The sequence below is a fragment of a genome, unplaced genomic scaffold (genome assembly GCF_019419815.1).
Source record: "Pyrus x bretschneideri cultivar Hongxiangsu unplaced genomic scaffold, Pyrus_bretschneideri_v1 Contig7, whole genome shotgun sequence".
Classification (NCBI taxonomy): domain Eukaryota; kingdom Viridiplantae; phylum Streptophyta; class Magnoliopsida; order Rosales; family Rosaceae; genus Pyrus; species Pyrus x bretschneideri.
This window is the reverse complement of record NW_025999809.1, coordinates 766,830-838,918: the sequence shown is the minus strand read 5'-3', so window position 1 is coordinate 838,918 and position 72,089 is coordinate 766,830. Positions and strand designations below refer to the sequence as shown.

Below are 72,089 nucleotides of genomic sequence, written 5' to 3'. Positions count from 1 at the left end.
GCTAGCCTTCATTCCATTCATTCCATCACAATTTCATATTTACATTCCGCTTAGTTTGTTAACTTGCTTTGTTATTTCAATTTCCGTCAAATCCATATTTACAATTTGTTTTATTTTCAAGTTTCCATTTTTAGTTTAAAATCATCCAAATCCAATCCCCCTTTACTTTATTGTTCAAATTAGTTAGAAACCAATTTAGTTCGTGTTTTTAATGCATTTTGAGTCTTTTGGTTTGTCTTAGTGTTTTAACGTTTAGTTTCACATTCTTTGAATCTAGTTTAGTGTTTTATCTTGTTTTTACATTTTTGAGTCAGTTTCCAAGGTTTTAGCAATCCCTCCTAATCCCCGGTCCAGAACGATCCCTACTTACATCCATACTACAATTGTCAAAAAGAGGGTTTAATTTGTGCGCGTATAATTCTCGCATCAACCACTACCTATTATATTTCTTACCAAGAGTTTTACGAGATTTTGTTGAGGATTGATGACTCTGAGAATATGTCCAGCGATAGTGATGAAAAAGAGGAAAAGAATGTGAATCAGAGGAAAGATGACAAAGGTAAAGGTTAGTCATCTCAAGGACCTCGCAAGACTCAGAGTTTCAAAAGAAGTAGGGCTAGTTTTAGTTTTTCCTGCGGAGGTTTTAGTACCACTGGTCAGAGGCAAGGTGGTAGATTTAATGAAGGTCCTAGATTTCAGAGGCAGGGTGACTCTGGCAGAAGAAATGTACTTTTGTGTCGTAGGTACAATAACATACACTTTGGAGAGTGTAGGCGGGAAAGCAGTGGATGTTTTACATGTGGACAGATGAGACATAGAGCTGCAAGATGCTCAGAATCTTTCGAACTTGATCATGGACACATTAAACATTCTTGGTCAATTTGCTAGAGTTTTAATTGATTGTGATGTAGAAATTTTATGTTATGGATGATGTTGCCAAATAAAGTAGTGAATGAGCACGATCGAGGCGTGTATATGTATTTCCCAATGAGGGGCAAGATGGTAATATTGCACCCTCGGGAATCGTTACTTACTTATCGAAACAACAGTGAGGTATTCGTATTACAGGCTGTAAACCGTAATATTAATAACTTATTCGTTAGATTCGTTAAGCAAGTAAACAGGTAGGTCATTCTATGTTAGTATTGTGTTTATTCAGGGTATCCAGTGATGGTGGAAGATGTTATGCCAGTGAATCTTATCCCGTTAGATATGGTGGATTTCGATGTTATTTAGGCACAAATTGGTTGCATGAAAATCATGCCAATATAGATTGCTACGGGAAATCAGTTACTTTCCATTGTCTTGGATTACCAGATTTCTTCGGCACGCATTGGATAGGCGAAACCCACTTACTATCCGAGATAGGATAGATAACTCCACAATCTAACAGCTTGATTATCTCCTTCTTCACAACTTCCATCATCGGAGGGTTAAGACGGCGTTGAGCCTCTCTAGTTGGTTTGGCCCCCTCCTCAAGAAATATGTGATGCATACATGTAGCGGGACTAATACCTTTGATATCGGCCAACGTCCAACCCAGGGCAGATTTGAACTCCTTCAAAACACGCACTAGTTTCTCCTCTTCTTGTTCCGTGAGTGATGAAGAAATGATGGCCGGTAATGTCTCCTCTTCCCCCAAGAAAATGTACTTCAAATGGCCCGGTAATGGTTTGAGATCAAGGGTAGGTGCCTGAATTATAGATGGAAGCAATTTGTTAGTCGAAATGGGAATGGACTCACGGGTAGTATACTTACCATCAAGCTTAGGTGAGGACTCAAGGGCAGCCACAACTTCAAGTAATTCCTCACTAGGGGGCACGGCATGGAGTAGAGAATGTGTGTCGTGGGCAGGCATGCAATCTGCCCCCTTTGTTTTGAGTTCCATGCCTCGTGTAATGACTTTTTCAAGCGCATCGTCATTCAAATCGTCAAGATATCCCTGCGCCAAAGAGTCAATTATATCAATAGAAAAGCATGAATGGTCCTCACTAGGGTATTTAATGGAATCAGAAAGATTAAAATTAACAACTTCCCCATCGAATTCCATGGACAAAGTTCCACTATACACGTCAATCTTTGTCCGGGCCGTCTTCATGAATGGCCTTCCAAGTAGAATGGGCAGCGAAGGAGCATGGTCCGATTCATCCATTTCAAGGACATAGAAATCCGCTGGGAAGACCAAATGATTAACCTGTACAAGAACATCTTCCAAAACTCCCTTTGGATAGGCGTTAGATCTATCGGCCAATTGTATTATTACCCCATCATTTTTCAATGCTCCTAAGTTCATAGATGCATAAATGGAATATGGCATAACATTTATAGAAGCACCTAAATCAAGCATGGCAGATTCAAATCTAGTATTCCCAATGACACAAGGAATGGTAAAGCTACCTGGATCCTTGCATTTGGGCGGTAGTTTGCGTTGCAAGATGGCGGACACATTCTCACCTACCTTTACCACTTCCTTGGTCGACATCCTCTTCCTCGTGTTGCAAAGCTCCTTTAAGAACTTGGCATACCTCGGGACTTGCTTTATTGCATCCAACAGGGGTATGTTCACTTGAACTTTACGAAACGTCTCAAGGATGTCCTTTTCAGCTTCTTCTTTCTTCGTTTGCCTGAACCTACTAGGAAAAGGAACATTCGAAGGGAAAACATTAGTAGGAACTGAATTTAACACATTTTTACCTTTATTGGCCGAATTGGGCAGATTTGGGACCATAGGGACTTGCGGCAATGATGGGATCACCTTTGCCGTGGGCAACCTTGTTTCTTCCTCTTCGATTCTTCGTTTTTCATCCTCTTCGGGGCTTGATGGTGATGGTGTAGGACATGCCCCGACTTCTTTTCCACTTCTCAATTGTATGGCCTTTGCGCTTTCGAAGCCTCCCTTCGGATTTGGAATGGTAGAACTCGGAAGTTGGCCGGGATCTCGAAACTTACCTACAAACTCGGCAATCTGCCCAATTTGTTTCTCAAGTTGATCCACCCTCTTATCTTGGTTTTGCATAGCCTTCGCTTGATCTTCCTGCCCATTAGACAACTTAGTTAGTATCTTAAGGAGTGCATCATTGTCAAGAGACGTACCTGAGGCACTTGGGCCGGATTGGGCTTGATTTTGGGGTGGGCCGTAGGGTTTGGGAAAGAACCCCGGGGGTTGTTGCCTAAAGTCTCCTTGGTTCTGAGGTTGCTGGGAATCCCTCCACTTGAAATTTGGGTGGTCTCGCCACCCTGGATTATACGTGTTGGAGTACGGATCATGTCTTGACTGATTTTGGCTTTGAAAACCAATGGCATTCGCACTCTCCCATCCGCCATTCTCAATGAGTTGAGGACACTTTTCAGAAGCATGTCCTTGGATAGAACATACGCCACATACCACAGGTCCTTGCATCTTCATTCCCTCAGCCATCTGTGAAACCATAGAAGTAAGGTTAGCCAATTGTGAATGAAGATCGGACGTTGAACTTACCTCATGTACTTGGTGCCGTGGGGGTCCTCTTTGGCCTACTCCCTCATACTGTTGAGCATTCAATGCTCGGTTAGCGATCAAGACCTTGGCATCCCTGGGCGTTTTGTCCACCAATGCTCCACCCGCCGATGCGTCGAGCATTTGACGTTCGATAGGTAAGAGCCCCTCGTAGAAGTATTGCAAGAGCAACTCCTCCTTCATCTGATGCTGTGGACAAGAAGCAACAAGTGATTTAAATCGTTCATAATATGTAGGAAAAGACTCACCTTCTTCTTGCTGAATTCCACTTATCTTTTTGCGTAGGAGGATGATGCGAGAAGTTGGGAAAAACTTCTCCAGAAAGGCCCTCTTCATGCTCTCCCACGATGTAACGGTTCCGGGAGCTAACTCATATAACCAATCTTTGGCTTTATCCATCAAAGAGAATGGAAAAGCCTTCATCTTCAAGATATTTCCGTCAACAGTGACGGGAGTCATACTAGAACAAACTACTTCAAATTCTTTCAAATGTTTGTTAGGATCTTCCATGGACAAGCCATGGTATTTAGGAATATGATGAAGCAAACTTGACTTTAATTCAAACTCATCCGTCTTACCTTGGGCAGCCGTGGGGTATTGAATGCACAAGGGTGCGGCATTATCCAAACCTGAAGCGGAAAGCTCCTTGAGTGTACGGTTGTCCACCGCCATGCCTTGGACTTCTTCAAATATCCCTGCCGTGGGTTCCTCAAAGATCCCTGCCGTGGGTTCTTCTTCCTCTTCTAGGCCTTGTTCGTCAAGCTCAGGTTCCGGGCTTGGCGGATTTGATTCGTGATGCTTCTTCCTTCGTCTCAAAGTCCTCTCAAAGTCACTGTCAAAGTCCGAGATACGCTCACGAATCGGTTGAGAACTCCGAGTCATGCACTAGTACATAAAACAAGAAAAACAAAACAAAATCAGAAACTTTAACAAAATAAATAAATAAATAAAAATTAAACAATCCAAGGGATTAGCAAAGTTGCTAATCCCCGGCAACGGCGCCAAAAATTTGATGGCTACTAAGTAAGCACACAAATTAAAACCCTCTTGTGACAATTGTAGTATATGAATAAGTAGGGATCGTTCTTAACCGGGGATTAGGAGGGATTGCAAAATCACTTGGAAACTGACTCAAAAACGTAAAATAAAGTTTTAAAACACTAAACTAGACTCAAAGAATGCAAAGCTAAACAATAAAACACTAAAACAAATCAAAAGACCCAAAGAATACAAAACGCTTATAAACACCAACTAAGACACTTTCTAACTAAATTGGACACTAAAGTAAAGGGGGATTGAGGTTTTGACGAAATTAAACTAAATGCAACGATTGTAATTTAAAGGCAGAATGTAAAAATGAATGTGATGAAAATATGGATGAATGCTAGCTAGAAGGTTCTTCTCCACACATGTTACACTTGCATACAAAATGATTTTCAGTTGGTCTTTCGATAAATTATAAATACTCAACGCCCCAAGTTAACTGTGAATTGCACTAATTAACCATCAGTTTTTCCACAAGTTATTAAGTTGGATGATTGCATACGACAACCCAAAACATTCCCTACAAGTTCCCTACATGAATTGCATAATAGAGATACAAGCAAGAATCATTAAGTTCTATGAAAAACATAAGCATTGACGAAGCATTCGTTACTATGAATTGCATGAAACTTATGCTAAGAATTCATTCAACGCGATCGTTTTCAAGCGACCTTCACTACTTGTGATTATAAGATTGTAACTATTAGGTGAAACTCCCTCATAATCTAGCATCATATTCATGCATGAAAACTAAGCGTGCACTCTCAATCAACATACACAAATAAGTTATCAATCAAATAGATGAACGAATTGAATCCACAACTTATGAAATTCCAACCAAAAGTAATCAATTCATATTGCAAGCATAAACATGGTTTCGAATCACCCCCTAGCTAACTAGGGGGATTTAGCCTCTCATGTTCGCAACAAGAAAAATACAATTGAATTTAAACATAAAGAACAAAGGATTGATTACACCTAGAACGCACGATGAATCCACTTGAATTTCTGCGCGTCGAAGCCCTCCTTCTTCTTCTCCTTGCTGCGACAGTGAAAGTCTAGGTTTATTTGGGTGATTTTTCTGACTTTGGGATGGATTTAGGGTGTTAAAGTGGGCAGCAATGGTGGTGGAATGGTGTGGGAAAATTGCGGCTGTGAAGGGGAATGGTGGAGATGGCACGGCTGGACAGAATTTGGGAAATGGATGCTGCGGCTGGATGGAAGAAAGGCACGGTTTGAATGGGTTTTGGTGACTGCGGCCTGATGCGGAAAAATGAAAAGGTTACGGCTGATTATGAATGAATGGAATTTAAAGTGCGGCTGATTAGAATATGGAGGGGGGACTGCGGCTTGAATGAAATTGGTGGGATTCAATGGGAACCCACGGCTGAATAAAGAATGGATTCTTGGATGCACAGCCTAGGTCAGAAATTAAGTGGGATAATGGGCTGTTGGCTTGCGGCTGCAAGGTTGTAGTGCACGGATTAGGTTTTTGGGGAAATTGGAATGTCACGGTTTAGAATTTGAATAATGGTGGAATGGCTTTTTCGGCTGATTGGGTTTTTTTATTTGGGAAAATATATGGCTCGGTTTTGGGGGGGAATAAGGGTGGAATTGGAAAATGGTGCGGCTAATATGGAGAGAATGAATATGGGATATTTGCGGCTAGGGAAAAGGATTGCGGCTGATTGGTGGAAACCCTAGGGTTTTAGAAATTTAAACCCTAGTTTATTTTTATTAACTAAAATAAATTCAAAGGCTTCTAGAATTAGGAAATAAAATCAGAAATTAAAGAGGGAAAGATTAAAGGGTGCGGCTAGGGCCTTGGTTTTGTGTCCTAAAGCGCCTACAAGGACTTCAAAGTGGCTAGAAAATGCGGACGTTTAAGATTAGGAAAGGTTACCAAAACGGGAAACTTAGGGTCAACTTTCCTAAAATAGGAAGCCTTGTTTGAGTAGGATTCTTCGTTTTGGTAAGAATTCATCGTTGGCGTAGGAATTCATCGTTTCTTCAAGTCTTCAACTCATTCATTCCTCTTTCGCTCCAAAAGACTCCAATTTGCATCTTCTTGCACACTTTGGCCTTATAATCTGAAAATACACAAAAGTGGCCTTAAACACTGAAATAGATAAGTAAACACAACATAAATGCACGAGAACAAGCTAATTAAGTCGCATGAATATGCGCCTATCAGAGACTATCATCTTTGCTTTAAGGTTATGGAGACATTATCTTTATGGTGAGAAATGCAAGATTTTTGCGGATCATAAAAGTCTTCAGTATCTATTTACTATGAGGGATATTAATCTTAGGCAACGAAGGTGGATGGAGTTGCTTAGTGATTATGATTGCATGACCAGGGTGACTGTGCAAATTTTGTGACTGATGCACCTAGTAGGAAGACTCCAATGAGAATTAATGCTTGGTATGCTTGCCACGTTCCTCTTCTTATGGATTTGAGATCTACTGGAGTGAAGCTTAAGGTGATAGAACGAGAAGAAGCTTTATTGGCTAATTTCCAGGTCAGGCCAATATTAGTTGATCGTATACTCGATGCCCAAGTGAATGTCGAAGAAACCAAAGAATTAATTGAGGCAAGGAACGAAGGGAAAAAGAAAGACCTCAGAGTTAGAGAATCAGATGGCATGCTTATGCAAGAAAATAGGATGTATGTGCTTAATGATATGGAATCAAAGAAAGCAATTTTTGGATGAAGCACATATTTCAGCTTATGCGATACATCCAGGGGGTACCAAGATGTATCATACACTTAAACCATTTTACCATCTGTCAGGTATTAAAAGAGAAATTTCTGAGTATGTAAGTAGGTGTATCATCTGTTAGCAGGTTAAAGTGGAAAGAAAGAAGGCTTTTGGATTAATGCAACCACTTCCCATTCCATATTGGAAATGGGAAAATATCACTATGGATTTTGTGTACAAGCTTCCTTGTACACGAAATGGTTATGATGGCATTTGGGTGATAGTTGATCGGCTTACTAAGTCAGCTCATTTTATTCCAGAGAGGGAGAAGTATTCCTTAAGCCAATTAGCTGGAATTGTTTGTATCGAAGGTTGTAAAGTATTATGGAATTTCAGTAAGTATCGTCTCGGATCATGATCCTAGATTTACTTCTAAGCTTTGGATAATGTTTCAGGAGGCTTTAGATACAAGGTTACTTTTTAGTACAGCATATCATCCTCAAACAAATGGGCAATTAGAGAGGACTATTCAGACTTTGGAAGATATGCTGAGATCTTCAGTATTGCAGTTTGGTGACGCTTGGCATAAGCAGTTGGATTTGATAGAATATGCCTACAACAACAGCTTTCATTCGAGTATTGGTATGTCACTATTTGAGGCACTTTATGGGAAAACTTGTCGTACACCTTTGTGTTGGTCAGAAGTTAGCGAAAGAGTTTTAGTGGGCCCTGAGATTGTGGATGAGACCACTCAGATTGTTCCAGTAATTAAGTCTAATTTGAAAGCGGCCCAGGATCGACAACAGAGTTTAGCAGACCAACACGACACTGATTGAGTATATAATGTAGGCAATTGGTATTTCTAAGCTATCACCACAGAAATGTGTGTTTGATTCGAAAAGGAAAGCAAGCTAAGTCCTAGTTACATCGGACCTTATGTGATCACCGAGCGAGTCGGTGAAGTTGCTTATAGACTTGAGTTGCCTCCAGAGTTGTTGAAAGTGCACGACATGTTTCATGTTTCAAAGCTTCGACATTACGTTTCAAATTCTTCACAAGTGATACCTCCTCAACCTTCGGAATTTATCCGGATTTGACATATAATGAGGGATCAGTGACTATTTTGAATTGGAAAGACAAGGTTCTGAGAAATAGACAGTGAGGTTGATGAAAGTTTTATAGAGGAATCATTTAGCGAAATAAGGTACTTGAGAGATTGAGGATTGGATGAGAGAGTTATACCCAAGGTTCTTTTATGATAATTAGTGGATTGTAATTATTGTTTAAATTTCGAGGACGAAATTTTTTAAGGTGGGTAGATTGTCATAGCCCGTCCCAAATTTTTACGATTTTACAAATTTTAAAAGCGTGATTTTACGAAAACGCCCTAGAGGTAAAGGGTTTTTGGCTTTCATTAATTAATGTATAGTAAGAAGTATGGAATTCTTTTAGCGTATTGTTGAAGTATTCAACGATACGAACTCGTAAGAGCAAGCAGAAGATGTGACAGCCCGTCCCAGATTTTTCGTATCGTAAGGGTGAAATGACAGTTTTGCCCCTAGTATTTTTGTTTCGTTGTGTGGTCGTTTTTGGAAGTTGGTTGGATGCTTTTGGAACACACACACACACACACCCACACTCATTCCTCTGCTTTCCCTGTCCCGTATCTGTCTATCTCTCTTTCCCTTCTTCTCCATATGTACGGACAAGGACTCAATCACTCGAAAACGTGGTAGATCGAGGAAACAAACTACATATTTGTGCTCGTGAGGTTCGTAGGAGTTCAACCATACCCATTTCAGGTAAGGGAACCCTTGTTTTCACATCGAACCCGATAGGTGTAAATCGGGGTACTATTCATGCACACGTTAATTCTTGTATTTTTGGGAATTTCAAGTTTGTAGGAAGCTTGGTGAGGTCCTTAGGAGGCTCGGGGTGGTTCATTTGAAGGTTTTGGACGTCGGGATCATGAGTTGCAGGTTTGGCCGGATTTGGTGGAGTTTTCCCAGCGAGATTCCGTTGGTTTTAGTGCTTGAAAGTGGTAAGGATTTGTTCATCTTGTTGTAAGCTTCATTTTGGTACCAATTTCGTGAAATTTGGGTGAAAAATAAGTGAGTTATGAAGTTTGGAAATTTTCCCGGTTTTCCGGCGACGACGATGGTGCCGGAGTTTAGTCAGAGAAGATGACGGAATATTCCATCAGTTTGGATGGAATATTCCTAACGACGTTAACGGAATCTATTAGACTTAATGGAATATTCCTGACGGCGTTAACTTACGCCGTCAGTGTGCCAGGAACATGCCTGCGCGTGGGCGCCGCGTGTGGTCGTGCCTTGGCCGGCGTGTGGGGGTTCATGCGATGTCGGAAAATTATTTTAAAAATATGGGGATGTTCATGAGGTTGAGTAGATCACGTTGGTGTATTCATACACCCCATTTGAGCATTGTATGAAAAGTTATTTCGTAATGTTGGTTATGTGCTTTAAAATTAACGTTTTTATAGTTATTTCGCATATAGGTGAGACCTATCCCGAGGACAAGCGCAATCACTCGAGGCAAGGGGGTTACGACCCTTCTACATACCAGTGACTGGGCTTTTGGTTTTCCGTATATACCTATATACTTATGATTTTCCCAGAAAATGAAATGAAACGTTTATATGTTTTAAATGCCATGAATTGCAATTGCATATTTTTATGCATTAGTAGTTGCATATATATATATATATATGTTTGGTGTTGTGGACGCACAGGTAAGTGCCAGGTACGTTATGGTTTATGTTTGTGTTTAGTAGTGATATGAGATGCATAGAGAGCTCATAACCTGCACCCCAGTGTTAGTGCTCCCGCCCAGAGTTGGGCACAATCCTTCACGTGATGTTCACCTCCCGCACCACACGCTCATCTTGGATCCAAGTTAACTGCATAGTCCTGTCGTACAGACCACTTTAGGTGGTTCCGACTCGTAAGTGACCCGTGATTATTTGCCCAGTCTTCACGTGATCGTAGCACTTGAGCGTACTTATTTACACACAGTCCTGTCGTACAGACGACTCGTGTGCAGGTGTAGTTAGTGAGTAGGAGATTTGAGTTCTAGATTCAGCCGTACAGGTCACATTAGGTGACTCCGGTTGACAGATTACATGGCTTTGATTGACATTACCTGGGTACTTGCATTCTATTCAAAGGCATACGACATGGCATATTTTCTGAGCATGTTTTCTATATTATGTGTATATTCTATTTTTCTGGGAAGTATATAGGTTTTACGGCGAGGGATTAGAACTTAGTTATTGAAATGATTTTGAAAAGCTTTGTTTTTGCCAACTCACGCTTTCTGCTTTGCGCCCCTCCAGGTTCTAGTTTGGATAGCGCTTTTGGTGGCTCCCCAGAGGATTTCTCGGCATATCTGACAGATTATCACCAATGTAGTACCACATTTGGGTGTGTTATTTAGTGTTTATATCTTCCGAACTGCACTAGGTCTTCCATGCTCTGAACTTTGTTTTTCACACTTACACTTGCACACTGTGCACATGGTTACGTCACTTCCACGTGACGGCCAGCATGCCCTGATCTCGGTCGAGGTGTGTCAGTTTGGTATCAGAGCCTAAGTTTAGCAGTCCTGTACTTTTGTGAGTATTCTAATTGTTTTGGTGTCTTCTGTCAGAATTATGCCACCTCGTAGGGAACCACGTCGCTCTCTTAAGCCTAATTTCCCCGATGTAGCTCAATTGGGGGAAGCTATCGCTACAGATATTCAGCCAACGCTCCGCCCTCCCCAGAGGACTCCTCTGGAGACTATGTACAATCTGAAGCTGGATAAGTTCGAAGGCAACGAGGGTTTTGAGGGAGCGGAGTGGTGGCTAGAACATATTGAGAAGATCTTTCGTGTTCTGCATAATCAAGGGAATCTCCCTGTTGAGAAGTGGGTTGAGACGACATCTTGGTTTTTGGGTAAGGATTCTGCATCCTAGTGGGAGCAGGAGGTTCGTCATTTATCCCCAGAGGAGATGACTGATTGGGACGTATTCATAGAGCTGTTCAGGAGAAGGTTTGTGCCTTCTGGTATATTGACCACAAAAAGCAGGAATTCACTGAGTTGTGGCAGGGGAAGTTGACGGCGAACGAGTACTACCGGAGGTTTACTGACTTGTCCCGTTATCATCCGGATGTTGCTGGCAATCCGGCAAAGATGCTTCGTCGTTGCCGTTTGGGCACTAAGAAGAAGTGGCATTCAATGGCGACCACTACCCCTTGTGACACCTACCAGGAGTTCTATGAGATTCTGTTGAGGATTGAGGATTCCGAGAACATGCCCAGCGAGATTGAGGAGGAAGAAAAAAATGGTAACCAGAGGAAAGATGACAAGGGCAAGGGTCAGGCGTCGCTCGAACCTCGCAAGACCCAAAGCTTCAAGCAAGGTGGAACCAGTTCTAGTTCTTCTAGCGGTGATTTTAGTGCCACTGGTCAGGGTCATGGTGGTAGATTTGCTGGAGGTGCTAGAAGCCAGAGGTAGGGTGATGCTGGTATAGGACGAGCTCCGGTTTGTCGCAAGTGTAATAATCGACACTTTGAAGAGTGTAGGAGAGGCAGCGGTAGTTGCTTCACTTATGGGCAGATGGGACATCGGGCTGCAAATTGTCCCTAGTGTTAGCAGAGGCCCCAGCAGACTTTCTTGCCACCACCTGCACCGATCCAGCAAGTTCCTAGTCCTGGTAGTTACGAGCAGACGGGTCGTGGTGGTTGATGCGAGAATTATACGCACACAAATTAAACCCTCTTTTTGTCAATTGTAGTATAAGTATAAGTAGGGATCGTTCTGGACCGGGGATTAGGAGGGATTGTTAATCACTTGGATTTTGACTCAAAAACGTAAAAACAATATAAAACACCAAACTAGACTCAAAGAATGTGAAACTAAACGTTAAAACACTAAGACAAACCAAAAAAAAATCAAAATGCTTTAAAAACACAAACTAAATTGATTTCTAACTAAATTGAACAATAAAGTAAAGGGGGATTGAGTTTTGGACGGAATTAAACTAAATGAACAAATTGCAATTAAAACATAATGTAAATATGAAATTGATGAAATGGAATGAAATGGAATGAATGGATGCTAGCCAAGGGGTTCATCTCCACACATGTTACACTTGCATAATAAAAAGATTTCTAATTGCATTTCAATAAACCATGAATTCTCAACGCTCCGGGTTAATTAGGTCCGCTTAAATTAACCGTCAAGTTTTCCTAACGTTAATGAATTGGATGATTGCATACGACAACCCAAAGCATTCCTCACAAGTTCCCTACATGAATTGCATAATAAAGATACAAGCAAGAATCATTAAGCAACATGAAAACTATAAGTGTTGACGAGGCATTCGTTACTATGATTGCATGAAACTTATGCCAAGAATTTGTTTAACGCGATTGTTTATAAGCAACCTCCACTACTTGTGAATATAAGTTCATAACTATTACGTGAAACTCACTTATATTCTAGCGTCATATTCATGCATGAAAATTAAGCGTGAACTCTCAATAAACATACATAAATAGGTTATCAATCAAATAGTTAAACAAATTGAATTCACAACTTATGAAACGTAATTAGAAGTACTCAAATCATATTGCAAGCATAAACATATATTTCGAATCACCCCCTAGCTAAGGGGGGTTTAGTTCCTCATACGTACAAAACAAAGAGAATTGAAATTAAACATTGAAATCAAAGAAACGCCTAAACATTCCAACAACTCAAACTTGAATTGTATGAACGTTTAGGCCCTCTTCTCTTCCTCTTCGTTGTAGCATAAGGTCTAAGGATAGTTTGATGGTGTGGATGGTTTGGGGAGTGGTGGAAATGGAAGCAATGGAGGAGAATGGAAGGGAAGTGCACGGTTTTGGATTCTAAGGGGAAGTGTTTGTGTTAGTTGTGGTGTGAGAAATGGAGAGATGGAATGGGAGAGCATGTGAATGATAGCTAGGAGAATGATTAAAGGGGTGTGAATGGTTGGAAATGCATGTGAGTTAAAGAGGGAGAATGTGGTGAAATGATGAAGTAGGAAGGTGGAAGTGCATGTGTGTGTTTTGTGTTGGAATGAATGTGGATGCATGATGAAGAGTTAATAAATAATGCATGTAGGGTTAGGAAATAAAATCATAACTTAAAGGGGGGATGATTATAGGGTGTGGCTAGGTTGGAAAGGTGTGGAAGATGGATGGAATTAGGGGGAATGCATGGCAATAATGGGGAGTTCTTTGGTGATGAATGCAATGATGAAGAGTGAATAAATAATGCATGTAGGGTTAGCTAGGTTGGCTTTGTTTGGGTGCATGTGAGTTAAAGAGGGAGAATGTGGTGAAATGATGAAGTAGGAAGGTGGAAATGCATGTGAATGCATGTGAGTGCATGTGTGTGTGAATGGGTGGGAACAAAGGGGGAAACATGGCACAAGGGTGCTTGAGTGTGTGAAGTGTTTGCATGTGGATGTCAACTAGGAAAGTGGGAATGCATGTGGAAGAAATTGCATATGGAAAGGTTGTGAAAGCATGTGAATGCATGTGTTGATTTAAAGAATAGGTATGCATGTGAATTAGGTTGGAAAGAGGTGGGTGTGCATGTGAGTTGAAATGCATATGTTTAAATGGTTGAAATGTGTAGATGATTATGAGTATGATAAGTGATAAGTGTATGGTTATGATAAGTGATAAGTGAATGATATGTTAAGTGATAAATGAATGATATGTTAAGTGATAAATGAATGATATGTTAAGTGATAAATGAATGATATGTGGTGAGTGATAAGTGAATGGAAGTGATAAGTGAATGGTTTGATAAGTGAATGATATGATAAGTGAATGATATGATATGTGAATGATATGATAAGTGAATGCTTTAAGTGTTTAAAATAGGGAACAAAGCCCTTCCTTGCATGGCAAGGAAGGGAGACACAAGGAAACACACGACAATGTCCTAAGGTTGCAAGGAATGTTGTTTTTGTGTTCTAAAATGCGTAGGAGTCTTCAATGATGCTTAAACATGAGGTCTTTTAGGATTTAACTTTCCTACTTCAAGTCTTTAATTTCGTCCATCCTCTTGGCTCCAAGCATATGATATCCATTCCAATCTCTAATTTGCTCCAAAAGGCATCCTTTTGCATACCTTGCCCTTAGAACCTGAAAACACACAAAAGAAGCATAAAGGACTAAAATAACTAGAGAAACATAACGTAAATGCACGAGAACAAGCCATTTAAGTCGCATGAATATGCTCCTATCAGTGGTGCCTATTACTATCAAGGTGATATTATTCCTTATGCCCTAGGACAGTGTCCATATCCCCAGGATCCATATTCTTAGGGTGGTTATCCCCAGTATTCTGATGGCTGGGTCTCAGTAGTACCAAGGAGGACAGCCTCAGCAGGGGGATATTGCTGTAAGTAGTGTGGGATCTTCGAGGTAGTCTGGTCAGCCCATTTAGGGGCGTAGTGCACAGAGTCGTGGTGGCCAAACGAGTAGAGGTCGTGGTGGACGACAATAGACCTAGGGGTGTATTCACAATATATCTCTGCAGGATGCTCAAAATAATCCAGACTTGATCATGGGTACGTTAAATATCCTTGGTTATTTTGCTAGAGTATTAATTGACTGTGGTGCTACACATTCTGTGATTTCTCATACATTTGCTCAAGTGACGCAGCCTCACCTACACCTCTAGGGTATGATTTAGAGTTTACTATACCTATAGGGGTGAGATGTATTGTTGATTATGTGTACCCAAGATGTCCAGTGATGGTGAAGAATGTTATTATGCCAGCTGATCTTATCCCGTTGGATATTGTTGACTTTGATATGATTCTGGGCACGGATTGGTTGCATTTCAATCGTGCCAATATTGATTGTTACGGGAAAATAGTTACCTTCCATCGTCCTGGATTACCTGTGGTTACTTTTGTGGGCAAGCAGAGTGGGTTGAGACATGGCGTTATTTCAACTATGCGAGCGAAAGGGTTGTTATCGAAAGGTTGCCAGGGATACTTAGCTCATGTGGTGTTGGACGATGCTGCTCCTAGTAGTGTGAAGGATGTAAAGGTAGTCAGGCATTTTCCTGATGTTTTCCCTGAGGATTTACCTGGTTTGCCGCTAGACAGAGACGTGGAGTTCACCATTGATTTGCTTCCGGTACTAATCCTATATCTTTGACTCCTTATCGTATGGCTACTGCTGAGTTGAGGGAATTGAAAGTTCAGTTGTAGGAATTTGTGGATAAGGGTTTTATTCAGCCTAGTACTTCACCTTAGGGAGCTCCAGTGTTGTTTGTGAGAAAGAAAGACAGAACTTTGAGGCTATGTATTGATTACCGGTAATTAAATCGGGTAACAATTAAAAACCGTTATCCATTGCCACGTATTGATGATTTGTTTGATCAGCTTCGAGGTGCTTGTGTATTCTCCAAGATTAACTTGAGGTCTGGTTACTATCAGTTGAAGATTAGTAGGGAGGATGTCCCTAAGACTGCTTTCAGGACTCGTTATGGTCATTACGAGTTTCTGGTTATGTCTTTTGGATTGACGAATGCACCAGCTGCTTTTATGGATTTGATGAACCGAGTATTCCAGCCATATTTGGATAGGTTTGTTATTGTCTTCATTGATGATATTCTAGTATACTCTAAGTCTAAATCTGAGCATGTTCGACATCTTACCTTGGTGTTCAAAAGGTTGAGGGAACACCAACTGTATGCTAAGTTTAGCAAGTGTCAGTTCTGGTTAGATCAAGTAGCATTTTTGGGGCACGTTATTTCTACTCAAGGTATCTTGGTGGATCCTCAAAAGGTGGCAGTTGTGGAGAAGTGGGAGCAACCGCGAACTGTCACTGAAGTGAGGAGTTTCCTTGGTTTAGCAGGGTATTATCGACGGTTTGTTAAAGATTTTTCTGTGATTGCTTTACCACTGACGAGGTTAACAATTGAAATGCTTTTGCGGCGAGGGGTTAGAACTTTGTTATTGAAATGATTTTGAAAAGCTTTGTTTTTGCCGACTCACGCTTTCTGTTTTGTGCCCCTCCAGGTTCTAGTTTGGATAGCGCTTTTAGTGGCTCCCCAGAGGATTTCTCGGCATATCTGACAGATTATCACTAGTGTAGGACCACCTTTGGGTGTGTTATTTAGTGTTTGTTTCTTCCGGACTGCACTAGGTCTTCCGTGCTCTGAACTTTGTTTTTCACACTTACGCTTGCACATGTTTATTATTTACCTTGTGTATGGCTAGGTTTGTATTTATTCGTACTTTTATTATTATTCTTAGTTTCCGCACTGTGCACATGGTTACGTCACTTCCACGTGACGGCCAACATGCCCTGATCTCGGTCGGAGTGTGTCAGAAGAAGATTTGAAATTTTGGTTAAAGTTTTACAGAACAGTAAACCGAGAAGCATTTTTAGTTTAATTACTATTTATACTTTATATATATATATATATATATATATATTATAACCTTATTATTATTTTAAGAGTTGTTAGAAATTTGGTAAAAGAAAAAGAAGAGGACTCGGGGAGGAAAAACAGGAAAAAAAAAAGGATCAGGCAAGGTGCCCAATCGGGAAAGATGAGAGGAGAGAATTCTGGCGAATCAAGGGAAGAGAGAAGAGGAGACTAACCAACCAGAGGAGAGAACATGAAGGAAAGGAGGGGAAGTCGGGTTCCCTTGACTCGCAACCCGTTTTCAACCCGGTCGGCAAACACCTCATTTTTCAACGATTTTCACCCATTTTTCCGACGAATTGCTTCCAGAAACCTCTTAAGAACTCCTCCACAACCTTCCCTCTATCCATTCCATCTCAAATTTGGAGAGGTTTGGCCTTGAAAATAGAGAAATTCGTAAGGAGGTGTGCGGCGGCTTTGGCTTCGAATCACCCAATCCCAAAGCAATTTCTTTCAATTTCCACCACCCATAGCATCCTCTTGAGGCCTAGAAAAAATCCCAAGCAATGGTTGGGACGACGGAGTTGTTTTGGAGTTGGATTGAACACACCTAAAACCTAGGGTTCCGCACGGTTTTGGTGAAATTGAGGTGCTTCCAAGCCAATTTGGCCTTGGCCACAGGTATAAAGTTTACTCTACTCACTGAGATCTTCATTTTTGTAAATTTTGGTAATTTTTGAAAATAGTCAGATTTTCCGACGATGGCCTTGATTTCAATTTTGGTGATTGCCTTGAAAATAGTTGGGTCGTCAATGTTATTCTTAGGCTAAATGAATTGCCTTGATTTCAATTTTGGTGATTGTATAACGTAGATTGATTGTTTGGACCTAAATTCTTTACGTTACGTTACTTGGTGAAAATGTGAAATGTGAATTGACGATCTGACCGTTGGATCATCACCAAACTTTGATATGTTGTAAACGTAATATTTGAGGATTATAGGAACTTACGGATTGAGAATCCGATTTACGGATCTTTCGAAATTGGAGTTGTAAGTTCATATAATAGAATGTTAACCGTCACTTGGTTTTGGCAATTGATGGAGATCCGACCGTTGGATGGTAATGACATTTTAGGATGTTGTTCTAGAGGTATATTATGAACCTTTGGAAGCTACGGATCGAAAATCTGTGTTGCAGATCTTCTGGATCAATCTACGTAGTGACGTGTTTTATATAACTTATATTCTATCGATATGATTTCTGAGGCATAATTTGATGATTGTTCTAGGCGCCGATCATCATGACACCTTGATGTGTTGTGGTAAGGAGTTGTAGGGTGAACTCCAGGTGAGTGGGCTTTTGTTTTCCATATATACCTATATAAATGCGATTTTTCCCAGAAAATCAATTTAAGTGAAAGTATGTTATAAAATGCCTTGCAAAGTATATCCATTTTATTTATGCATGAGTAGTTGCATATAATTATGAATTGGTAAATATGTATAATTGTGATTTAGCGCTGTGGACGCCTAGGTAAGTATCAGGTAAGTTTAGATGCTAAGTTTGAGATGTGGAAGTTTGATGACGAATATGTTGAGATGTATCGATAGCTCATAAACCTGCACCCCGGTGTTAGTGCTCCCGCCCAGAGTTAGGGCACAGTCTTTCACGTGTTGTTCACCTTCCGCAACATATGCTCACCTTGGATCCAAGTTAGGTGCACAGACTTGTCGTACAGACCACCACAGGTGGTTCCGACTCGTAGGGGACCTGTATTTAAGTGCACAATCTTCACGTGATTGTAGCACTAGAGCATATTTATTTTACACCCAGGCTTGTCGTACAGACCATTAGAGGTGGTTCCGACTCGTGTGCAGGATTTAATATGAATTGATATGATGTGAGATTAGTTATGAGCTATAGTTTCAGCCGTGCTAATCACACGCTTGACATGTTATTATTTATGATGAGCTATAATCAATGGTACACACCACTGAGGTGGATCCGGCTTATGTGATTTGATTTGAGATGCATCACCTGTTATTACCTTTCTGTCATATTCGGAGTATGAGCATGGCATACACTCAATGGTATATTGATAGCATGACTTGAGATATGATTTATGATGAGTATATATGTATATATGCTATTTTTCTGGGAAATTATACAGGTTTTACTGGCGAGGGGTTAGAACCTTTGAAAAGAGAAAAGGTTTTGAAAAGATTTGTTTTTACCCACTCACACATTTTGTTTTTCGCCCCTCCAGGTTCTAGGTAGCAGAGCTTTAGTGGCCACGAGGAATCCAACGAAGTTCTAACAAAATTCACAAAAGTAGGATTCACCTTCAGGTGTTATATCTTAGTAATTGTCCTACTTGACTGCAACTAGACGTTCTTATTGCTCTGAATGTGTATTTATACACTTAGACTTGCACTAGCATCATTTCTTAGCTAGTATTGCTAGTGATTCGGTTTTTATTTATTCGTAATTCTATTTATCTTCTTAGGTTCCGCACTGTGCACATGGTTACGTCACTCTCACGTGACGGCCAACACATCCTCCTTAGGACGGGGTGTGTCACTCAGGGCTCCTAATTGGCCATCTCTTTCAGCTACCCTCAGGGCTGGCCCTGATGGTATGTGCATGAAGAGCCTGTTAATATAAGTTGAATAACATGATTTTATGTCGATCGCTCGGGTCCATATGTAAAGCAAAAGAAAAAATTGAAAGAAAATATGAATTGACAGAATATCTATCTAAATTATAGAAAAAGTGTTTAATTTTCTTGTTTCCCTAGCTATATGTGTTTTATTCCCTGCCATGCGAGTTCATCATGGAGATGCATGACAAACACAGAATTTCTCCTCCTACATATATTATGATTCAGCGAATCAATGTACAGATTAATTAACTTAAGAAGACCCAAATCTGTCAAATATAAAAAGTCCCATGATGAAAATTCAATAGCATAAAATATAATTTATATTGAGTTGTATCATTTTTAATTGTTTTAAAACGTCTGTAATAAAACTCTACACTCAGTAAATTAGTAAGTAATTCCTAAGTCTAGAATGACATTCGTATTTAATCCATTAAAATATACGCGTGACGCTCAAAAATTTTCATTTAACAATATTGACAAGCATATATGGTTCTAAACTTATAGCTTCCAAGTGGAGTTGATCAACAAGAACAGATACTTATGGGGAAGAAGTTAAATAAATTTTAATGTAATTATCAGGCAAAGAACAGGAAAGCTTGAGTCTGATTGTTGCTCGTTTTGAAACCGTCCTTTGTTTTGCAACTTGGGACGGCTGAAGTTTCATAGTCAAGATAGATAGCATACAATCAATCAACATGATGCATATGAGTATGACATAAAGGGTTTTTTATTTTGTTGGTTTAGAGGGGATACTAATTCAAGTAATTATATATTCTCTTTCCAACCACATAATCAACTTGGTAAACTAAATAATCAAGGAAAGAGAGATGTTAAATGGCCCACTCCAAAAAAAGCAATTCTTTAGTTGTAATTTTTTTTTTTTTTTTAGAGTACAACGATATATTTTATATTAAAAGAATAAAGAATTCGGTTGAACCACACAATAAGCAATATAATTTGGTATCAAATTCGTCATCCATGAGATTCGAATTTAAGACATCTCACTTATAAGTAAAAATGAATATCATCAAATCGTAATACTGGATGACATTTACTCTGAACTTAGACAAATAAAATGTAAGTAAAAAGTTACGTTTGTTGTATAACGTAACTTTTTTGAAATGCTTGTAATAACATCGTTAAAAAAATAGAAAACATGTTTAGTATAATTGAAATTTTGTTGTTACAAAACAATTATGACATGATATATATATATATATATATATATATATGTGTGTGTGTGTGTGTGTGTGTGTGTGTGTGTGGAACTCATGATCAAATATATTTTTTTCTTGTATTTGTATGATTCCTACTTGAAACTTGTTTCAACAAAAAATAACTATGATTAAAACACGCAAGACATTGAACCAAAAAAAAAGAATAGGAAACTTCATTTTAATCTTTGGTAAAGATGACTTTTAGACTAAAACCATAAGTAAGATCAAAATCTTATTTTAGTCCATTGACACATTAATCACCTCATTTATTAATTATATTTTAATGTTCTAATTATTTCTCTTTTTCCTCCTAGTTTTAATGTATTGATTATATTGCATTATAATTCTATATTTTTTTCATTCATCGTAAGATATTTTAATGTAAACATTAGATACACTAATTTTTGTTATACAATATATTTTGATGTACTTTGTCTTCTTCATTTAGGTACATTAAATTCATAATAATACATTCTGGTGCATACATTAAGGTGCATACATTTAGGTACACATATTTCAGTATATACATTTCAATGCAAATTAGGTACATTAATTCAATATAATACATTTCGGTGCATACATTTTGGTACACACATTTAGGTACATTAATTCAATATAATACATTTCGGTACTAAATTTTGGTATATTAATTCAATATAATACATTTTGATAGTAATATTTTGGTACTAACATTTAGGTACATTAATTGAGTTTTTCAAGTTTGAAGAATGCTAAATAAAACTAATAAATTAAAAAAACTTTTTTTGGTCAAAAAATAAATTAAAATTTATATTAATGAATTTAAATATTTAATAGGAGACACTAAATAAAAACACATTAATTAATTTGAATTAAGGACACATCCATAGACTATAATCAATATGTAATCTAACACCAGGTTTTTATCAAATTTCAATCTTCTTGAATGTAACATCTCACATCGTCCAGAGAAGTGGATCTTGTAAGCCTTATATGTATATTCTCATCGTCCAGGGGAAGTTAGGCCTTAAATGATTTTAAGAAAATTATTATCTTATGCATTTAGCAAGGTTATAATTTTAGTACACCAGCTCGAGTCGAGACTAGAATTGTAATATCCCACATCGTCCAAGGAAGTGGATCCTGTAAGCCTTATATGTATATTCCTATCTCTACCTAGCATGAGGCCTTTTGAGAGCTCACTGGCTTTGGAGTTCATCAAAACTCAGAAGTTAAGCAAGTTCGCACGAGAGCAATCCAGGATGGGTGACCCACTGGGAAGTTCTCGTGTGAGTTCTGAGAAACAAAACCGTGAGGGTGTGATAGGGGCCTAAAGTGGATAATATCGTGTTACGGTAAAGTCAAGCACGGGATGTGGTGGGATGGATTGTAACATCCCACATTGCCCAAGGGAGTGGATCCTGTAAGCCTTATATGTATATTCTCATCTCTACCTAGCATGAGGCCTTTTGAGAGCTCATTGACTTTAGAGTTCATTGGAACTCAAAAGTTAAGCGAGTTCACACGAGAGCAATCCCAGGATGAGTGACCTACTGGGAAGCTCTCGTGTGAGTTCCTAATAACAAAACCGTGAAGGTGTGGTAAGGGCCCAAAACGGACAATATCGTGCTACGGTCGAGTCGAGCCCGAGATGTGGTGGGGGCTCAGGCCGGAATGTGACATTGAAGGACTAAAGTTAAAAAACCCCAAAAAAGAAATACTATGTGTTTAGGGTAAGAAATGAGATTTACAGCGAGAAACGATAAGCTTTCAATTTTTAAATGTGAATTTCTTTTTTATAAACTCATGAAGTTTTCAAACAAATTTAATGGCATATAATAACACATTACTTTCCTACTTAAGCAGAAGCCAACGAATAAGGATTGTCTGCCCTCCCACTTCTGGTACCCTCCTGTTTTTGTGGTCATGGTTAAGTCACGTCAACATTTTATATTACTATTCATTTTCGTCTTATTATCTCTATAAAAAATAAATAAATATATATATATATATAAAATGTTGACATGACTTAATCGTGACCATACAAAAAAGAGGGTACGAGAAAATACCGAAAGTAGGAGAACAAACAATCCTTATCCGAAGCCAACCCTTTTTCTACCATTCTTTAACTGTCTTTATCACCTCTAATTATTTAATTAGGAGAGAAGAGTTGGGCAACTTGTCAAATATATTTACGTCATCAACTTGAAATTGCAATCACTGAAGCTCTGTACGGCATCCGCAGGCCTGCCGACTTAAATAGACCATGATTCTTTTCTCTTCACTTTTCATCTTTTTATATCTCCTCTTCTCACAATCTTTATTTTGTTTGTTTTTTTTTTTTTTTTTTAAATTAATATGGGAATTTGACGATTGTCGTAGCTTTCACATACCATCATTAATCAGTTAAAAATTTCGTAGACCCTACAGGCTGATTTGGATTTTATTCATATTATTTTCAACGTCTGGAAATCTAAGTGGGATTCTGCGAAATATCATCTTGACCTTTTGAGTTTCTTTATTTTCGTCTTTTATAAATGTACGTACCTTCTACTTTTATTCTCCTTTTAGTCTCACGCGTACTCATCTTTATATCAGGTCATCAATTAAATTATCAAACAAAAATATTAGCTGCTGTAAACATGTTGTGTATGAAAAGAAAATTGAGTACGTTCATTTCTCTTATTACTTTTCCTTGATAAGACAATATCATAAACTACTACAATTGATGAGAAAATTAATTTGAACTTTAGTGGACACATTATTCTAGTAACTGACTTAATCCGGTTTTTGGTCGATCGAGCCACTTTACCACATTCCACTCGTCCAGCCATCGTCACAAACATCTTCAATAGCCCTAGTTCTGTTCATCCCAATACAAGTTTCAATTAGCTAGTTTTTGTTGAACAGGGGTTCCAGTCAACATCTAACTCTAGTTTATTATCCTTACTTTCAAATTTAAGAGATATACTAGTCATTTGTAATTCAAATGTGTTGAGATATGTTCAGGACTCTTGTTTCCTGTTTACAAATATTATACTTGCTTTGCTGCTACTCCTTATTTCTAGGAAAGTTTAATGAAAAGTTATCAGTACTGTTCACTTTAACGAAAATTACATTTTTACACTAAAAAACAATCTTAGTAATTCGCTTTACCTTTTATGTTGTCTTTATTGTTAAAACTCAAAGTTTTCAAACTTTTTTTTATTAGTTTTCCTTTATTTCTAAGGTAATGTTAAGAAAACCAAATTTTTTAAACCAAATTTGCAAACCAAGTAATGTGGTTGTAGATGATTGGATTATTAATTAAGTGTAAATTAACGTGCTTGTTTTTTATTTGTGACACATCATTTGATTTGCAAATTAAATTTAAAAATTTAATCTCCCTAACATTATCGTTATTTCTTATTTGTTGCTGCATTTCTACAGTTTAAATGAATTCTAAAAAAATACGTTAAATCTTGACCAAAAAAATTAAAAAAAATAAAAAAACGTTAAATCTAGTTTTGGCCCGTGAATACGCTTAAATAAATACAAGACTTTTGTCCTATCTAAATGGAGTGACCAATTAATGTTCGAACATGCATGGTTCAGGCCCTTCTATACATATATATGCAGCATGCTTGTGATTAAGTTGCATAATATTCGTGTAAAATTCGTTTCGCATATTCTATTTTACAGTTGATTTAATGTGTGTAATAAATCATGTATATCCTTTTTTCTTTTTTTTCCTTTTTTTTTTTTTTTTTTTTTTTGTTGAAGGGTAGATATTATTAAATTCAAATAAAAACATTAACATCCATTACCAAAGTGCTAAACAGCTACTCTGGCTTAGAAACATTAATATCTGATGCCAAAGTGTTAAACAGTCACTCTGGCTCGAGAGAGTCTCAAGTAAGGGAGCCCCCGATACCAGATACAAACAAAGTCACTAGATGTGTTGCTCTATTACAATTCCAAAGAACAAAAATAAACTCTACTGACCTCAAATACATTTGCAAACATGTGATATCATAAAGAAGACCTTCAATAACAACATACGTTTGATTTTTGCCTTGGAGCATATCCACAAGAACCTTTGAATCCGTTTCCACTTGTATAACATCAAAGCCTCTCTCCACAGCACTAATTAAGGCTTCAAGTAATGCCTCTGCCTCCGTATCTTACTACTATCAGAATCTGTACAATTTGAAATTTTATACCGTTCAATCTGTGCATATATATTCAACATAAAAATAACAGTTTTGGAAAGAGAGTAAAAAAAAAAAACCAGAATCAAAATAAAGATATAATATTTCGCTTCACTCATAATATATAATGTGTCGATAATCAGTTAAACATGAAAAACAATGTTAAACAAACGATTCAACGACTTTATTACAAGAAAAATCCTTATAGAATGACTTTGCAATTGAACGGTTTCAGTCCGCATTCAACATGGCAATATGGAATAATGAAACATGTCAAATGGAGCTAGTAATATTGCATGGACCACTAGCTATAAAAGCTATATATATATCACAGTCAAGACTCGACTGATATATATTTGGCTAGCTATAACGCTGCTGAAAAATAATATCATGATCTAATTTCTAAATTTGGTTTTTAAAAACCTGCATTGCATGTTGAATGGTGGGGTTTATGAACTCAATGCTAAAATTGCTATATGTACCCAAAAAAGCGATAAGACCATCTTTCTTTGTCTTCAACACGTCTCAACTCTGCTTCTATTATGAAAAAAAAAAAAAAGCAAATATATTAAATATGATCGATAAACCGAATTAGATAACTTAGGTGATATAAATTATAATTGGTCCAATTTCAATATGTTTATCAAGCATAAACTTCAACCACAAAAAAAAAAAAAAAAAAAAAAAATCTTAGGCATATCAAGATAAAACTAGAGGTATGAACTTACAATTACAAGTAACTAACTTATGTGATTTGACAAAATCTACAAAGACAATAGTTACTTTAAACTATGAATATCCAATTCAAAATTAATTCTTAGTAAATAAAGAAATCGTAGGTGATGTAAATAAAGGATTTGTGGATATGATTAACGGCAAGGCTCAATCAAATGTTGCAATCGAAGCACTCCTTTTTTATATTCATTATGTAAAGCAACGGCTGAGGTAAGTGAATGTTATTTTTGCTCCTTGTATTTATAATACAACAACACATCTAGTGGCAACTTTCGCCTTACGGGAGGGAGGCTCTTATGGATAGGACTATTTCGAGTCAGAGTGGTTGTTTGACACTTTAGCTTCTGATGTAAACATTTCAATTCAAATCTAATAAAATTCTTTCCTTTGAAAAAAAAAAAGAAAAAAAAGCAAAAAGAAGTCCTAGGTTTTTTAAGCAGTTACACTAGATTTTTATTATAAATTTGCACTAATTATAATTGAGTATTCGAAAAATATTTATTTTTCTTTTTGGTGCAACTTGGGTAACTGATTTTTTGGTGCTCATTTAATTATTTTCTTTTATAAACGATATGATAATCTATATTAAATTATTTAAACTATAGAGAGGAAGAGACTAATTCGAACAGAGAACGCAGTGTTGCTAATCCTTTTAAGTTCATCCATTTAGTAAAAATTAGCCCACCTCACTTAACTAAAAGTCTACACCATCCCACCTTGACAACTCCTAAAATAAAAATTGTAGTTCACAAACATGAAAATTTCTAGCTCCCCTCTTACTTATGGAGTACAATTATTTGGAATGTACATAAAAATATGTAAATCTTGTATTTGGCAACAGTGTAAGTTGGAATTAAGAAGTCATGTTCATGAATTGAACGATATTGAAGCGCAACTATCATGCTAACTTTTTACAAACCATACAACTTGACGAGTTGTGCAATCCCAAACTCTATGTTTATGTATAAAAAACAAGAAAATATAAAGTAATTAGACAAAGTCTTTGCAAGTCATTATCTTAACTTATTACAGGTACAAAATAATCGTATGATACACGGGCTTTCTTTTTATGTTTTTATAAGAAAAAAAAAAAAAAAAAGAGTGATATGTAAACCCACACAGAGTAGTCCTTCCCGCGTGCAGACATTGCCTAAGAGTAAGTTCACCACTAAAAAAATGTGCTAGCATTTAGCCCATTTAATCCACTCAGTGAACAGTAATAGACCCTAATAAACACTAATAGGTCAAATGCATCTCCACCCCTAAAAAAAATGCGCAGACACAAACGATCTTCATCCCTACAAAATGCGCTGACACCCAACCCATTTAAAATATTATTAATTTTTTTATAAAATAATAAATAAAAAAATAGTTTTAATTTTAGGTTTGATTTTTAACCAATCTCGTCACGCCACATGTCAAATAAACGAGAAAAAACACACTAAATAAAATTACATAAACTCATCAAATAAACTTAAAAAAACACACTAAATAAACTAAGAACTTTATTGTTCCACCACAAGCTCCTTTTAATTATCTTGACCTTGTTGCAATCCCCACTGGTGCTTAATCAAGTCACTTTGATGGGTACAATGCCAGTATGGCTCTTGTAATGAAGTGTACCGCTAAGCGATCAATTGATTGTAACTTCTATCCCGTTCCAATGGCTCGTGTTGCACGGGATATTTGGTGGCGTCATGAGCGCAATAGATACGTGTTCTTGAGTTGTTCATGGTGTCCAACTCGTATTCGTCAACGACATCATAATCATACTCATCTTCCACAATCATGTTGCGGAGAATAATACACGTCATCATGATAGATCGAAGTACCTCGACATCAAACATTCTGGCATCTGACCTGACAATCGCCCAACAAGCTTGTAAGATACCAAAACAACGCTCCACATCTTTCTACACCCCTCTTGACATTTTGCAAAGTGTTTTTCTTTTTCACTTTGTGGATGTGGGACTATTTTGACAAACATTGTCCACCTTAGGTAAATGTCGTCTGCAATGTAGTACGACCCGTCGTATGTATGGCCATTGACTGAATATGTGACTCTAGGTGCTTTTCCTTGCAGAACTTTGTGGAAAACTGGAGATTGGGCAAGGACATTTAAGTCATTCTAAGCTCCTGGAACACCGAAAAATGCATGCCAAATCCGTGTATCAAATGAAGCCACCGCTTCCAAAATGATACTTTTGGCTCATTTTCTGTCGCCATATGCTCCTTGGCACACACTTGAATAGTTTTTTTAGGTCCAGTGCATGCAGTCGATGCTTTCAATCATGCCAGGAAAGCCTTGCATCTCACCCTTCCTCAACGGCCTTCGCATGTCCCTTTCCGTGGGTTTCTGGAGGTACTCCTTGGTTTAAAGGGCTTCAATTGCAGAGCAAAACGACATCATGGACTCTAGAACAGTTGATTTTCCCATCTTCATTATTTCATCCACTTGATCTACAGATGCTCCATTTGCAAACATCCGCAAGGCAGCAGTAATTTTTCGCTCAAAAAGAAGACCTAAAACATGAAAATCATCCTTTTTTTGCACAAAGTATTGATCATTGTTGCAAATAGCACTCATGATTTTGTCGAACAAACTTCGTTGCATTCTAAAACGATGTCTAAAAATATGATCAGGGAATACATAGTTAGGAAAAAATAATCTTTCAAGAGATTTTTACCTCGTCTTTCCCTATTTCCATCGAAGTTTGCAGCACGTCTGGGTTTGGATATCTGACCCACAACTTCCATGACACAGGCAGGAATGTGAGGCCCTCTACCTTCTATTGTCATCTTCATCCTCCTCCATTGAGAAAGCCTCATCTCCATCTCCACCTTCCTCGATATTGACCAATTCTTCCTGTTGTGCCAACAATCTTTTCGGTTGCTCCTCAAATTGTTTATACACTCTCCTTAAAGAAGATATTGTAAGAACTCAAGATTTGACAACGATGAAGAAGGATTCTGAGCTAAAAAGAAGGTTTGAGTTTGGTGTGAGGATGGATGTAGGGTTTATATGGACAAAAAAAGAAAGGATGAGGTTCTAGTTAGGTATTTTTTTTCACACAAAAAGTATATGAAAGCTTTGGTAGAAAGTGTTGAAAATATTGAAATGTGGTGTAAGGTGGAAGATGATGGTTAGGTATTTATAGGAAAAAATAATTAATTTTTTAATTTTTTTTATGTATTTTTAACAATTTTTAATATTTTTATTAAGTAAATTAATCTAGACCGGTGGATTTGAAAAAGATTCAAATCCAACAGCCCATATGTTGACATGTGGCCAACGGTCATAATTCTGATTGTTTGGTATATATATATTTTGTTTTTTGAACAAAAATTGTGGACCATTGATGTTCAGATTAGAAGGCCTAAAACTCGCCACGTCATCTAGCCGTTGGATTTCAAATTCAAATTTTTTTGACCGTTGGAAATCCAACGGTCTAGAAAACTAGTCGTTGGAAATCCAACGGCCCAGATGGGCCACGTGGCCTCCCCATCACATCGGTGAGTGCGCTTGCATATGTGGGCTCCAACTTTGATTTTAAATGGCATGTAACGTCACAATGGCGTTAGCATGACGTCACATAGGTTGTGCCTTGGCTCAGCACATTCTGGGCCGTCCTATGGGACGACTTGGGCTGGGCTGGAGTGACTTGGCTGGGGGCAAGCCTGTTTTAGGTGCTGGGTGCCTGGCAATCCATTCCTGGTGGACTTGCTCTAAAGAGCATATACCCAAAAAGGTTTTCTTGTTGTGGATAAATTTAGAGAGATTATATTCACACACCCCAAATTACTTTCTCCATACTTTTTTATTTTTTTAATATTTTATGATATTCTATACACCAATAACACTTGATAGATAAATATTAAAAAGCTAAAAGGGTGTGGGGAAGTAATTTGGTGTGTGTAAATATAATCTCTTTAAATTTAAAGAGTAAAGAGAGAGAGATCGGCTTTCAGAGAAAAGGAGAGAAGAATTTAAGGAATTCTGCTATTGATATTCCTCATGCTTGTATATATTTTTTTTTTGGTCAAACTAGAAACTTTCATTAATTAAACAAACTATTAAATGAAATAGAAAGTCAAAAGGCAGTCCAAATACAAGCATAGCCCAAAAGAAATTACAACAAAAATGCCCAAAAAGAGCAAGTGCACCGCCATCGCCGATTCGCCACCACGAAGAAGAAGAACCTACAAACAAGATGGATGAACGGAAAATGGAGATAAGTAAGTCACCGCACAAAAAGCGCTCCCATAATCCTACAAACTAGTGCTAAAAGCACTTTAACAACCACTCAACACCAATGTGCACCGCTGATCAGAGATACACTATGGGCGAGTAGCAAAGGTCGACGGTGAAAAATTGGAGACAGGGAGAGCAACGAAGCAAGAAATGGGCATAAAAGTTCAGATCTGAGACAAGCTCAAGGAAACTAAAAATTAAGAGGGTTACCACAAACAAGGAAGATAAATAAGCCGAAAAAAACTGAGGAGTGGTGACAAAAAAATAAGGAAGGAAAGAGAGAGGCTAGGAGTAAGTGAGGTGGAAGGGGGCAAGATTAGGTGGGAGGGAAGGAAGAGGATTTGAGGGAGTAGGTAGTGGGCTAAAAGGGAGAAGGAAAAAGAGAAAGAGAAGGGGTTGCCTGCCAACCTAACCAGAAAGGAAGGAGCCTCGTGGTGATGTTGGGGACTTTAGGGGAGTTCTATGTGAGAGAAAGGGGACGGCTAGGGTTGCAGAGGGCCACTGGCTTTTATCTTTATATCTTTATTTATACTAGTAAGGGAGAGAAAAATGGGTTCCCAAGTAATACAAACACTAATAAAAAAAAAACTTCTAGATCTCACAAGATTCTTATACATAATCTACTAGGATTTATACAATCATACATGTTCTATAATTCTAACTACAACTTCCTCTGGGTGTGTAAATACTAAAGTAATTGGCACATCAGATCTTCAAACAAATGTAGAAGCAGTTGATGAAGTTGTCTTGTCTAATCAACATAAGTAGCAAACGTGAGTCTCATATAAGGATTACACATAAACGTAAAGTTACCCAAACCTAGTTATGGTAAACTTAAATTGGATAAAACCCATAACCTAAGGAAAAAAGGTGAATTAATGCAACATGTCGACACTTAACCTCTTCATGACATAAGTAGTAAGAAAACACACACAAGGGTATGACCATCGGGTTTAGGACGTACGTAGTAAGAAAACGCACACAAGGGTAGCACACATGTGCTATAATTCTAATTACCACACTTCTCTATGAGTAAGTAAATACTAAAGTAGTTGACGCAACAGATCTTCAGGAAAATATAGAAGCAGTTGATGAATTCGTCTCAGTCTAATCCACATAAGTAGCAAACACAAGTATTAGATAAGGATTGCATAGAGAAGTAAGGTCACCCAAACCCAGTTATGGTAAACTTTAATGGGACAAAACTTAGAGCCTAAAGAGAGAAGGTGAGTTAATGCAACATGTTGATACTTAGTCTCTTCAAGACGTAAATAGTAAGAAAACGCACATAAGGGTATGACCATCCCGAAGTGGGTGCATCATCAAAACCTCATCAGGGTTTAGGACGTAAGTAGTAAGAAAACACACACAAGGGTAGCACAAATGTGCTATAATTCTAATTACCATACTTCTCTATAAGTAAGTAAATACTAAAGTAGTTGACGCATTAGATCTTCAAGCAAATGTAAAAGTAGTTAATGAAGTTGTCTCGTCTAATTAACACAATTAGCAAATGCGAGTCTGAAATAAGGATTGCATATAGAATTAAGTCTCACCCAAACTTGGTTATAGTAAACTTAAATGGGACAAAACCCATAATCTAAGGTAGTTTGTTCTAATGTATTTGTTCTAATGTAGAGAGATGATTATGATGTATTTGTTCTAATGTAGTTTGTTGTCTTTCTTAATGTTGTAGTTTATGCTTATGCTTATTAAAAATGTTGTATTTTGTGTTATTGCTTAAGAAGTAAAATGTTCCGCTTTGTGTATAAATGGTTATGAAATAAAATCTTGTAGTTTGAATTTAACACATAATAAATAAAATTGTGTAGTTTGTATGTTTAATGCTTAAGACATAATTCAACGTTTGTTAAGTGATGCAATTTGACTTTGACAAGTGATGAAATCTAACTTTGCCCGAATTTGAACTTTTTTAGGTTAAAAAGTTCATAATTTTTTTTGTTAAGATAACACGTTTGAAAATTGTCTTAAGAATCGTTTAAAAAAAAAAGTTACCGTGTAATCAAATTTCTACATAAATAAATCTTAACTCTATATAGAGCATGAATGGTATATAGCTCCTCATTGAGAGAGTATTTTTTAAGAGCTTCAAAGATTCCTCAGACCTCTAAAATAGGTCGTATCACAATTTTTTCAGCCCAATATAGACCCTCTCATTGAGGATATTCTTACCACCCGATGAGTTTGTCGCCTTAGCATCCTTGCAAATGACATGTAGACATTTGGATGTTAATTTGGTTATATTTCGTGGAGGGGTAATACCAAAGAGACTAAAGTTGTAGATAAAAATTGCAAACTAAATGATGTATCACCAACAAAAAATGAGCATCTTTATTAACGTTTAAGTAATAATTTAATCATTAACTTCCATGTTATTTATTTTATAAAATTTTGTTTACAAATTTAGTCTCTTTAACATTACCCTCTCATAAAGTTATTATCAATTTTAATTAAACATTAAAGTTAAAATGCTATTTTTAAAATTCAATTACGATATTCATTGAAAGAACAAGAATACAAACAAAACGAGTTAAACTACAAACCTTAGTAGATTCCGAAATTGATACCATTATAGCTGACCGTATAAAATGTCATAAGAATTTACACCAGTCCATTAACAAAACAATTAGCAGAAATTGGGAGAACAGTAGCGGGGCTGGGAAGGCCGACACCAAATGCACCACAAACCCACTTGCCGCTTTAAGATCGACAGTGTCCACCGCGGATACAACTTTTCTTCTTTATTCAACCAAACGTATTTTTAATGTTTTTTAATTCAGAAAGTCTCTCTTTAAATTGACCGTTACTTTCAGCTTTTAACAGTAGCACTTGAGCAGCTAATCTTCAACCCTCACCAGTACGTTTTTTTCAGACCGACACAAAAATGGGGTTCGCTTTCCACCGCTCGTCCGTTTCCTCCGCCACCAAATGGCTGGGATTCGTCACCGCCGTCTGGGTTCAAGCTATTTCCGGCAACAATTACACCTTCTCCAACTACTCCGATGCCCTCAAAACCCTCATGAGCCTCACCCAGCTCGAACTCAACAACCTCTCCGTCGCCAAAGACGTCGGCAAAGCCTTCGGCCTCCTCGCCGGCCTCGCCTCTGACAAACTACCCACCTGGGTTATCCTCCTCATAGGCTCCGTCGAGGGCCTGGTCGGCTACGGCGCCCAGTGGCTCGTCGTCAGTGAAAGAATCAAACCCCTCTCCTACTGGCAGGTAAAAAAAAATAAAAAAACACCTCAGTCGGCACTTTCGTCGAACACTTAGGGTGCAACCCAACTAACAATTACTTCAATTTCTTTCTCAGATGTGTATATTTCTCTGCATGGGCGGCAACAGCACGACGTGGATGAACACGGCGATACTTGTCACCTGCATCCGAAACTTCCGGCGAAACAGGGGACCCGTTTCGGGGATTCTGAAAGGCTACGTGGGCCTCAGCACAGCCATCTTCACCGACCTCTGCGCCGCACTGTTCAACAACGACCCCGCTAGCTTCCTCCTCATGCTGTCCATAACCCCCTTCGCCGTCTGCTTAACCGCCATGCTCTTCCTCCGCGAGGTCACCCCTTCTTCCTCCTCCGCCGAAGACCACCGCGACTCCAGATATTTCTGGATCGTCAACGCCGTCGCAGTCTGCGTCGCCGTCTACCTACTCGCTTACGACTTCATCCCAGACCCTTCGAACCTCTTCTCTCTAATATTCTCCATCATTCTCCTTATCCTCCTGGCGTCGCCGCTCGTGATTCCGGCGTACGCGTTTTTCACAGCGTGGGCCTCAAAGCCGGATCGGGTCGCGTATGAGTCGGGTTTGGATCCGTATACCCGTGCAGACGAGCCGCTTCTGAGGCAGACGGCGGCGGACGACACACATCAGATGTCAGAGGCGGCTGCGGCGTCGGAGGAAGTGGAGGCAAAGAGGAGGCCGGTTCTCGGGGAAGACCACACGATTTTTGAGGTGATGAGGACGTTGGATTTCTGGATTTTGTTCGTGTCGTTTTTGTGCGGGGTGGGGACGGGTTTGGCGGTTATGAACAATATGGGGCAGATTGGATTGGCGATGGGATACGTCGACGTTTCGATCTTCGTTGCGCTCACCAGCATTTGGGGGTTTTTCGGGCGGATCGGTTCGGGTATGGTTTCGGAGAACTTCATCAGGTTGGTTTACCTAACACCCACTCTTCCTCTTTACATATATTTCATCGAATTAATTAATCTCCAATAGAATTATAAAATTTATGATTTATTCTTATTTGTTTTGCTTTGCTTTTTGACCTAACTTTATAAAAAAATGCTATTAGAAATAGGACTATATGTGATCAAATGTAGTATTACTAGAGTGCAACTTGAGTTGGGTCAACTCAAATTCGTCTCTGTCTAGCTTGATTTCAAAATCGATCGAGCGGGTTTGAGTTAAGTAAAAACCCATCCAAATCATCAACTCGATTATTTATCAGGTTAAGTTGGGTTGGTGCTTTTGCTTGTTCATGTCAGTCCAAAGTCAGCCCGAGTTGTTCATGCTGTTCCTGCATATATTACACATCTCATTTTATATTATATAAGCTAGGTACAAGCTTGGGAGGGTATAATGAAGTTTGTTATTTGGCTTTCTTTTGAACAATAAATGATAATGTTGATTTTACATTTCTTTTTGTTAAGTGATAGTCTAGTCTTGTCATTTAATTTCAACTTTTCTTTTTATCAATATTTAATTTCAACTTTTCCTTTTATCAATATTTAATTTCAACTTTTCATGGTTGAAATTTTAGAAATTTATCCCACGCTATTTCATTTATTTTTTGTATGGATGTTGATGTGTAAAGTTGAATTTTAAATAGTGTTGTATTATTTGGTTTAAAATTTGAGATTTATTTTATAAAATAACATTCTAAGATTGAATTTGATAAAGTTAGGCGAACCCGAACCCAATACGAGTAAACTCGAACTCAAATAAACCTTGCATCTCTAAGTATTACTCTTTTTAAAATTATTTTTGAAATTGTCAAGTAAGACCATAATTTTTTAATTCCATAGGGTAATTTTACATTTCATTTTAATTTATGGGTTTTTTTTTTTGAGTAGGTAAATAGTCACGTTACTTTTGGCGCTCTAAAAAGTCGTTTGACGTTTATAATGTCTTGTATTCTCAAAGAAAAAGTGGAGTATTATATTTTGTGTGAACATTAGTTTTTTATTTATTAAAATTGGAGAGACATAATAAGAAGATCCATAAATGTTATCCATTTTGTAGAAGTGTTTGTAGTATGCTATATTGCTATTGATAGGCCTTTTGTTGAGAAATTATAAGTAGGATCTTTGAGGTGTATTTGTAGAGTAGAGTTATCCACACATTCATTTTTACTTGTTGCATATCTCAAATTTTCAGATTCAAGAAAATCAATGACAACAAAATTAACAATAAAGTAAAAATAAATATGTAAATCGTACTATCTTATTTCTATATTTGTATAAAAGTATCAGATTTTTTTTAAATAAAATATTTGACGATTTATATTATGACAATACTTTAATAATACAAATGTTAGCTTCGAAACCGAGAGATTGATTTTTTATTTTTTATTTGCTTTTGGGGTTCTTTTGACTTTCCCTTAAACAATTGTTTCGTGTATTTTTTTAGGTAAATAATTGTTGGAAATATTTGTCTCCTTCTCCATCCTCCCCACTCACTCCTCTTTTTCTAGTATAATTTGTTTCGAGCGGTTCCATGCCAGTTTCCGAAATTTCGGATTAGTTAGATATTGATGTGCTTTTTAAAAAAATGGTTTCTACTGTGTTGTAAGAATAAAGAGCTGTAAAATAAAATTATTAAATGTCTGGTAAACTTTTCTTTGTAAAAGTACTTTTAACAAAAAAAATTAGTGTCCAAGTATTTGGTAAACTTTTATATAAATTTATGTGATGTTTAATGTGATATAATAATTGTCAAAGAGAATATGTAGGGGCAATGATTATAATTTTATAAAATATGTGGGAGTTTACTTGCTATTTGAAAATTTCATTTAGAAGCATGGTGGACTGCTTTTGCTTTTCTACCGTCATTAACAGATTTTTTTTTTTTTTTTTAACCAAACACATTTGATGTTCTAGATTTTTAAATAAGTTGTTTTTCTTAAAAGTACCACAATCCCAAACTAGCCATTCTAAGTCGCACTAAGAGCAAAAATGTGCTTTATTTGAGATTTTTTTTTTTGTTTCTAATTTTGGAGACTGACTATAATACGTATATATATATTTGACAGTTAGATATAATTTATGTGAATATTGTACTTAATACAATCAACATATGAGGTGCTTTTCAAATATTAAAGAAACATAGATTTCGGGAAATATGGAAGGTAACATGCCTTTGGGTGAAGACCTAGATTTATAATGTCTTCCGTTTCCTTCACATTTAAGTTATTTGCTCAATGTCCATCTGCTGGATGCAACATTTTACGGCAAGCTGCTTAGAAATAAGCAACGCAAGTTTGGTCCAAATTTTAAGCATCTTTTTTGTGTTTTTTCCCACAAAGTCGCTCTTATTTTTCTCTTTCAGATTGCATACATAAATAACAGTATCTAAGTCATTCTTTTTAAGGAAAACTAATGAAAAGTCCAAAAAAATTATAGTTTTAATAAAAAATGACAAATAAAGGTGTAGTGAATAGTACTAGGAAAAGGTAAAAATGTGATTTTTCATTAAAAATGAACAGTACTGGAAATGTTTCGTTAAAACTTCATTCTTTTTATTTACGAGAGTTTCATACATAAGTCCTTAATAACATTACACTTTTTGAAAAAAATAAAACATGTCAAACCAATACTGTAGAAGGAGGAAATGCCTACTTTGGAGTAGACATGACCGCCATAGGAATTTTCAAACTAAGAATCAATTATAACACGACAATTGACAATATAGCTGACGGTTTTTTTTTTTTTATAAATTTTTTTTTATAAATTTTTTTTTAACCCTTTTCTTCTCTATTTTTTTACGTGAAGTGTTTTCTCATTATAGTTATTAGGGTTCTTTTTCTAGTTTACTATAAAATATATTTGTAGTTCTAGTTGTGTTTTTGTACAAGTTTATGTAATTTTCAGAGTGTCTTTAAATCTCTGGATTGTTTGTATAATTCTCTATGCCTGGAAAATATAGAAGCTTTCAATGTCTGAAAATTTTTTTTAACTAAATTTCTTGGTGGCACTACTTTGGCCTAAAAAATTCAACCCACATTTAACACTCTCTGGTCCCGAATTTGTAATGACAGGAAAGCTGCAACACCAAGACCTCTGTGGAATGCTGCTTCTCAGATTCTAATGGCTGTTGGCTACATCCTCATGGCCATCGCCATGCCTGGTTCGCTATACATTGGTTCAATCGTCGTTGGCATATGCTACGGAGTTCGTCTTGCCATCACAGTACCCACTGCATCTGAATTATTTGGTCTCAAATACTACGGACTTATTTACAACATTCTAATCCTCAACCTTCCACTCGGCTCCTTCCTCTTCTCCGGCCTGCTTGCCGGACTATTATACGACATGGAGGCTACCACCACGGAAGGAGGTGGCAACACCTGCGTTGGCGCACATTGCTACCGGCTTGTGTTTGTTATCATGGCCATTGCCTGTGTTATCGGGTTTGGTTTGGACATTTTGCTGTCTATTAGAACCAAGAATCTCTACACCAAGATTCAAGCTGGCAAGAAAACAAAGAGAGTGGTTAATGGCACACAATAGGGTGAACAAATGTACGACCTGGGACTAATTAACTCTTAGTCTACTGGTATCTGTTCTCGAGTTCGAATCTCCTTCCCATTCCCATTCGTCAAAGAAAATGATGGACTTGGGAGGCCAAGAATATAAGAGATTTTTCAGTGTAACCGTCACAGGAGGTAATACACCACGTGTCTTATATAAATGGTGGATTATGTGTGTTAAAAGGTTAATAACTTAAAAATTAAAATTTTCCACCACTTGTATAAAAACACGTGATGTACCATCCGTGTTTCCGTTACAACTAAAAATTTCTCCAAGAATATGAGGATTGATGGGCTTAAATTTCGCTCACTGATATCCTCCATTTAGGCTTAGAATCAAGCATGAAAAGAAAGTTACAAATGGCCACGAAAATTATGTGGTTAAATTGTTTGATGGGCTTCCTTAATTTCTCCCACTACGAAATTTGTATTGAGTAGTTCTTGTTGGATTTACTTTGTAATTTTTTTTTAATCGGATTAGTGTGTGTAATTACTTTCCTACCAATAGGTAGGTTTTATGAACGAGAAATGCTAAGGAGACTTTTAAAATTGGACTTTCTATGAAATTTTTGTTTCAACATTATAACATTAATTTTCATGTCAATATTATAAAATATGTGCCAAAAACATCAGGTGGCAAAGAATCTATGAAGGGTTCTATTTTTTAGAGTCTCCTTTGGCATCTCTCTCTATGTGTTTCCAAACATTCTTTGTTTAATTTTCTTCGGCCTCGATATCACATTGGATTCATTGGTCTTAAATTCACATTGCTCACAAGGAGAACTTGGCGTTTCCGTTAATAATGGGCTTTGGTATATGATAAAAATGCTCAACTTTGAATTGGAGCTTTGATAGTAGTGATCCATGGCATTGTCTAGAGTAATGATTCTTTCGGCCCACTCTTTTAAATTTTTTGTTCAAAAATGACAAAAGTTCTAACTAAATTTAAATCAAAGGATCTTTAGCTCCAAGAACTTCGAAACCAGAGTTATCCAAAAAAATCATTGCACCACATTTTGATATGTTTAGGAAACCCATACTCATAAAAAAAAAAAATTTATCCATAAACCAAAGATCCAATTAAAACAAAATTTAAAGACCAATACTCTAATTTTATTTACATTAAATACCAAACGAAAAATGTTATTTTCATCTTAATAATATAGTTCAAATTCGTCCTTGGTAAGAATCGAACTTAAAATCTCCTACTTACAAGTGAAGAGGAATACTATTTGACTGTAATACTAAATGACAATTTTTAGTATTAATTGAAAAGGTTTTCCCCTCAATTGAAATTAGTTAAAGTAGACGATGACTTGCCACTAACGCTGTCATTAATTTTATTTTCAACTTTTATAAATATCATGTTCTATACCAAACTATCATTTACATACTGTGTGACTTGATCAACAATCACTTGGCCCACTCCTTATGGTACACATCTAGCCGAATTATCCAAACCCACGAAACAAAACGTGAAATTTGAACCCATGTCATTTTTAATTACATTTGTTATAACATATGTTGGAGCAATTATGTTTTTATTTAAATTATATATAAATATTTATTTTTGATTTTTTTTTATTAGAAACATAAAATATACATAACTGTCATTAGGAGTAATTTCCATTCGTAAATGTATTGGAGACGTTGTCAATTAGGAGTAATTTCCATTCTTAATTATATAGGAGATGTGAGGAAGTTTCTTACTTCAACAAATTTGAGATGCCTTGTCTGTATAGAGAAAAAAGATCACGTCCACCTCCATAGATAATCTATCCGTTTTGATTTTTACGTTTTGGTTTATTCAGGATTTCTAGCCCCTAATATCTTAATCCTTCAACGTCTATTTCTCTTACTTTATACATACATACATACATACATACATATACATATATATACATACATACATACATACATATATATATATATACGGGGCCCTTTAACAAGAGGGATTCCTATTAAAAAAAAAAAAAAATTGGGGACACCCTCTTGACCGTTAGATTTGGCTTTAATGAAATTCTGTGGTTGAGATTAAATCACAGGCCACACAATCTCAACCATAGAATTTTATTAAAGCCAAATCTAAAGGTCAAGAGAGTGTCCCCATATATATATATATATATATATAAGTCCTGAGTATCAATGTTGAAGAATACAGAATACTATAAGTTTATACATATTTTTTTAAATTAAGTTTTGATAGCAACATATCGAAAGGGTGCAAGTTTGAAGGTTCTTCCATTGTGCAAGAAAGAACCTTATCAAAAGAAGGTTCTGGGCTGTTTTATCATGGGACGACATGGTGTTTGTGAATTGTTTGCACACTTTGGGCAGAGTCACAAAACGTCTTAAAGAGAGCAACTTAATCCGCGACTCATCCCCAGAATTATTCATCACTCAATGCTTTACATTTTCCGGATAACTTCGTTCCTTTTTATTTTGGTTAACAACAACATACATTACTAAATTTAACTACTCTATACGTGATAAGAATTGAAATGTGGAAAGACACTCACATACATTCTTCTTCCAGAAGAGCACACCCACGATACGAAGAGGACCACCTAAGTGACTTGGTCAGACAGCAAGTAGAAAGATGTAATTATTTAACATGAGTAAAATAGCATTTATGTCCATGGTTTCCTCATATATGTTCCGCACGCGTGACACTACAAAGCCATCAACCCATGAAGGCTTTCTGCATAAACACACAAAAACAGACATATTACAAGACTTGCAGCCAAAGCATGCATCCCGCCATAAATGGAACTTTGATCGCCACTAGTTCTTTCTTTTGGTCCCTCAAGAGTCAAAATCCCTCCTTTTAATCGAGAGATTCTCTCATGTCACAATTTCACCACATGACAGTAACAATCTTTTATGGGATGAATAACGCACTTTCAAACATATAACAATTGTTTATTGAATGACGATGCCAATAAAACTAAAACTTAGTTGTATGAGAGAATCTCACCTGATTTAATGAGGGTGCCTCCTTTCTATATAACAATTTTGGATTTGGTGTACATTTTCCCATATGGGTCAATATTCTGATGTAGTACAAATGGCAGAATTGACTGAAGAAGAAATGGACCGTAAAAAGGCGAAAGGACGCATTGGAAATTTACAGATTTCGCGTCAAAGCTCCAATTTGGGCCCCTTATACCTTTTCGGAAAGGGAATGATGCCACAAGTCCAACTCATGGCTTCTTCGTGATGTACAATGGATTTTGATCATCCAGGGTCATTTTAGCCTACAAAATAGCGTTTAAAGTTATGTAATAAGAATCGGACTCTTCATTTGCCGTCCGATTAACGTTGTTTTAACTCCTAGAAGTCCTTTAAGTTGTTCCAAACATTTGTAATCATTATTTACATCTTTGGAAGTAACATTTGTAATCATTCAAGATTATCAATTAAATAACACCCCTTTAGGATTTCTCTCAATTTTCTGGTAGATTCCAGACCAGTTCTTCAAGAATTACATTGGTAATCCTTTTGATTACTCTGTGTTGGGTTAATATTAATATAAGAATTTTGGACCCTTTCATTCCATTCCTAATTGGCACAAATAATTAGCCAAACCCTTGTTTTGTAATTTTCACATAGGCCAAGCTGCTAGCAATGACATAAAGCTTTAATTTTTTTTTTTTTTCTTAACTAAGTACATACTTGCTACTAATAATTCCACAATTCCAATCAATTACTACGCAGTTGGTTGCCAAGTCTAATCCCCTCAATAATTAATGTTATATTAAATATGAACTTATACAGACTAAACATGGAAAAAAACTTAGTGTCACCTGTAACGTGATATGATATTACTCATCTCCATGTTGTAATAAGGATTGGATGATGAGTTTATATTTTAGGTTGTTACATTAATACATGAAAACATAATATATTTGTTACATTCATACATGAAAACATAATATATCTTGAGTAAATTGATAACATTACGCACTAGAAAACCTACAAACGAATTACTGTATAAAATTACTTCTTCAGCATGACGAGGATGCAAATGAGATGCTTGAAATAAAAATACCTTAAGGACACTAATGTATTTATACCGAAAAACTCGTGAATCGGTCACTAACATTACGTGTCAATGTTACGGCAACAAAACCATGTTCTTAGCCCCACACAAAAAAAGAATGAATTCACGGTTGGAGTGTGATGTGTCCATGAATTAATGGGCATGACATGAAGCTCCACGCTCACACAAACATGTGGCCAGGCCACGGACCGCTCGGTATCCCTGCTTCCACTGTAACCCTTGTGATCTCTACCTCCTCCCCTTCCATTATATTGGGTCTATTTCTTAGGTAATGGTCCAATATATACACTTTCTTTCATATAACTTATAACCCATAACCTCAAGTTTCATATATTGCATTTTATATATTTGGCTGCTTCTTTGGGAAGTAGACATTGTTGCATTCCTACTAATTACAATTTAATTGGTGTTTAAATGAACTTTTTTGTTTTGGTGAGTTATTTTTCATATAAACGTCAAACTGTAATTAGCAAGAAAAGCTGGGAAAGGAGTGTAGCAGTGTCGTTATAAAAACCATTCTCAGATGTTAAGTAGTAGAGCATCACACAGCTCCAAGCCTCCCGACCTCCGAGCAAAAAATGGAAGGCACAAATATTACTTCAAGCTTCCTATTGTTCTTGTTTCTCCTCATGGGCTCCTCCTCCTTTGTTGTTTCATTTGGTTCTCTCTTCTTCCCCCTTTCTCCTCTCATTTCTTCTGGTTTTTTTTTTCTACAATGCAGACATGTCTAAATTTACGTTACTAATCCTTCCTTTTTACTGTTTTCACACATTTCAGAGGGCCCACTTTATGATTCTACTGCTTACACTGAGGTAAAAACTAAATGTGAACAAAATATATTGGAAGTTTTTCTCTTTGTTTCACCCAGATGAGACCAATTTGTTTGTTTTGGCAGTGTAAATTGCAGCCGGATGAGCCTCTGTACGGCGGTGGGATCATCGTTGATCGGTTGGGAAACTCTGCAAGTAGTGGAGTTTATTCAACATCGTTCATACTGCACAATCTCACACAGGGCACCATTTACTGTTTCTCCAGTTGGGTTCCTCAACTTACCCTTCTAGTTAATTAATTTTTCTGTTGTTGGATGCTGGGTTGGGAATTATGGTGTGGTAATTTTGGTAGTGTCTAAGGTAAAAAAACTTTGGCGTTGAAAAACCAAAAAGAATTCCGTTGCCGGGACTTGAACCCGGGTCTCTCGGGTGAGAGCCGAGTATCCTGACCAACTAGACTACAACGGATTGTTGTAATGCTTATCTTGTCCAATATATTTAGTAATATTGCATAAGCCTAGCTAGGTCATGCGCGTTAAAAACTTATGCAGGGTTGTTCTTGTCAGGCGACAGCGTTGAATATGAGAACAATTCATTAAAACATAACCTTGCATAAATTTGATGATCAACGTCATTTCTTAAGTAGCCCTGATTCTTGAACTTGCATAAACTAGAGCTGAAAGTCTGAGGATCACTTATAGCTCACTTAGTTAGAACTTTGCACTCTAGAGTTGTATTTAAATATCATTTTCCCTAATATTCCTTGTATAAAGAAAACAAAATCACTTACACACGCGTGCCTGCACTGCAATAATTAGAGACTTAGAACTTTGGTCACTTATAGGATACGACATTAGGCTCATATGATTTGGACTTACTCTAATAGGTTGGGTCAAGATAGAGGGTGCAGGCTCAGCTCTCATAAGGGCAAGCCTAAAGACAGAAAATGAAACACATAACTGTGTAGGAACTGTTTTGGCTAAGCATGGATGCTGGTCATTTCTCAAGGGTGGCTTTGTACTAAACTCACCATCCCAATTATCCACCTTATTCTTTCAGGTAATTTTCATATTTTCACTAATCTTTTACTGCCCCAAAAAGTTTCAAATTTCAATTTTTCATACTTTTGTTTTGATTGTTTATTTGTATACAGAATGCAGATGACAGAGATGTTGATATTGAAATTACCAGCTCTTCTTTGATGCCATTTAGTGTTCAACAATGGAGCACGTATCAGCAATATATGATCAACACTGTAAGTATATATATTTTCATTTGAGTAGGATCTTTCATTAAGTTAACTATGGAAGTTGTTAATTTGGTTCACCCGGGGAGAGATCAAGCTTCAAAAAATAGTGAACGGTCTTATCAACGCACAAATGTATAACTCCTCAGAAATTTCATTTTGTGTAATTATTTTCTTTGTTTATCAATAGAAACGGAAGCGTGCCGTGACGGTTCATGTCTCAGATAAGCAAGGAAAGAGGCTGCAAGGATTGGAAATTGACATAGAGCAAGTCTCCAAAGATTTCCCATTTGGATCTGCAATTGCAAAGACCATTCTAGGTAACTTGCCCTATCAGGTTAGCACGCAGTTCATAGACCATATGTACTCGTATAAAACTTATGTGGACGTGTTCTTGTGTCATACTATTGAGTAACTAAACAATTCATTTAAAAGATGACATGTATTTAAGAAATAATATTGATTATCAAATTTAAACAATTTTATCTTTTGAATGGATTGTTCTTATCCTCAACCTGGCAAATGATGTTGACATGTTATTGTGTGATATTATTGAGCGACTGAACAGTTCAGTTAAATGATAACATGTGTTTAAGAAATAACATTGATTATTAAATTTAAACATTTTTATATTTTAAATGGATTGTTCTTACACTCAACACTGACACATGATGTGGATATGTTATTGTGTGATATTATTGAGCGACTAAACACTTAAAAGATGATAAGTGTTAAGAAATAATATAGATCTTCAAATTTAAACAATTTTATCTTTTAAATGGATCAATCTGACACTCAACACTGTCACATAATAAGAACAACTCCACATAAGTTTTTAACTTACAATTGACCTATACACTTGAAAGAATGGTCCCTTGTATATGCAAAAACTAATGTCAGTCATTTAACTAGACTATTTTGTCATCCAACATTATCACATGACAGGAACATAAATTTTTCTCGTAAATCGAATCTTCTACTTAAATTGTGCGTTATGTGCAATAACAAAATTTACATGCATCATCTTCACATTGAAAATGCTAGCTAAGAGAACAATTTTCAATCCAGGATTGGTTCGCAAAACGATTCAATGCAGCGGTGTTTGAGAACGAACTCAAGTGGTACGCGACAGAACCCGAACAGGGCAAAACCAACTACATCATTGCAGATCAAATGCTGCAATTTGTGCGTGCCAACCAAGTCATTGCTAGAGGTCACAACATATTTTGGGAAGACCCCAAATACACGCCGCAATGGGTTCGAAACCTCACCGGCAGCGACCTGCAATCTGCCAGTAAACTCCAGAATCCAAAGCCTAATGAGCAAGTACAGGGAAGAGTTCATCCATTGGGACGTCAGCAACGAAATGCTTCACTTTGATTTCTACGAGCAGAAGCTTGGCCCCGACGCCGCATTGCATTTCTTTGAGACGGCACACAAATCTGACCCCTTGGCAACCCTTTTCATGAATGATTTTAATGTGGTGGAGACTTGCAGTGATGTGAATTCGACCGTTGATTCCTACATTTCAAGGTTGAGAGAGCTTAGGCATGGTGGAGCATTGATGGATGGGATTGGACTGGAGGGTCATTTTACAGTAGCCAAACCTCCCTCTAATGAGAGCAATCCTTGACAAGTTGGCCACATTAGGCCTTCCCATTTGGCTCATGGAGGTTGATATCAGCAGCACCCTAGACAAAGAAACACAGGTAAAATAAGATGTTACATATAGAAACTAGGGAAACTAGGGTAACACTGTCTGATTTAGGACAACTCTCATACCACTGCGAGATCTGTGTGGGGTTGAGTGTGACTAAAGTACAATTGTAATAGTACTCTACAGATTACATGGTTGGACACACTTACTCAAGTTTGACTCTACATATAGGGCACAAAAGCCTTATGTGGAGTTGTTCCGACCACTGTCCAAGTTACAAAATGGCATGTGTTCAACTTTAATGTTTGGGATTTAAGCAAAACACTTGCCATGTGATAGGAACAATCCCATGTAAATTTTTACCCCGGACTAACCTACTACATTATTTGTTGTTATGTATAGGCAATTTATCTTGAACAAGTTTTAAGAGAAGGCTTTTCGCATCCATCTGTGAATGGGATAATGCTTTGGACTGCAATGCATCCTAATGGGTGCTACCAAATGTGCCTCACAGACAATAATCTCCAAAACCTACCTGCTGGTGATGTGGTCGACAAGCTCTTGAAAGAATGGCAAACTGGGGAGATAGAGGGGCAGACAGATGAGCATGGATCTTACAGCTTCTATGGTTTCTTGGGTGAATATAGAGTAGGTGTCAAATATGGCAATAGATCTTCAAGTTCAACATTCTCATTGTGTCAAGGTAAAGAAACTAGACATGTTAGCATTCAGATGTAACACAATTTCGACATGTTTTGTGTAACCAAATTAGGGGATTAGGATTCGAATTTGAGTGCAAAGAGAGAAGCATCATATGTTAACGAATTTAGTAACATCCTAACCATCTATATTTTGATTTTGTTTCAACAAAGAATTTATGACTTAATGGGGAAAATTTATGCTTGGATGCAAATGATTTAGGCCATCTCCAGCTGAAGGGTCCAGAGGGCCAGAAAGTCGAAAATAGCCTAAAAACCGTCTCCAACCGAGGGCTAGGCCAAAGGGCTGTCGAATCTCAGAGGGCCCCACGGAATCGGAGAGGGCTAGAGGGCTGGAGGGCTGGCTGCAAGTAGCCAGCCAGCCAGCCCGGGGCTGGCCTGAAAAATTGGAAATCCTATCGGTTATAATCGACAAGAATTTTTAAAAATAATTTTGCATCCAACGGCTAGCTGGCGCTAGTTACCGTTGGATTCAAATTATTTTTTTCTTTTTTTTTAGGGTTTGGGGCCTTTTTTTTTTTTTAAAAAAAAATTCTACTTTTTTTTCCTATAAATACCTAAACCATTCCTCACAAAATTATCACCATTCCTACCATTTCAATTCTCATATTTTCCTTCCTCTTTCAAAAATCTATCCTTCAATTTTTTTAATAATTTTGAAATGGCCTCTTCTGCAATGAAAGGTAGGGCTTGGACCCTGGAAAGAAGATGAAGCTCTTTGCAAGGCTTATAGATGGGTGTCGGAAGATAGTGTGACGGGGAATTGTCAAACAAATGAGTAAGGCCTATTTTGATAGGAAAAAAAAAATGAAATTATGAGCCGACGACAATTGTTTACCTCTGACTATACTCCTACGATGGCGGATGATGAAGATGATGTTGATTATGGATATTAAATTTAAGTCATTTTAGTTTTTAAATTTAAGTTAATGTTGTTTACGAATTTAATTTGTAGTTTTTAAATTTAATTTGTTGTTTTTAAATTTTAGTTGTAATTTGTAAATATAAGTTGTAGTTTTTAAATTTAAGTTGTTGTTTTTAAATTTAATTTGTTTTAGTTTTTAAATTTAAATAATAAATTATGTTTGGCCTTTTGGCCCTCGGTTGGAGGACGGTTTTTTGTGGCAGGGCTAAAACGAGCCCTCTGGCCCTTTGGCCCTCGATTGGAGATGAAGGCAAATATGGCCTTATACAGTTCATTAAAATATTAATATCTTGGAGAATCTTGGAGGACCAGAGGGCTAAAACAAGCCATCTGGCCAACCCTCTGTTGGAGATAGGGTCAGAGGGCCGAAAATAGCCCTAAAACCGTCTCCAACAGAGGGCTAGGCTAGAGGGCTCTGGAATCTGAGAGGGCCACATGGAATCAGAGAGGGCTAGAGGCTAGAGGGCTGGAGGGCTGGCTGCATGGGGCTGGCCATTTTTTTTTTTGCTTATGTTGGATTTCCTGTCGATTATAACCAACAGAAATTCTTTCATTATTTTTTTTAACAGTTTTTTTTTATTTATTTAAAAAAAATTCCTATAACTTTTATTTTTCATATATTTTTTTTAAATTCTATTTTTTTCCTATAACTTTTATTTTACAAATTTGTTTCATATTTTTTTTTTAAATTTCATTTTTTCCTATAACTTCTATTTCACAAAATTTGTTTCATTTTATTTTTAAATTCTATTTTTTTTTCCTATAACTTCTATTTCACAAAATTTGTTTCATATTTTTTTTTAATTCTATTTTTTTTCTATAACCTCCTAAGCCATTATAACATTAAATTAAATTAAGTAACATGAAACAACATTAAACAATATTAATAACATTAACAACATAAAAATTATACAACATAAAAAAAAACATTTAACAATATGAAACTTAAACAACATTTAAGTTGTAGTTTTTAAATAATAAATTATGTTTGACCCTCGGTTGGAGACGGTTTTTTGTGACAGGGCTAAAACGAGCCCTCTGGCCCTCTAGCCCTCGGTTGGAGACGGAGGCAAATATGGTCATGTACTGTTCATTAAAATATTAATATCTTGAAAATCTTGAAGGGCCAGAGAGCTAAAACGAGATATCTGGCTAGTATTCGATTGGAGATGACCTTATGATTCACGTGTGTAAAAGGACACTTAACTCCTGAGGTTACTTGTGCAGAATAATATGCAGAATCTTGTCCCCCTATGTTGCTTGTATCTCACATTTACTCCGCACCAACTTCAGTAGTACTTTTCTAAGATGCCATGATTCCCAGCAGACACTTTTAATACCTAGTTAACAATTGCAATTAGGCTAACTTGGTGGTTCTTGTTTCGGTAGGTTGGTCAAACCTTTCGACAAAATTACCACACGAGTGACAAATGTGACAGGAACACGAACCTTTTGTAAGTGTGAAAACACCTTACTTGTAATCCAAACGTATTTATTTCGTAGAAAAAATCACAAAAAATGTTGATGTCTAAACTACAGGTATCAAATTAGAACTTCGCCCAAACTGAGTTGTCCAAAATTATATTTGAACTTGTATCTACGCACATGGAAAGAAAATACAATGATGTTAGTGCATCCTACACAAGCAATGGTTAGGATATAATTGAAGGGTCTTGATTGTTTTGAGGAAAACTTGTCCAGGCATCAAGAGGGGTCATTAGAATGCAATAAATTGGTAGGATTTGATTCGGTGGGAAGGGAAGGACCCACGTTTTAATTAATGGAGTAACCGCTTAATACTATAACATTATGAGTCCCCTTGTTCATTGAAATCTGATGGCTGCAATCTGCATCACTACGTCAGATCAACAAAACCCATCATCATTATTCACAGAGGTGAATGAAGAATATTAACCAAACAAAACTCCCTTCAAAACGCAAATCTGTAACTTTGAGTGATTGAAAATATTTATCTCTGTATTTGAGATTATACGTTTAGTTTTCTTTACCTGATATCACACTTATCACAAAATGGTTTTATTTTACAATGCACCAGTGGTATATGGAGTTGCATGGTGTATGATGTCTGGAGTTGCATCAGCGTTTAAATAGCTAGATTGAAACGGTTGAAAGTCAATTTTTTAATACACCATATATCCCATACACCAGTGTCATTCACGTTAAGGTGATTTGCTACTCACCTATTGAAGGTGGGGTCTATCGACTCTATCCTACTAAGTCTAGGGCTTGTGGCATTATGCTTAATTTGATCTCCACAGAGGTAACAATGAGTTACTCAACCACTCAAATCATTCATCGTATGATCAAACACTCTAATGTCATGCCTAGTTGTAAGTCCATGATACTAGGTTCGGCATATCTCGTACAACAGTGTATTATAGAATTTGAGAGATTTTCAATGTGCCTAGAACACGGAATGGTACTTCACGAGTCACTATACAAGTGATGAGATACTTGTGTTAAAAAATTATCTTAGAAAAATAAAACTTTTTACCACTTATATAATAACACATAATATACCACTTGTGTTCCAGGCATAATGAAAAATTTCTCATTAAATTTTCGCAAAATAGAAGAAGAAAAACTTCTGTTAGGACTAAGGACTGGTTTGGCAAGTGTTTTAAAATGATTGAAATCACTTTTAGATATAATGGTTTTGAAGTTAAAAGTATTTGAAGTGTTTCTTACTAAAATGACAAGTTATATACTTCTTGTTAGGAACACATCAAATGCTTTTCAAAAATTAATTTGTATTCTTACAAAAATTTGTTTTTAAAAATATTTTATCTAAAAGTTTAAAAAACTTCTGCCAAACGATAAGCTATCCGCCCACATCGACATAATCACAACGCAAATTGTGCAAAGATTGGTCCAAAAAGTGGGTCTGAAGTTATACGAAAATTTTCAAAGGTGGGCCAAGGAAAACCTAAATTCTCATCTCAACAGTGTCAACATCATGTTCCTTTCATGGGAAGAAAAGCTGAGGGCTTATGATTAGTAATATTAAATAAATCAAATTTACAAACTAAATAATATGTTATCATTAAAAAATAAACAAGTTAATAAGCATTTAATTAATAATTTAATCATTAACAACTATATTATTTGGTCCTCAAATTTAATTAAAAAAATTTAGTCTCTCTAATATTATCCTTACATGTCCACTTAGTACCATCCAAAATCTAGTGATATTCCTCTTCACTTGTAAGTAAGATATCTTAGGTTCAATTCTCGTCAAATGCAAATTTGAATTATATTATTACTAATTTATTGTGAGATTAAGCGTACCGCCTTCTCTTTAATGTAGATAATATCGTTATTTGCACAAATATGCCACTTTTGGTCCAAATCCCTATTTATTTTAAGGATTTGTAAATATTTGATTTGTATTTGTTCTTGGGTCCCTAACACCCACTCACGATTAAGTTATTTCCCTTTAAAATCCAACTAACGACTTCAACCCCAATGCACTATCTCACCAAACCAAAATTATAGAGAGATTATATTCACCCATTCTAAATTACTTATCTCACACATTTTTAATTTTTTAATATTTTTTACACACCACTATCATTTGATAGAAAAATATTAAAAAATAAAAAGGATGTGGGAGAAGAAGTAATTTGGGATGTGTGAATATAATCTCCCAAATTATAACATGGAAATAACTTGGGGTTTCGCTCCATCTTGTGTCTATAATATTTAGGAAATTGTTATTATCACTCCAATAATCTCATTATACACTCCTCACAAGCATATTTTTCTTTTTAATTATAGAAAGTTTGGAGTACAAAATGAAATTTGTAGAGTGCCAATAATAATGGAGGAGGATTCTCTACTCTCCTAATCTCTCTACACTTCCATGATCTCATATTTGAACAGTCACGGTTAAGCCACGTCAACATCTTATATTGATTTTTTTATATAGATAATAAGACAAAAAGCAATGTGTGAGAGAAAGGGATGAAAGAGGATGAGAATATGAGCGTAGAGAATCCTCCTCCAATAATAATTCCCAATATTTATTGTATACTCAACGTTGTATAACAATCCATGCAATAAATCTCGATAAATGAATATTCAATAAAATCATAACATCAGTTAAATAATAAGAAGATAATGTTAGAGAGGCAAAATTTAGATAAAATGTCACATCCCGGTCCGGGGCGGATCACTTCCCGGGCCCGCTCCACCACCGTAGCACGATATTGTCCGCTTTGGGCTTACCATTCCCTCACGGTTTTGTTTTTGGGAACTCACGAGCAACTTCCCAGTGGGTCACCCATCATGGGATTGCTCTAGCCCCCTTCTCGCTTAACTTCTGAGTTCCTACGGAACCCGAAGCCAGTGAGCTCCCAAAAGGCCTCGTGCTAGGTAGGGATGGGAATATACATATAAGGATCACTCCCCTGGGCGATGTGGGATGTTACATAAAATTTCAAACTAAATGATTTGTCATCAATAGGAATGAGCATGTTTATCAACGACTAAGTCATAATCCAATCATCAATTTTTATGTCATTTAATTTACATACTTTTGTTTACAAATTTAGTTTCTTTAGCATTACCTATAATAAAATATTCTAGTCTCGACGCAAGCCGGTGTACTAAAATTATAACCTTGCTAAACGCATAAGATAATAATTTTTCTTAAAATCATTTAAGGCCTAACGAATATATAAATTAATAAGTGACGAGATACATAAAAGAAAAAACACGTAAATATTCATAATACATATTTAGGATTTTTTTTTACTTAAAAACTTATTTGTAAGTGGTAGTCTTTAAGTTCATTTCACATTAAAGGAGAATTCGAACCAAAATATTATGACTAACCCATTGTGAGTCCACTCTCATACTCTCATAGTGTAGATATCGTATATATTAAAAAAAATAAAAAGTAAAAAAAAAACTTACATTTTCTCAATTCAACTTCTCAAAATATGCCTTCAAAGTATATTTTATCTTTGAAGGCATTAAGTTTGGGAAAAAAAAAATTAAAATAATAAAAATAATAATAAAAAACTTGATTTAGTTCTTAAATTATCTTACAAATTTAAAGTCATATATGTACAGTTGTTGCTTTTATAAGATATCATGCACCATTGTTAAAAAAAAAAAAAAATAAAAAAAAAAAAAGAAGAAACTTCCTATATTAATAACTGTTCATTTATTGATATAATAACAACCTCTCTAAAATAATAATAGTTTTTGGCTTTTTATATTATCATCCCACAAAATGTTGAATGCACCCCACGTTAAAATTTAATATTAAATGATTTATTTACCCTGCTATGCAATTAAAATTTTGGCCTTATTAGGTTAAAAAAAAAAAATTCTAAATACACCTCAAATCACTTTTAATGTATTATTTACCTTCTTCAACTATCAAAATCCCTCCGACCCTTCATTGTTGAACAAAACTTAAACCAATGAAACTACAAACATGTTGATTGAGAAAAAAATATTTTTGACGAATGAAACACGAAATTAATGTTTCAGAAGCTTCACATGAGGTAAGACTTCATATTCTTTATTGTTTTAGTGATTTTGACGACACCAATAATTATTTAATCTTGCTTTTGCTTCGTTATTCAAGCTTTTATGTTCGTATTCATCTTCTAGGGATCACATGATACATGAAGAATTAAACACCTAAAATTACCACTAAATATTAAAAACATACGACATGGGTTTTAACGGTGGAATTGAAAACAACTCACATATGCTTTAAATCCCAGACAGCATCTTTTGTCAAAATTCCAATCAGTATTTTTGTCCAAATTAAAAGCTTATAACATTTGAGAAATGTGGGGTGTATAGAAAATATGGGGTGAATGTAGAAAATGTAAGGTGTATATTGAGAATGTGAGTTGTTAGGGTATTATGAGGAAGTATGTGAGGTATATTAAGCTAATTTTTCGGTGTATTAAGTATGTAAGTTTATTCAACAATTTATTGGATGTTAATATAATAAGCCTAGTTTTTCATAGTCCCAGTAATATTCGTTTATAGAGATTTTATTGTAGATAAGTTTTGCTCAATATTTGGTAAGAATGGCTGAGCAAAGAACGCAACTCTCATGACACACACATGTTTTTTGATCTGTGATTGCACGTATTCAGAATTTACTCCAACAAGTTATCCCAAAAAAATATGAACCTTGAAGGTTTGAACTCTCACAAGTTGTAAGAAAAAAAAAGGTCGACAGATAGTAAACATAAACTTGAAATGCCTGCAAAGTGGTGCCTCTCTGTCAAACGGAAAGCAGCCTACAATTGTACTCACCCATTCACATTATAGTCTTATACACTTCCTTTTCAAGAGAAACATTCGCAGCCACGAATAATTTCTATTTCTTTTGATAAAAAATCGAAGCAGAAAACTAAACCCAAAAACAAATATCCAGTTGAAGAAAAAAAAACTGATCAATACGTTATCGTTAGGGTCGTCGATATATAATCAAATACATCTTCATTATTAAACACTGAGTATATCTACAACATATGTCCAAACCCATTCATTCAAGCTAATTCCCCGTTCTAAAGCCATCTAAAGATTAACTTTAAAAGAACGGTTCTCAATCCTCACTTGTTGCTTTAATAAGTACATACCGGCAGAACTTTCAGACAAGAGCCTTGAGTGGGAAGTAAAAGGGCATCTAGTACCACATAAAGGGCTTGACTACAACTCGGAATGCCTGTTTGAAATCCCGGACTAATTACACGACACTAGTGTGATAGGTTTTCCACGTAATGTTGCATAATTAATTTGAAAAACCGTCACCTTAGCATCTTTGTTTGACAGAAGCCCTCGCTACCCAAAAATATAAGGTCAAAGAGAGAAAATGAACAACTTTCTTATGCGTATGTTACAATGATGAGGGAATCTTAGTGGATTTTACCATCTTGATGAATCTGTAAGCTTTTCCTACCAAAGGCAAAACTCCGGCGACACTAAAACACTCAAAACCTCTGAAGAAATCACATTGCAGACCAAAAAGACAAGGGATCATAGAGTTGGAAGCAAACTTACCCGCGCCCGTTGTTTTAACATTGATCGTCATGTGCTACTCACATGATCTAACAAATGTTCGACACTCTGTCACATGCAACGGGTGCATGAAAGTTATGGCCTACAAGTAAAGATAGGACAAGACGATACATAAAACTGCTGAGATAGTGAGTGTTGAGTGTAGAGTGGGGAGAGGCACTGTCTTAGGTGAGTCTCCCATGGCCAAACCAGCTAACCATGACCCGTCAGCCAGCATTGCTTCGCCAGCCCCGGTGCCGGAACCTGCCCCAGTACCCGTAGCCACACCTGTACCAGAACCGGACACTGCACCGCCTGTAGCCGGCACCTGAATCTGAATAAGTGAACCCGGGATCCGACCCGGCAGTAGCAGCCCCTTGTGATGGTGTTGCTGTCATTGGTGTGGATGAATCTCTAGAAGATTTCTGACTGCATGCCCACATGATCAAATGTTAGGGGAAAAAAGCATGTAAAACAACTAATTTATCACAAACCAAATAGTGTGACAGTCCAAAGTGATGAAAATAATACATATTCGCATGCAAAAGCAACCCCACCAACCTAAATTAATTAAATAAAAACCCAAATATTATAAACAAAATACTCCAAAACATAATCAAACATTAAAAAGAGAACATGGCATTGGCAATTAGCCGCTAAATCATCCAATCCAAAGTGAAAATCACAAAATGAGAGAATATTAGATCTTATTTATATTTTTTAGAGAATAATCCCGAATAAATTTTAAAATGAAAATCCCCGACTGATGAGTTCTACAAAAGCTTGTGAGACAATAAAGCAAAAGCATATAGCTTTAATTTATTTACCTTGGGGAAGAGGGGCAAAACGTCACCGTATAATCAGCACCAGTGCACGTAAACGTACTCGTAGCATCATCGTAGGCGTAGCTATACGACTTGGGGCACGCCGCCTTAAACATCTGCGAGTAAACCGACGGGCTACAAGTGTTGGGTGTAGCATACGCGCCGCTGCAACAGTACTCGGGAGTCCCAAACGCCTCACACGCGCTCTTACAAGCGTCGCCATCGCCGACTCTCAACTCAGTCGGGCACATCCTGTTCAGATCGGAGGAGCACCCGGTCGAGGCGCACTGACCCGACCCGCCGGTCCCCTCGACGAAAACGGGCAAGTTGTACCCGTCTACGAGGCTAACGTCATAAAAGTCCTGTCCCCCGGTGCCGAGAGTAAACTCGGCAAGCGTCGCAGGCGGGGAGGCTCCGGCGCCGTTGCATTCGACTTGGCCAGAGCCACAGTCGCCAGGTGGTGCAGGACCCGGAGCCGGATCCGTCGAAACTGCAGCCGGTTCGGGCCCAGAAACGACCGGACCAGCCGGTTGGGGCTTGGAAAGTGCGGGCGGTTTGTTTGGGAAGCTCGAATCCGTGGAATCGAGACTAGGACTGTTGGCGTTAGCGAGAATGCCGGGCCACACTGTGTAGTCGCATCTGTTGACGAATGTGAATGTCGTCGCTAATACACCTGAAAAACAAAACACAGAGAGAGAGAGAGAGTTGTGAAGGTGTTAGTGAAAATGTGAGTTTGGAGAGTGACCCAGATGAAGTTACGGAAAACCCATGAAAGCGGAGAGGCTGAGAGAGCGAAAGTTTGGAGCTTTACCATGTGGAAGCCATGGCTAGTAAGAGAAGAAGGATGACAGTGAGACAAGGGGAGGATGTAAAGAAGTGATCCATGTGGAGCTTGTTATGATTTTTTCTCTGTGTTGGGACTTTATTCTAAAACAAAGTTGGAGGCTGGCGGCGGCCTATGAGGGAGGAGGATGGCGGTGATGTTGGAGGCTTTGGAAGTGAGGACAATGCAGGGGGTTTATGGGAGAGAGGCAGAGAGAGAGAGAGAGATTGAGACTGGAGGGAGGGAGGGGAGCACTTGAGAGGGAGGGCGAATGGGGTCCAATCCAGCTAAAAACGACAATTTTGGTATGGGGAGTAGGGACTGAGGGGACTTGGAGACTGAGCATGAGAGATACGAATCGAAAATAGTAGCTATGTCAGTCTCTGTTTTTTTCCTCAAGAATATGAAAACAATATTATACTAATTAAACCGGATTTGGATCCTCTCCGGATCCTCTTCCTGAGGATCCGGGGATCAAGGCACAATGATCGTTCATCAAAGATCGTGCGGTCATAATTAAATATTTTTTATATTTTTAAAAGTAAAGTAATCTCGTTTTACGTAAAAAATATTTAGTTATGGCCGCACGATCTTTGATGAATGGTCCTTGTGCCTTGATCCTCGGGATCCCCAGGGAGGGGATCCAGAGAGGATCCAAATCCAATTAAACCAACTCCAATTGTTGGGTTAAAAGCTAAATTTTTTAATCTGAAAAATTCAATTTTTAACTCAGAAACAGTTTTTCTACTCTAATCCTTCTGGCCTAAAATTTTAGTCTGAGATTATTAAAGAATGAACTTAGGCTATTTTTTTTCTTAAATTAAATTTTTAAAAAATAAATAAATATGTAAATTATTGTAAATTAATTTTATGAACATTTTAATCTAAAAATATTTAAATTCCGATAAATATGTAGACTTCCATTTTCTCTTTGCTTCCTTTTATTTATCTTTTACTGGGGGCTTACAAAAGAACGAGATGGGGTCATTTCATCGACACCTTCATCTCCGGCATTTGTCGCAGCTTCACGTTGAAATAATCTTCTCCATTGTTGGTCCACATCGGTTACCCACCTCGGACAATCCTTGAGGATGTCTCAATCATGTTGCAACTTAAAAACTTGATTTTTTTGTGTTACTTTTTGTCTTGTAAATTTTCATTGTTTTGTCATCCCATGCAAAAAATACATAAAAATAATTAGTTGCAAATTAATATTATGTACATGACAAATAAAATATCAATAACAAAACTCACAATTTCTATGGCGCTCATTCCACTAGGCATGCCAACCACGGCTCTCTCCAAGCTTCCCTTCCATAAAGTGCATGCTTTGTTGATAGTCTTCCACCGATCATAAACACCACCACTGTCACGCTCGCCGCTGTTGCAGTTTTCATGAAACTTTGCAATGATATTATCCCACAAAATTTTTTTATTTTGATTTGTGCCAACTGCACCATTTTCGCTAACAGAAACTCACGCCAAGCATAAAACAACATCTTCCTCACAAGTCCAATTACGACCTCTAATATGCTCTCTTGCCATGTTGAACAATTTGGAAATTGAAAGAAATGGTAGAAAGATAAATTGGAAGAATTGTAGGAGAAAATTAAGTTTTGCGTGGATGTTTGAACAAATACATAGGTATTTATAGAGTTTTTGGATGAATTTTGAGTTTTTTTTAATTATTTTAGCCGTTAGATTTTTTTTTTTACCGTTAGATTTGATTATATTCGATTTCAGCCGTTGGATTCAATGTATTTTAAAATAACATATTATAAAAAAATGAAATTTGAATCTGGACCGTTGGATCAACCATTGACCAACTGTCCTTAAATCACAGCCCTTGGATGTAATTATAGTCGTTGGAAGCCCAAGTGGGTGGCCGACACACAGCCTGACACTGGGGCCCACCCTGTCAGGAAACCCTTGCAGGCCCATGCATCGGGCGCATTGGAGCGTGGATAGGCCGAGACTGGCCTAATGGCCAGCAAGTCCACTCGCACATGGGGGAATTTGATGGGTATTTGGCCCAGCTTTAGCATTTGGCTTTTAGCCCAATGTTTTAGCTTGGGTTGGAGAGTGTTTTGGGGGGGGGGGGAAATTTGGGGGAAAATTTGGTATTTAGTCCACCATTAGAGTTGGTCTTATATGTTATAGATACACTATACAGTACTAAAGCTTTGTGTCAAAATACAATGTCGATTAGAAATAAATTTATACATATGTTTGCATCATGTGTACAGAACATCTTGTTATTTGTACACTATACCGCATAAGTCTATCTGAAGAACATATAAACTTATACAACATATGTGTCCATTGTAGAGGTGCAAGAAAGACTTTCATGTGAGAAGTGTATTTTCATTGTGACGTTTCAAACCATTAATATATGGCTATCGAGAAAAAACTTTTACATAAGGGCAAAAATTAGTGATTCAGGATGCCACAATAATGGTGAACTCGTTTCACTTATTTCATTCTCTATTGTCCACCTAATTATGATTAACGTATTGTATTGTACACATGTCATAATATAATCTACACATTTTCATAACGATCATTCAAAGATTGTGTATAATAAATCAATTACGCTGGAGGTCATTTAGTTATTCATATATATTAAATTAGTGTATAGTTCATCGTGAAGATCTCATATGTTACCAGAGCACTCGCTTCATTTGGTAACATAATAATGAACTATGTATAATTTGATTGAGTTTAAGTCGAAATTACCAAACATATCGCTTGATTGGCTTCACTTAAATAGATTGGTTTGGTCTAAAACAATCACAAATAAACTAATATAAGCGTTTAGACAAGTTGGATAAGAAATACGTTATGAACTAGTGCTCCAAATTTGTACATGAAATTAAATCCCTGCAATTAACAAACCCATGTCTTTTCTCAGATAAAGAATTCAACATGTTTATGCAAAATCATTCTTATTCACACACCAAATTAACGTGGGAGCTACTGTGACGACCCGTTCCTACTTTTCACTGTAATTTCTTTTTTGTTAGTGTGAGTTAACAATTTTGCCCTTTTTGGACAAAAGTGCAATCTAACAGTGGACGTGGTTTTCGACTTTCAGTTTCATTTTCCTGGTTTCATACTTAATTAGTACTCGTCGCTACAAACTCGTGAGCGTATGTTAGACTCGAATTAGATCTGTAATGAAAAACTTACGCTCTGTTAAAGTATGTTAACCACAGGTTTTTTTTTTTACACGCACATACAAATTATTAGTGTAGGGAAGCAGATTTTGTACATTAAAATTGTACAAAATCCACCAATCCATTCCCTAATTGGTGGATCCGATCCCCCTTTCTTCACACAAACCACCAATCAACTTTCCACAAAATCTTATCCACCAATCTAGCCCTTACCTTCCTTTTTCATCCACCCCATCAGTTATCACCCTCAAACCTGTCACCCAATTAGAACTCACCAGAGCTCTCTCTCCCTTCTCTCTCTCTCCCCGAACTCTTCTTATCTCTATAACTCCTTCAAACTATCCTTACAACACTCAAACATGGCTTGAAAACCACACCATCGGACTCGTATCACCACCACAAACACAGTCGTGCCCTTGGATCGTGGTTTGATCGAGTTTTGGATGTCGAACTCAGAAGGTTCGACTCGGCTCAACTTTCCTCGATGAGTTGACGACTGAGTTACAGGTTTATAGGAAGTCTACAGGTCTCCACTCTACTCCTTGAGGTCTTTAGTGAAGGTTTAAGGAAGAGTTGACGTCGAAATAGACGAGTTTGGAGGGGCCGAGTTTAATCCAAGACTATTGAGCTAATTTCAGGCCTTTTCCCGTCCATTTTTGGACTTCCAAAAGGTATAAATTGATTCTACACTTTATAGGCTTCATTTCCATATAAATTTTGTGAAAAATGGTTGAGAAATGAAGAAGATATGAAGGTTTGAAATTTTACCCATAAATTGACGAAATTTCCAGATTCCGATGAATTCAGACGACGGCAACCGACGAGGACCCCCGGATACCCGACGAAATATTCCTTCAAAGTTGACGAAATATTCTAATGTCATCAAGTAATGCCGTTAAACTCTATGAATTATTTAACGGAATATTCCATCAAACTGACGGAATATTCCTAACGTCGAGTAGATCTATTTCGTATATTCAAACCCTATGTTTGAGCAATCTACGAAGGTTTTATTTAAGTTTCCGTTTATGTGTTATTAAACTAAGTTAATTAGTAATTTCACATATTGGGGAAACATATCCTGAGAACGTACGGGGTCAAGTAAGGCTCGGAGGCTTCATTTCGATTGCGTAATGGTGAGTGGGTCATTTCTTTTTATAAATATACGCATACTTGCTAGTTTCCAGTTATACTTTGAAAAAAAAAATTACTACGTATGTCTTGCTTGGTCTAAAATTACATGAAGTAGTGAAATGACTGAACCTGGGGAATTATTCTGCGCCCTATAGGTTCACAGGTATATCCGAGATACCATGATATTATAGTTACAACTGTGATTATTACTACGTTGATTAGAGTTATCGAATCTTTGTGGCATAATTTTATTTATGTCATCTGCTCATCATTGATGCACCCTCGTGTTGGTACTCCGCCCAGGGCTAGGGCCAGTTTTGCACGTGTATGTTCACATTTGCACTGTTCGCTCACGGTGGATCCAAGTGAGGTGCCAGTCTTGTCGTATAGATTGCATTAGGTAATTCTGTCGTACAGGTTGCAGTAGGCAACTCGACTCGTGGTGTCAACATGTGTCGATGAACATTGTTATGTTATGTTTAGATGTTACGAGGTTATGTGATATTGGTCACCTTGTGCTTATTTGCTATAGATGTGCCTTATTGATTTCTTGATACTTTGCAGGCTACGGTAAGTATTTTCTTACTATATTTAGTACGTATATATTTTGGAAACTATACTTGATTTTACGACGATGGGTTATAATGTTTTTGAAAAGATTTTTACAGACGTTATTTTCTGACCAACTCACCTTTGTTTTTCGCCCCTCTAGGTTTAGTAGTTGTGATTACGTGTAAACGAGGATTCTAGCAAGGCCTCAGTAGATGGTTATCTTTAGTGGTATAACCTTCACCTTAATTACTGTACTATTCTTATGCTCTGCCATTACATGTGAAATGGGTTCAATCCCGCTCACCCACGTACTCTTTTAATTAAGCACTTGTAAGTTTTAAATTTATTCGTATTTTTCCACTACACTACACTTTATGGCTTTGTCACTATTCAGGTGTCGCCCAGCACAACTCGATTCGAAGTCCAAGTGGACATTTTGGGTTGGGGTGTGCCAGCTACGCTATTCTGGTACGCGAATCCTTACAGTTTGATGGGTAAAGCAGTGCATGATTTATACACACGAGTTTTTTTTTTTTTTTTTTTTTGACAAGAAACGATAGTGGTATTTCATTGAACTTCACAAACAATTACAAGGGTTACCAGTTGGGTACGTAAGCTCCAGCGATCAAGAAATTGATCTGGAGTAAATTTGCACAAGTAAACAAATAACGATAAACCCCTAAACGGCTACCACAAGCATTGCCCTACCCTACAAGATGTCTTCAGTACAAATTTGTCACAAAAACATGATAGACACAACAAATTAACACTGGTAAACACATAGGTTATTACACAAGTGCTAGGCCACATAGAGTCATCGCAAGCGGACCACAATAAGTCATTGTTGAAAGACGAAACCACATACCAATCTTATAAAACGAAGATAAATCCAGCCACTACAAAACACACAACCACAATTTACAAGGCAAGGCAACAAAACCAACTACAACTACTCCAAGAAAGAAAGGAACCACCGGTCAGTTCATCGCATTGACCAAGACCCAAACTACGACCACACCCTTAGACACATTAGTGAGCTCCACAACATCCCTGAGAAGATTAGGTCGCACAAGGCGGAGTCATTTGTTATGGTTACACAAGACAGGGCGCCGTCATTAAATACCCGAGGCGGCAAATCCGCAGGATCTGAGCGGGCAATGATGCAACCACCAAATTTTAGAGGATAGCATCATAGCCATGGAAAGCTGATGGAAGTGGAACCTAACCATCAACAGCCACAAAGTCTACCCTAACCGCCAATCAAGCCCCAAATCAAGGAAATAACCTTGAAACAGACAACCGTAGATTTAGGTAGAGGCACAAAATAGTGGGAAAAAACTACAGATGAGGGAGACGAGGTGTAATCAAAACTAAGAGAGGGTAGAGGAAGATGAAGGGAAATGGGAAAACGTGGGGGAGAAGGCGGGGCATGGAAGGGGAAAGGAGTGAAGGGTGAAAAACAGAGGCTGAGGGGTTGACAGAGGGTTCGGAGGGGAGAGAGAGGCTAGGAAGAGGGTGAAAAGTGGCCGCCACCAACTCCAAGCCGAAGCAAGGAACCAGCGGCTAAGATTGTAGAAAAGTTAGGGTTTGGTTTTGGGAAGGAAAGTCGGGAATAGAGCGGGATTGCAAGACATCAATTTACTCACATGAGTTAAGTCGATAAAGAGTCAAAGATTTAGGAAGTAGTGGAACCTGCTAAGTCTGTCACATCACTCATAATGTCTCTAAATTTAGAGAAACAAACAAAAATAACTCATTTTCTTAATCTTGGGATAGAAATAAGATAAACTGGTCATGCACAAGCCATGCACACCATGCACAAAATCAAAATTACTAAAATACCGATATATAGAAACTAAAAACCATCAGCTCATTGCATCACTTATCTCATTTGGAAGAGAAGGATGTCGAAAGAGCTTTGGGTTTCTGGGTTAAGCTAAGATTTTGAAGAGAAAGAAGTCCAAAAAGAGGTGAGAAGAGTGAGTTGGGTTTTGAGTTGATCTCATACCTCTGATTTCGAACACATGGATGTCGAGAGGGAGATGAGAAGAGTAAGGTCAGGGTTTTCAGGTTTTAGCTCAGATCTGTAAGCTATGTGTGTTATTCTTCCATAAACACAATAAGTTGTTCCATCATAAAAGATAGGACATTTGTACCATATTTTCCGTTTGGCCGGAAAATTCCATTTTTTTTTCTGGCGACTACAACTTCAGCAAACATAGTAAGGTATGGTGTTTAGTTCCAAGTTCCTTCATCAATGATTTATGGAATAACTAAGTTTTTTATAAGGCGAATTAATGCTTAGAAGTTAAATTAGGTTTATATTTCATGTTGGGGCTTTGGGTTGTGGAATAAATTTTAAGTTTTGACGTGCTACAAAACTGGGATGGAACAATTTTTGATTCAAGTGTTTAATTGCAAAAATTTGTGAAATTTTTTCCTACATCTTAACATGAGAAGTAGGAATATTCACTAGTTATGATGCACATATGTTGTACTTTGAAATTTAGCAAGTATGACCACAACCTAGTTGGCATTAGCGAAAAACAAAATCAAGAAAAAGCTTAGAGGACTTTAGGGGTCATATGTATCCATGAAATAACGACAACGAGTATCATATTTTTCACGTGTATGGTTAAGCAGTGGTTGATATACGTAACAAGACTTTTCAAACTATCACTGTAATCTTATATATGTAACAATTATGTTTTAAAGAGAAATGCAGCTCGTTACTTGATCTCCTTTTTTATGCATATCATGTTCATGTACTATACATATAATGTGAATGTGGTGTGCATATAGTGTATATGGTGCGTATTTACATATTTTATACTGTTCGCATTAACATAATCTAGGACATGGTAGGCGCTGAAGATAACAAGGATACATAGTCCTTATGTGATTTATTATCATATAATAGTTAGCAATATTCGAAAAAAGAGTTGTGAGCTTTGGGTTTTTGGGTTGAGCTCAGATTTATGAACATGTTGTTGGAAATGTGCCCTAAAACCAATCATATGATGATACTTTACGGACATTTCAAACTAATGTAGTTTAAAGGGCAAACATTATTGTTTGAGCCGTCTAATATAAATGTTATATGCTTAAACGATAAGTCCAAGGAATATGTGATTGGAAGAATGCGATCTAAAGAAGTTAGATTCATGAGACCATTCTTTCGTTGACACATCCTAAACGTTCCTGATCATAGGATTGTCAATTGGGCATTGACAGTCCGTTAAGATCAGTACGTGCTATGTCTTCTCTCAGGGAGAGTGACTAGTCTCGAGTCATTGGTGTGTGTGACATCAAGACAAGTACGTAGGTGCTCAATAGAGAATGAGTTCACTGAACACGATCAACGAAGAGTTCTCATATTCATGTCACATGAGAACTCATGGTTGGGATAATGCAAATTAGTCTTTTGACCTGAGGCATCACAGTTGTCTTGTGGTTAGGTCCTTAATCTTTGATTATGTCAACGTCACTCTATCAGGGTGTCCACGGCATCGTCGGGGTTAAGCCACTTAGCCATGGAGGCAAGTGAATGTGCAACAAGGGATCTCTAACCTTCAAACTGTTTGAGGGAGAATACTCTATGATATGATTTGGAATCTCTGGCCAGAGTATGAATGAGATGTTGGAATGCGTTCCAGATCACATTCAAGGTAATCATATAAGCACAAGATTCACATTGGATAGTAGACATGAATAAACTATCAATCCAAACAATGTGGTCAAGAGTATTGTATTAGAGAAAGACCGTATTGCATTTGTAATCCTAAACTGAATAGGTTCTCCACCTCTTCTGATTAGCTTGGGTAACCATGATATGCTGCTAGGTGTCACTCATGGTTTGTGGAAGCCCTAAAAGTGTATTATCATTAACGGGAGAATTGAAAGTAAGTTTCAATTCACAATCGATTTGAAAGAGTTTGAATCGCCCACTGCCTCGCTAAAAAGAACCTAATGGATCGTACACTGTGTAAGGTAGAGTTTGAAGATTCAACGGAGATGAGTAAGAATAATTAAATGGTTTAATTATTTATGGCAAGGATTAATTAATATGATTATTAATCAAACGAATAAGTTCGTTGAAGACCTCGGGATAGTTTTGGACCTTAAGGCCCAATGGGCTTCGAACGTCAAGCCCATTGACTTAAGTTGTATGACAACTTAATGAATAATGATTCACAAAGGCCCAAATAGCCCAAATAATCCCCATAGGCCGGCCATTTAGAGGAGGGTAGTGAACTTGGCTTAATTGCAAGTTTGCCACTCCATTGTGAGGTGGTATAAAGACATCTTTATAGCCATTTCATCCTAAGGGTTTTCTAGGGAGTAAAGATGAGAACATAAACCTCCCTTTGCTCTCAAAGAATTCGGCCAATCTAGAGGGGAAAATCTAGCAATCTTACTTCCTCTAGGTCACTCATTTCTTCTTTCAATATACCTTGGTGTAGAGACTTAGAGGTTCTCAATTTTGGGAACTTGGAGAAACCTTTTCATCCATCCAAATCCATGGATCCAAGATGCAAGGAATGAAGGCCCTCTCTTTGGGTGATTAGCCTTTGCTTATGCAAAGAGGAATCTACAAAGGTATTGATTTCTCAACTCACTTTGTTTTTGAGTTGAGTCTTGGTTCACCTATCTACTAGGCTTTGAATTTCATGGGTAAATGTTTTGTTTTAAGTGCATACAAGCATGATTCCGCCTTTAATATGTTAATTGCATGCTATAGATGTTGCTTAAATGAACATGTTTTTCACAAATTTTCCTTCACATGTCATGTGCATGTTATGTACCTACAATGTATAAGTGCGTATTTTGACTATTTTTTTCCTTTGATTCAGAGGCAAGCCCTTCAAATACAAAGAAAGCAAATGAGTTCGCTAAACAATTTCCTTTGATTCAGTTGCGTTCTTTCATGTCTTTGTTTCAGTTGGGTTCTTTCATGTCCAATCAAACTACAATCAAGGTGGCGGGTTTTGAATTCGTTTGCTTCAGAATTTAAGGTTTTTGCTCAAATTCAAAGTACTAGCCATTGACTGGAGGCTTCGAATCGATCTCAAACGAATTTTGCGAGCTCAAATTTGTGGATTTGGGAGTTGTGAGGTCGATTACTTTGGTGGAGAGAGAGAGAGATAGAAAGAGAAAGAGAGAAAGAGAGAGCTTAGATGAAGAAGATAGGTGGGTTAGAGAGAGAGCTCTTGGATGAAGAAGATGGATGGATTAGGTTCTTCGAGCTATGAATTGGGTGAGAGAGATTTTCGGAGAAAGGTGCAAATGACCTATGGGTGGGAGGAAATTACCCATTTATATACGAGAGCAATTTGGTCATTTCAAGGTGTAAAAAAAAAATCACATTTAAGTCCTATTGTTGTGCATGGCATATGCATGCTCTATGCATATTAAAAAAAATCCTACTTTCGTCCCAAGATTAAGAAAATGGGTCTTTTTGTCTATTTCCCTAAATTTGTGCACGGATAATACTTAGGCACTCGCTAACGAGTAGATTATACACTTACCTTTTGAGTTTAGCCCATAATATTTTAACACATGTTTTATTATTTAAAAAGAATAATAGACATGTTAGGTAATTTGAAATAATATACTCACTAATGAGCACTCACTTTTTAATTTTATTCAATGATATTTTCACATATGTTTTATTGTTAAAAATAATAGATATGTTAAGTATTGCTTTTTTTTTATTAGGACAAATTAAAAAAATGAGTATATGGACCTAGTTTCGTATTGCTTTTTTTCACAAAAGCTGATTCACTTTATAGTTAAGCAATAAAAAAATATTTGGTAAAAATAAATTATTTTACTTATTTCAAAAGCAATGGCCTCTAGACATTGACTTTTAAAACTAGCATGTAGGTTACTTTTAAAAATCACTTTAATAAAAAGCAAAGTTAAGCCTTTAATTAATATTTTTAATTCCTTTAAGAACAAAGTGATTACCACTACCTACCACTACAACCCTGACCTCTTACACCACCATTGTCATTACCACCGTCATTTGCTACCACCAGCACCACACCACAATTGCGTCGTCGCCACCACCACCACCACAACTATAACCGCCACCATTATCACCACAACCAGAACTGCCACTACCATCGTTGCCGCCATCGCCACCACTGCCATCACAACAACAATCGCAACTATCACCATTGTCGCCGCCCACTAATTGTTACCTTTGCAATCTAACCACACACCCCTTTATTTGTGACATCCCACATTGCCCAGGGGACTGATCCTTATATGTATATTCCCATCCTTACCTAGCACGAGGCCTTTTGGGAGCTCACTGGCCTCGGGTTCCGTTGGAACTCCGAAGTTAAGCGAGTAGCGCGCGAGAGCACTCCCAGGATGGGTGACCCATCGGGAAGTTCTCGTGTGAGTTCTCAGAAACAAAACCGTGAGGGCGTGGTCGGGGCCCAAAGCGGACAATATTGTGTTACGGTGGTGGAGTGGGCCCGGGAAGTGGTGCCACCCGGGCCGAGATGTGACATTATTGGCACCACCACCATCACAACCATTGCCCACACCATTGTTGTCATCATTATCGCACACACTATCATGTCTATTTTTGTCATTATATACAAATATATCACTTTCAAATTAATATTTACCAAATATTTTTACACTGCTTTTCTTACACACGACACTTTTAAAAATACAATTTATCAAACGCTCAACTATTTTATTTTGTAGCTGATTATTCTTAAAACACAACATAAACAATTTTTTTTTTTTTAAGAAAAAATAGCAATCTCAAACTGGCTCATAGAATACTCACTTGTGAATAACTAATATAATATTAATTCTTTTTGGGCTTTAAAAAAAGGAATTGTTATTAGCACTCTAAAAATCTCATTCTACACTCCAAATTTTCTATATTAGGAAAGAAAAATACACTTGTGAGGAGTGTAGAATAAGATTTTTGGAGTGCCAATAATACTTCCCTTAAAAAATAAGGAACACATGCAATCTTTTGATTGAATCAAATTAGAAAATGAGTATATAAGGTACTCACTAGTAAATATCTACGTATAATCATTCGTGCATTATTTTACTAAATTATTTTTAGCTACCCCCGTGGAACTCAATTTTAATTTCACTTTATTTTTTGTAACTCAAAAGTTGTCACTTTACTTCTTAAAACTCAAAGTTCGTTTCACTTTACCCCTTGGAACTCGATTTTGATCTCATTTTGCCTCTTGAAACTTCACAGTCGTCTCTATAAAACTCAAAATTCGCTTCACATTGCTGGTTAGATATGTTAATTTCTTATGTCAGTTTGATATGAGTGCGATAGGCTAATCAATTTTTTTTTTTCATCTCTTCAATTTCTTTTAAATTTAATATTCTCTGATTGTTAAATGTTAACGCATAATAAAAATTTATAATCAAAATTAGTGCACATGTGTCATAGTCTTATTGGGTATTTGGTCCCACATATGTTTTAAGATGCGACCTATAAGTTTTATGGAAAAGAGAGAGTCCACAAGTTAAAGTAGAATGAATTTTAAGTTTAAGGGAATATAATGGTGAATTTTGAGTTACAAACGATAAAGTAAGATAAAAATAGAGTTCTAGAAAGTATAGCTAAAAATAAACCTCTACTAAATAATGTGGTACTATTTAAACTTATTCTTTAATTTAAGTTGAAATTTGATGAATAGTTTTTCTTTTGACAAAAATTTAATGAATATAGTGATATAATTTGACACACAAATTTTCTGTACATAGCACTGCTCTTTTACGGTCCACATAGCAAAGATAATGATTTTCATCTGTGAATCCAGATCCTCATCAGATTCTCTTTACGGGAATTTCAGAAATTCTTAAATTGTGTCCGTTTATCGTACATCTTACGATAAAAAAATATTTTAAATATTTTTATTTAAAATTAAATACAAACAGTACCTAACAATAACTAGGGGTGGGTACGGTTCAATTCGGCCCGGTTCCACCCTCAAAATGGAACCGGAATCGGAAAACTTCAACAGTTTGGTTTGGTGCGGTTCCGCTTAAATTTATTACTAAAACCATACGGTTTAGTTCATAACGGTTCTGGTTCGGTTAATTCCGGTTTACAATTCTAACCAAAATTATATATATGTTTTTTGTAATTTTCTACTTCTGATACCAAACATATATTTCAACCACAAATTCAAGTAAATTTGAGTTTCCACTATTAGATCTACAAGATTTGTGATTGAAAGATAGAAAGTGTGCATATAAATGTAAATCAAAAGATAGAAAGACTCATATCAAAACCAAAGTGTAGATCTTAAATTAAAACTAAAATATACATAATGCATAATATATTGGAAAAGAATAGAAAAAAATAATGTAAGGGGAGAAAAGTGATAAAACAACAAAGGAGGGGGCGAGAAGTGAAGAAAAATATTAGGCTTATGCACATGATCTTCCTGGAAGAATGTCTTATTTATATAAAAATAATAATAAAACAATAATTTATATTATAAGCGGTTCGGTCCGGTTCCATAGGTTCTTAATATTTTCAAACCGGAACTGGAACCGTTTGAAATGGTTCGGTTCAGTATTTGTTCTAGTTTTGACTTTTTTGGTCAACGCGGTTTTTTATGATTTTTTTTGTCACAATTCGATTCAGTTTTTCGATTTGGCAGTTTTTATGCATATATCTAACAAAAACTGACTGTACGATATACGATGAATATACATAATTCATAGATCTCCAGAATTTTCATCAAAAAAATCTGAAGAGGATGCTGGTGGTTTATCCACCACTGTTTTGTGAGATGGGACCTACTAACGCACATCTAATATGCTGCCACGTCAGATCAAGTGACCCTTGATGTGTTCGCGTGAGCCAGTGGCTCTCGTGGGGTCCTTGCTGGTTGCTAGTGTAGATTGTGGGGGAGGGCATTGTATTCCCTACACCTCTCTTCTTTTCATGTTTTTCACTATTTAGAATATTGGCCCTAATAAATTTGAAAATTAGGCCAAATCAGCGCACTCATCATTAATTGCATCTCAAATGCGCTCAACACATTTTCATTGATTTTCCAAAGGCATCTTATGTTTACAAAAAATCGTATAGAAAGATGTAATTTATCCAACATTAACCTACTTTATTTAGTTGATTATTCACATCACACAAGTCTTCAGCTACTTAAGTTTATGAAAAATATCGAGCAATGTACTAATCAATGATGGTTAGGTTAAGAAAGCACAGCGAACTTGTTTCGTAAACAATAATGATTTCAAAGCATTTTAGTCCCTTCATAGAACAATGTTCACATAAATAACGCAGGATGACGTGACCCAAGTTCTTTAACAGCATGTTTCAAAAACGTTTTGTCAATATTTAAAATACATCTAGGTTATCAAATGATGATAGACCTTCCTCTTCAACCCATTATGTCTACATTATTGTGTTATACAAAGTGCACAAAATTGTTTCAGATGATGATATTCGAGTTTACTTAGAATGTACTACATCACGCATCCTACATACCATGAAGAAGTTTGTTCGGGTTGTTGATCTTATCCGGCCGAATCACATTTTTCATGTAAAATGCCAACGAGGTTGGTTGGTAGGTAATCATCGTTCTCTTCGCTAGATCAAGACCTAAGTTTCAGTCCCACTATCAGCAACCCCTTTTGTCGAGTGATTTGTAAAAATAAAAAATAAAAAGACTCAAATCCCATATGTAAGTCCTCAAGAGACTTGTGATATGCCATGACCCTCAAGATGAATAGCCTCCCCTCCCCCAAAACTTTTCCCGACCTCCACATTTTTCATGTAAAATATATGGAAAAAACCTTGCATTTTTAATTTTTAGAAAACAAGGTAAACATTAATTGGAGACTTATTTGGATCCAAGTAATTCAATGTTTTTATATCTGATGATTTATTTTATCATTATGTTCTTCTACGTAGGGTTTGCATGAAGGGTAATATTAGGGAGACTAAATATGTATTGAGTAAAGTAAAATAATTTTAGTGTTGGGAGAATATAAAAAGTAAAGTGATTTTCTTTTTTATTCCTACGTTATGTTAAAAAGTGAATTTTCTTGCTTCTTTTGGGTACAAAGGAGGCCCAAGGGGGTCCTTCCATTGTCTTCATTATAAAAGCATACCATCCCATGAATAAAATGAGTGGTATATTATGCTTACAAGCTCTTCGCGTCGCTTGTTTTAATTTGTTACATGATTCATGATTGGATTAAAAATAACTAATTTCAAAGATCATACGAGATTTGTCTACCATGGTAGAGTTCGCATTGAATGCAAGAGAGATCCATCGGCAACTTGATATTCATCTATATCTTAACAGAGAATGATGAATTTTTCAATCTAACAGCTATAATTGCGTTCACATACAATTCGGGTTCAAATTGAAGTAAAGTCAAAATATATGACTTGTGATAGCCTAACAATCATATACAGTAAATAAGGTTCTAAAATACGCTAGGTGTTACGGAGGTGGGGGCTTAGTGCCTATGTGTCTAGCTAAGCGGGACCTAGGTGAGGTCTAGGCAGTTTTTTTTCAATTTTAATTAAATTAAATATATAAACATCTAAATAAATGTCTACTTATTCTTTTAAAAAATTACATAATTATACAGGGATCAATATTTTAAAAACGCACCCTGAGACGCGCCTACACAACTTTCGAGGCTGGACGGCCATGAAATCGCATTTGCCCAGCGGTAAGCCTCAAATGCAAGATAGATTGATAAGTATCTTTTATTATTATTATTATTATTTTAAGGATAGATAAACATCTTTTCTCAAATTCTCATGATAACCTAGAAAAAAAAAAGATAAACATCTTTTTGTTTTTATTATTGTTAACGTTATATTATTCTTTCGTTAAAAGAAACATTATATTATTCTTATTTCTCTTTTTTAAGACTACATACCCCACCTCAATATTATTCAAAACTATCATATATGTAATATATATATATATATATATATATATATATATATAAAATTTTAGGTCTCGTTAGGCTTCGTCTTGGTGGAGTTATCCATGAATCGGCTCTCCTTCGCCTTCGCCTTTTAAAACATTGATTGGGATACATAATGGCAAAATAAAATGACATATATATATATATATATTATAAAATATTAAAATATAATGAAAACATAATGAACAAGCATATAATGAGTGTTTATCCACTTCAACAAGGTTCCTACAATTTATTGAAAAAATAAAATGCAAAATAAAAATTATCTATTTTCTCTCTTAGTCAGACTTGCGACCTAGGCAGGTGCCTAAGCGGGTCTAGTTGGACACCTAGGCGTGCGTTCATAATTTTTAAACGTCTGGGGATTAATTGAGGCGGTGATTACTGCCTAGCACCTAGGCAGCGCTAGGTGGGATTTTTGTAATACCCTGTACTAAAAAAAAAATATTATATATTTGTGTGCGTATGTGCGAAGTTATTTTTATGTAATGATTTTATTGAATTTCTATTTATACGCTATGTGTACAAGAACTTATACATTTGATATGTAAACTAGTCTCAAGTAAATTCATTTTGCTACAAAATTATTTCAAAAACTAGTTAGTATTTTTTCATGTTCATATGCAATTAGGGATATTTTTAGTTTGAATTGGAGAAAGGAATTATGAAGAGTT

At 36.7% G+C, this 72,089-nt stretch overlaps 2 protein-coding genes, 1 non-coding gene and 1 pseudogene across 4 annotated transcripts; 2 read left to right on the top strand and 2 right to left on the bottom strand.

Annotated features, from left to right (window-relative positions):
* Nucleotides 1–32,286: 32,286 nt before the first annotated feature.
* LOC103941215 (protein NUCLEAR FUSION DEFECTIVE 4-like) lies at nt 32,287–37,892 on the top strand. 2 transcript variants are annotated; one of them, XM_048574076.1, is made up of 4 exons: nt 32,287–32,484; nt 32,602–32,949; nt 33,041–33,891; nt 36,999–37,892. In XM_048574076.1, exons 2-4 carry the CDS (start codon nt 32,614–32,616, stop codon nt 37,468–37,470), a joined length of 1,659 nt encoding a protein of 552 aa, XP_048430033.1. In that variant the 5' UTR covers nt 32,287–32,484; nt 32,602–32,613; the 3' UTR covers nt 37,471–37,892. The 2 variants fall into 2 exon arrangements, with proteins under 2 accessions (XP_048430033.1, XP_009349684.2); XM_009351409.3 differs by lacking the exon at nt 32,287–32,484 and having other exon boundaries at nt 32,511–32,949.
* A 3,953-nt stretch (nt 37,893–41,845) lies between these two features.
* LOC103941216 lies at nt 41,846–46,179 on the top strand (annotated as a pseudogene).
* Nucleotides 42,719–42,791, bottom strand: TRNAE-CUC. Its single transcript has one exon. It is a non-coding gene; the product is annotated as a tRNA-Glu (tRNA).
* Nucleotides 46,180–53,725: 7,546 nt separating the features above from the next.
* On the bottom strand, nt 53,726–55,910 carry LOC103941217 (thaumatin-like protein 1). Its single transcript, XM_048573627.1, is given in 6 exon segments — nt 53,726–54,242; nt 54,244–54,352; nt 54,751–55,202; nt 55,204–55,325; nt 55,328–55,423; nt 55,563–55,910. Coding segments are annotated over 6 exon segments (1,065 nt in total). The 5' UTR covers nt 55,633–55,910; the 3' UTR covers nt 53,726–54,026.
* Between the last annotated feature and the right edge of the window lie 16,179 nt (nt 55,911–72,089).

Coding starts and splice junctions, on each gene's coding strand:
- LOC103941215 (XM_048574076.1), top strand. CDS start 32,614: ATGGGGTTCGCTTTCCACCGCTCGTCCGTTTCCTCCGCCACCAAATGG. Junction 32,950..33,040: donor AACCCCTCTCCTACTGGCAG/GTAAAAAAAAAT, acceptor TTTCTTTCTCAG/ATGTGTATATTTCTCTGCAT. Junction 33,892..36,998: donor GTTTCGGAGAACTTCATCAG/GTTGGTTTACCT, acceptor TTGTAATGACAG/GAAAGCTGCAACACCAAGAC.